Source organism: Heterodontus francisci, chromosome 6, assembly GCF_036365525.1.
Source record: "Heterodontus francisci isolate sHetFra1 chromosome 6, sHetFra1.hap1, whole genome shotgun sequence".
Lineage (NCBI taxonomy): Eukaryota > Metazoa > Chordata > Chondrichthyes > Heterodontiformes > Heterodontidae > Heterodontus > Heterodontus francisci.
In genome coordinates, this window is record NC_090376.1 from 121,515,753 (window position 1) to 121,587,841 (window position 72,089).

General features: G+C 40.8%; 3 protein-coding genes across 9 annotated transcripts in view; 1 reads left to right on the forward strand and 2 right to left on the reverse strand.

Moving 5' to 3' along the window:
- Positions 1 to 3,662, reverse strand: part of pcca (propionyl-CoA carboxylase subunit alpha) — a 374,025-nt gene extending 370,363 nt beyond the window's left edge. For all 7 annotated transcript variants that reach the window (XM_068034216.1, XM_068034214.1, XM_068034215.1 and 4 more), the window contains exon 1: positions 3,602 to 3,662. In XM_068034216.1, the coding sequence (XP_067890317.1) occupies positions 3,602 to 3,655 (54 nt within the window). In that variant the 5' untranslated portion in view covers positions 3,656 to 3,662. The remainder of the gene's footprint in view (positions 1 to 3,601) is intronic.
- A 15,195-nt stretch (positions 3,663 to 18,857) lies between these two features.
- Positions 18,858 to 22,321, reverse strand: zic2a (zic family member 2 (odd-paired homolog, Drosophila), a). The gene is made up of 3 exons (XM_068032930.1): positions 21,322 to 22,321; positions 19,177 to 19,340; positions 18,858 to 19,043 (listed from the first exon to the last, which is right to left on the reverse strand). Exons 1-3 carry the CDS (start codon positions 22,319 to 22,321, stop codon positions 18,858 to 18,860), a joined length of 1,350 nt encoding a protein of 449 aa, XP_067889031.1.
- Positions 22,322 to 32,595: 10,274 nt separating this feature from the next.
- Positions 32,596 to 37,884, forward strand: zic5 (zic family member 5 (odd-paired homolog, Drosophila)). The gene is made up of 2 exons (XM_068032932.1): positions 32,596 to 33,598; positions 37,451 to 37,884. The coding sequence occupies exons 1-2, from the start codon at positions 32,596 to 32,598 to the stop codon at positions 37,882 to 37,884; spliced, it is 1,437 nt and encodes a 478-aa protein (XP_067889033.1).
- Positions 37,885 to 72,089: the final 34,205 nt, after the last annotated feature.

A 72,089-nucleotide genomic window follows, 5' to 3' on the forward strand; every position in this document is an offset into this window, starting at 1 on the left:
CCAAATGAACTCGTCTGGTGTCTCCTCAGGCATCAAATGCCACGCTTCTGGGAAATGTTATAAGCTGGGCTTCCCCTCCCCCCAACAAATCAAAGAATACTTCACAAAGTATATATCTTAATTAATGCAATGCTGACCGAGATATAAACAATTCACACATCTATACTGAACATAAAGATCACAACAATGGAATACACCACATGATTTTGATCAAAAGAATCGCCTACTAATTTAACAAACCACTGCAATTTTAGATCGAAGAGAGAATGTGAACAAAGTCACAGTGATAAACAATTCAGACAGTCACAGATATCTTACAAGCAAATACAAAATTCTTCTTCTTTGGCCTCCTTATCTCGAGAGACAATGGGTAAGCGCCTGGAGGTGGTCAGTGGTGTGTGGAGCAGCGCCTGGAGTGGCTATAAAGGCCAATTCTGGAGTGACAGGCTCTTCCACAGGTGCTGCAGAAAAATGTGTTTGTCGGGGCTGTTACACAGTTGGCTCTCCCCTTGCGCTTTTGTCTTTTTTCCTGCCAACTGCTAAGTCTCTTCGACTCGTCACACTTTAGCCCCGCCTTGATGGCTGCCCGCCAGCTCTGGCGAACGCTGGCAACTGACTCCCATGACTTGTGATCAATGTCACAGGACTTCATGTCGCGTTTGCAGACGTCTTTAAAGCGGAGACATGGACGGCCGGTGGGTCTGATACCAGTGGCGAGCTCGCTGTACAATGTGTCTTTGGGGATCCTGCCATCTTCCATGCGGCTCACATAGCCAAGCCATCTCAAGCGCCGCTGACTCAGTAGTGTGTATAAGCTGGGGATGTTGGCCGCCTCGAGGACTTCTGTGTTGGAGATACGGTCCTGCCACCTGATGCCAAGTATTCTCCGGAGGCAGCGAAGATGGAATGAATTGAGAGGTCGCTCTTGGCTGACATACGTTGTCCAGGCCTCGCTGCCATAGAACAAGGTACTGAGGACACAGGCCTGATACACTCGGACTTTTGTGTTCCGTGTCAGTGCGCCATTTTCCCACACTCTCTTGGCCAGTCTGGACATAGCACTGGAAGCCTTTCCCATGCGCTTGTTGATTTCTGCATCTAGAGACAGGTTACTGGTGATAGTTGAGCCTAGGTAGGTGAACTCTTGAACCACTTCCAGAGCGTGGTCGCCAATATTGATGGATGGAGCATTTCTGACGTCCTGCCCCATGATGTTCTTTTTCTTGAGGCTGATGGTTCGGCCAAATTCAATGCAAATACAAAATGCTAGACATAAAAACAAACCCATTAATGGTCCCAGCAATCTCAAATCGAGAGCCACAATCAGTTGGGCCCAACTGCAATCATCCCTCACAGGACCAGGTTTGCCAACTCTGGAGACTTAATTGTGTGACCTCCCACCTCTAACCAGCCTGTCTAGTCAAACACCCTTTTGTCCCATTTCCACAATATTTATAAGTGTTCAAAGGAAATTAAAAGAAACAAATGCCCCAACGGTTTTTCTGCTGAGTTGGTCACAGCAGTGTCCATAGAATCATACAGCACAGAGACATGAGTTAAATATGTTTACTCCATGACACAAAATCATTTGAATCCTCAAAGGTCTTATGCATTTAAGCCTTCTAGCACCTGACAAGTTCACTCATTTGGTCATGAACAGGCTCAAGGGGTCATGCATAAGTTTGCTTAGCAATAGAGCTCCTTCCATATTTAACATCAAACAATGTCAGTGTCACTGGTTTTTCCCTCATCAATTCTCTCCTTTCCTAAAGGCATTAACGACCCAGAGTGTTTCAATCTGTGGGCATCCACCAGTGCCATTATTCAAAGGTGAGCCTCAACAATGAGTACTGACCATGTTGGGGGTGGGAGGGGAGGTGAAGGGAGTGGCATCAGTCAACCCCAATTCTGCACTGACCCTATAGCTACATCTCATAGCTATCCAATGAGATAAGTCCAATTCTACATGTTAAACAATAATTAAGAGGCAGAACCCTTCCTAACCCAGGGACACTGACATTCCCTGGATCATCTCTACTGCCAATGCAAGCTAACTTGGCACAAAGAACAAAGCTGACACTTTGCTGGTCTCTATGGCTCAGTTAAGCCCACAAATCACTGGAGAACCTTCAAGGGTCACTTGCTTCAACTACAAGCAAATAATACTGGCGATTTTAGGCTGGGTCAGTCTGAAGAGATGACAGGTGTTGGGGCACGTTTAGAGGCACATGTTTTATGGACAAAAGAAGATTAAAGCATTTAGACCAGAAGCCTTATTGAAGTGCAGATAAGACATAGATTCTGATAAATAAATCAGACTGGAGGTACTTTGCCAAGATCATCAAGATCTAAACTACTACATAATACAGTATAATCAACAACATCCACTTATAGGAAAAAAGATGAATTTCAGGATAAGCATTTTTGCAACTGTGTTATAATGGTATCGTTGTCTCCTGGTTCAGGAAACAAACATCAGAAAATAGTAACATCAATGCCATTGTACTTTCCTTGTAGGAAGAGTAAGCAAGGATATCACACTTAATTATCCTGCATTTAGTGGATATTAGAAAACAAATGTTTACTTAATTGCCATAAGATTACCTTGATACTGAGCGTCAACCTTCATTCTCCACTACCAAAACAAATTTTAAATTTGGCAGATAACTCAAGACCTTTGAAATCATATCAGCAATTCTTTTTGGCCTGCTGAGAATATACATATCAATGTACGGGGCAACTGACTCTTAAATATACAACTGCAATGGCTGAATCAAAAAGAATAAACTATCATAGAAAGAATAGATCAACAAATGTAACCAAGATCAGCCAACGCCAAAGTGTGAGCTGTGTCCAACAATAACCAAGATGTCTTTTTCCCACTTAAAGCCATGCAGCCATATGTTTATAAGACTAACATTTATGTAGCACCTTTCACAACGTCAGAACATCCTATAGCACTTTACAGCCAGCAAAGTACTTTCAAAGTGTAGTCACTGCTGTAATGTAAGAAATGCTGCATCTAATTTGTGCACAGCAAGCTTGCACAAACAGCAATGTGATAACAATCAGGTAATCTGTATTTTGTGATGTTGATTGAGGAATAAATATTGGCCCAGGAGACCAAGGAAAACTCCCCTGTTCTTCAAAATAGTGCCACAGGATCGTTTACATCCACTTGAGGGGTCAGACAGGGTCTTGATTTAATGCTTCATCTGAAAGACAGCACCTGTGACAGTGCAGCACTCCCTCAATACTACACTGAGGTGTCAGCTGAGATTTTTGTGCATAACCTTCTGACTCAGAGGCAAGAGTGCTACCGAACGAGCCACCATAAGCGACGAGTCATAAAAGAAGTTAAATTAATAAATGAAACTTTTTTTAAAACGTCACTGTTAAGCAGATAGACAGAGGGTCATGACCCAGATCTGGGCCTGGTCAGGCCGGGCCATCCCATTAAAGCAGGCGCCGTATCCCCGGTAACGAGCCACAAATAAACCCGGCTTTTTCCCTTTATAAACGCGCAAAGAAACCTCCCCGTTCGGTGTCCCTTGTATTTTTATCCCCGTTATTCAAGCCGCTCCGCTTTAAAACCGCTCACCTTCAGTGTCAGGATTGAACGCCGCACAGCAACACTCAGACTGTGGGCCGCCATCTTTGTCTGACCTCTCACCCCTGGGGCTCGTGATCGAGCCAATCAACACTCAAGCTGAGTGACGCAACAGCTCCAGCCCTGCTGCCATTGAAAGGCAAGAGCTAGAATGAAATAACATGTGTATGTGTATGGCAATTAATAATAACAACACACTCTTTAGGAATGATACTGATTGTTTATTTTTAAAGTGTAACCTGTTTTAATACATTTCTCTTTGATGATTAAATGAGTTTCAATCTGCTCCAAACTTTTCCTACATTGCAACAGTGACTACACTTCAAAAATACTTATTGGCTGCAAAGTTCTTTTCCTTTCTTCTTTCCTTCCTCCTTCCCTTCTTTTGTTCCTTCCTCCCTTTTTCCCTTCTCCTTTCTTTACTCCAATAAAAAAGAAGGATTTGCATTTCTATAGAGCCTTTCACTTTTGAAGTGCAGTCACTGTTGTAATGGAGGAAACGCAACAGTCAGTTTGCATACAGCAAGCTCCCACAAACAGAAACGTGATAATGACCAGATAATCTGTTCTATGATGTTGACTGAGGGACGAATATTGACCAGGATACCAGGGATAACGCCCCTGCTCTTCAAAACAGTGCCACAGGATCTGTTACATCCACCTGAGAAGGCAGACAGGGTCTCAGTTTAACATCTCATTCGAAAGACAACACCTCTAACAGTGCAGCACTCCCTCAGTAGTGCACTGGAGTGTCAGCCTTGATTTTTGTGCTCAGATCTCTAGAGTGGGAGTGAACCCATAACCTTCTGAGTCAGAGGCAATAGTGCTACCAACTGAACCATGGGGATTAAAAAAATGGATATCCATAGTGCTGGCATGTGAAGGTTTTATCTCTTGTTCTCTTTCTCTAATGGCAAACTGTTCACATTTTATCATGGCACAGGAAACCGGTATTTGGGACTTTGCTATCACTGAATGGAAAACCAAACTGTTCTTCAGCCCTTCTCAGCACAGTTCCAAGCTCAAGTTTCCATCTATCTGAAAACTGACATAATTGAACAGGTCAGAGGCTCCTTGCATCTTCAATTAAACATTCTGAGAAGCTCTTCAATAAGTCAGGCAGAATGACAATACTACATTTAGGAAGCATTCACTATTATTCCATTATTCAACATTACAAATAGAGAATTTTAAAAAGAAGTGCTGCAATCTTTTCAGAAATGCCTGGAACAAATTCTCCAAAATCATTCACTGCAATGCCATCCAACACATCATTGATGATAACATGAAATAAGATAGATAACAGCAGGCAAGGTTTCCTCAATTCTTCTTCAAGGGTAATCAGTAGACTCAATCACAGATGATATGGTCAGTGACATTCGTTTCTCTGCAGCCAACGTCATAAAGGAACCAAATCCAGAGACTGATACTCGCTCATCCATTAAGTCCAATCTTGTAAAGGAACCTGCAAAGATAAGGAGAATTATTAAGTGAAAGCAATGCTTGTAGCCTCTTGAGAACTATCAAGAGTCTCACTTCCTTGCCATTTCTCCAAACACTTCTAAATGTTCTTTATAATATTCATCCACTTCCCTTTTAAAAGCTCATATAGATTTTGCTTCCAACACTATTTCTAATAGTGTGTTCCATGTCTTAACAATCTTCTACATTAAAAAAATCCTGATGTCTTGCTTTATTCTCTTGCTGTTGATCTTTAATTAACACCTACTAGTTCTGAACTCATCCATGAGTAGAAATTTTTCAAATTTTTAATACCTCTATTGGATCTCCAAATAAAATGCTTCTTTAGTCTGTCCTTATAAAAAGTAAAAAGAAAGACTTGCATTTATATAGCGCTTTTTACGACCACTGGATGTCTCAAAGCACTTTGCAGCAAATTGAGTACTTTTGAAGAAAAGTCACTATTGTAATGTAGGAAATGCAGCAGCAAGCTTCCACAAACAGCAATGTGATAATGACCAGATAATCTCTTTTTGTGAAGTTGCTTGAGGGATAAATATTGGACAGGACACTGTGGAGAACTCCCCTGCTCTTTTTCCAACTAGTACCGTGGGATTTTTCGGTCTACCTGAGAGGATAGATGGGGCCCTTGGTTTAACATCTCATCTGAAAGATGGCACCTCTGACAGTGCAGCACTCCCTCAGTACTGCACTGGAATGTCTGCCTTGCTCTTTGTGCTCAAGTCCTGGAGTGAACTTTGTGATTCAGAGGTGAGAGTGCTATCAACTGAGCCACAGCTGACACAGCTCAACACTGGGTTCATCTCATTGAATCTCTTGTGCACTTTCTCTATGGTCCTAATATTGTTCGTGAAGTAAGATGCCCAAAACTGCAGCTTAACCGATGATTTGCATAGATTGAGCTTTACCTCTTTACTTTTGTACTCGGTGCCCTTATTTATAAAAGCTAGAATCCCATTAGCTTTTCCATAGCTTGACAATTTGTTCTCCAACCTTGAACTGAACCCCTAAGTTTTTCTAAAAGCAAAATACTGCGGATGCTGGAAATCTGAAATAAAAACAAGAAATGCTGGAAATACTCAGCAGGTCTGGCAGCATCTGTGGAGAGAGAAGCAGAGGTAACGTTTCAGGTCAGTGACCCTTCATCAGAACTGGCAAATATTAGAAATGTGAAAGGTTATAAGCAAGTAAAGCGGGGTTGGAGCAAGAGATAACAAAGGAGAAGGTGTAGATAGGTCAAGGTCACATAATAGCTGACCAGAAGGTCATGGAGCAAAGGCAAACAATATGTTAATGGTGTGTTGAAAGACAAAGTGTTAGTACAGATAGGGTGTTAACGGACTGAAAATTGAACAGCCGCAAGTACAAACATGAAAAAAAACAGTGGGTAAGCAAACTGAACAAACTAAGATGAAATAAGATAAAATAAACTCAATGTTCAGTCTGGCAGGCAGTAGTGTGCCTAATCGGTAAATGAGATGCTGTTCCTCGAGCTTGCATTGATGTTCACTGGAACACTGCAGCAATCCCAGGACAGAGATGTGAGCATGAGAGCAGGAGGGAGTGTTGAAATGGCAAGCAACCGGAAGCTCAGGGTCATGCTTTCGGGCTGAGCGGAGGTGTTCTGCAAAGCGGTCACCCAGTCTGCGTTTGGTCTCCCCAATATAGAGGAGACCACATTGTGCATGGGTAAGGCTTCCACTGCTATGTTCAGACTGGCCAAGAGAGTGTGGGAAAATGGCGCACTGACACGGAACACAAAAGTCCGAGTGTATCAGGCCTGTGTCCTCAGTACCTTGCTCTACGGCAGCGAGGCCTGGACAACGTATGCCAGCCAAGAGCGACGTCTCAATTCATTCCATCTTCGCTGCCTTCGGAGAATACTTGGCATCAGGTGGCAGGACTATATCTCCAACACAGAAGTCCTTGAAGCGGCCAACATCCCCAGCTTATACACACTACTGAGTCAGCGGCGCTTGAGATGGCTTGGCCATGTGAGCCGCATGGAAGATGGCAGGATCCCCAAAGACACATTGTACAGCGAGCTCGCCACTGGTATCAGACCCACCGGCCGTCCATGTCTCCGTTATAAAGACGTCTGCAAACGCGACATGAAATCATGTGACATTGATCACAAGTCGTGGGAGTCAGTTGCCAGCATTCGCCAGAGCTGGCGGGCAGCCATAAAGACAGGGCTAAATTGTGGCGAGTCGAAGAGACTTAGTAGTTGGCAGGAAAAAAGACAGAGGCGCAAGGGGAGAGCCAACTGTGCAACAGCCCCAACAAACAAATTTCTCTGCAGCACCTGTGGAAGAGCCTGTCACTCCAGAATTGGCCTTTATAGCCACTCCAGGCGCTGCTTCACAAACCACTGACCACCTCCAGGCGCGTATCCATTGTCTCTCGAGATAAGGAGGCCCAAAGAAAGAAAAAAGAACATTGTGAGCAGCGAATACAGTATACTACATTGAAAGAAGTACAGGTAAATCGCTGCTTCACCTGAAAGGAGTGTTTGGGGCCTGGTATAGTGAGGAGAGAGGAGGTAAATGGGCAGGTATTACACCTCCTGCGATTGCAGGGGAAGGTGCCGTGTGAAGGGGACGAGGTGGTGGGGGTAATGGAGGAGTGGACCAGGGTATCGCGGAGGGAATGATCCCTTTGGAATGTTGACAGGGGAAGGGAGGGGAAGATGCGTTTGGCAGTGGAGTTTTCCCTAAGTTTTTCTGTTCATCTACTCGATTAATCTTTTACCATTATTGTCTATATCTTGTTTTTAGTCTTACTCTCTAAATGAATCAGCTCAAGCTTCATCTGACATCTAACTGCCCAATCTCTTAACCTGTTTAAGTTCTCCTTCAGTTATTTACAGTCTTCTTCACAGTTATTATGCTCCCTGTTTTCAAGTCACCTGCCATGTCTAGTTCACTTATATAGATTGTGAAGAACAGTGGTCCTATCACTGTCCTAAACAATGTTTACATTCTTCCTTTCCAAAAACAAACATCCTATTAACGAAGAATCTCTGCTTTCTGATCTTTAGCCATCCATGCTGACACACACCCTTTAATACCATGTGCCTTAAATTTGTCAGCAAGCATCCCATATGCACCTTTTAAGACATCATTACAAAATCCACAAAAACAACGCCCACTCATTTCCTTTATCAGTACACTCCATTATTTCCTCAAATAACTCTATTAAATTTTCCAGACATGACTTACCTTTTACAAACTCCCACTGACTGTCCTAATTAACCCATGACTTTCTAGGTGAATATCAACATTTAAACAAGAACAGCAGGTTGTGTTCATCTTCAGGAACACTTTCCAAGAATTGCAATCATAGACTGATTCCATATCTTATTTTTGCAGTTTTATCAACTTGTCCTCCCCCTCTTAAAGACTTATGTATCTGAGCATCTTTACTGCTGAGAGGCAGATGTCTGATACCTTTTTCAAACAGCTATTATTTATGTGTGAGCCTTACGGTGAATCTCAGCAGGCTAGTTGACCACAACAAGCGTCACAGCCAAACCAATCTTGTCCTCATCTGATGTCTTTTTGCACTACCAGAAGGGGCACTAGGCAGCAATCAAGAGCAGGAGCATGATATTGCACTTGTTCTACCAGCCCAGGGACAATGGAGCCAAATGTAACAGAGCTAATTGGCACTCCAGCTGAGGACAGCAAAGACCACAGACGTTCAAATCATGTGGCACCTTTTAAAACAAATTGAATCTTCAATCTGTATAATATTTCGGAATATTTTTTCATATGATCAGTTATTAGAAATAGAATCATAGAATTATAGAAACTAACAGCACAGAAGGATGCCATTTGGCTTGTCGAGCCTGTGCTGTCTCCTTGAAAGAGGAATTGTGCATCTCCCACATTCTCACTTTTTGTCCTTAACCTTGTACGTTCCTCATCTTCAAGTACCTAGCAACATCTTTTTTAAATTATTTATGGAATCAGCTTCCACCACCTTTTCAAATTGAGCATTCCAGATCCGAACTATTCTCTGAGTAAAAAAATTCTCATCATCCTCTCTTTAGATCTTTTGCCAATGATTTTGAATCCATGACCTTTTGTTATTGACCCACTCTCCAGAGGGAATAGCTTTTCTCCATATACTCTGTTAAAACTTCTTATCAACTTGAAAATCTCTGTTTGGTCACCTCTTAACCTTCTCTGTTCCAAGGAGAACAGTCCTAACTTTTCCAACTTCTCCTCATAACTGATGTCCCTCATCCCTGGAAACTTGGTAAACCTCCTGTGTACCTTTTCTAATGTCGTTACATCTTTCTTTAAGTGTGGTGTCCAGAATTGTCCACAATACTCCAGCTGAGGCCTAACCAATGACTCATGAAGTTCTAGCATAATCTATTTGCTTTTTTATTCTATTCTTCTATTTCTAAACCAAGTAATCCATATGCTTTTTTAATCTCCTTACCAAATTGCCCTGCCATCTTTAAGGATTTGTGCAAATGGACATCAAGTTCTATCTTCTCTTTAACACTTTTCAAAATTGTGCCTTTTTTTAGTATACTGCCTTTCCAATTTTAAGCCTCCCAAAGTGATCACTTCACACTTCGCTGTATTGAAGCAGCGCCATGCTTCTACCCATGTCACCATTCTGTCCAAGTCATCCGGAGGCCTCTGACTATCCTCATCACTATCTAATACTTTTTCAAGTTTTGTATCATCTGCCAGCTTTATAATGTTGCTCCCTAAATCTGAGTCTAAGTCATTAATAAAAACTGCAAAGAGAAATGGACACAAAACTAAACCTTTGGGAACACCAATGCAAACCACCCCCTAATCTGAAAAGCATCCTTCCACCACCATCAGCCTCTGCTATCTGTCAATGAACCAATTTTGTATCCAAACCACCCATAATATTCCGCTCAATACCATGGGCTTCCATCTTCTTAATAAGCCTTCTGGTAGCCTCCACTTCGTCGATAGTCTTCTGAAAGTCGATATATATAATATATATATAAAAATCTACTGCGCTGTCTTGATCAGCTTTCTCTGTTATCTCATCAATTAATTCAATCAAGTTAGTCAGACACGATTTACCTTTAACAAATCCATGCTGGCTCTCCTTAATTAACCCATGCCTTTACAAATGAAAGTTAATTCTGTCCCTGATGATGGTTTCCAGTAACTTCCTCACCACCGATGTTAGACTGACTGGCCTGTAGTTTCCTGGTTTATCCCTCTCCCCATTTTTGAATAGTGGTGTAACATTACCAACCCTCCAGTCCTCTGGCACTACTTCTGCATCCAATGAGAATTGTAAGTTATTGTGATTATAATATATATTTTGTTTGCAAGTTGTCAAGAGTAGGATGTAATATAATGTAAACTTTACACAGAAACCATAACTCCTTTAGTTTCACACTTGTGGTTTATGATGTCACATGAAATCCCAGAGTAAACGTGCTTTTGTTATTCTTACCACTAAAGGTCTTGCATGCAGGGTGTGTCTGTATGAAAGTGTATATCACACATCAAAGTGTCACATAGAAACTGTCTGTCATTCATTAATTATCATACTTACAAGATGTCCTAGTGAAAAAAAATCCTGATTGGTTCAACTGTAATGCTTATATCAAAAAGACAATCACATAGAATTACCTAGATAGATTGTACAGCACAGTAAACACCATTCAGCCTAACTAGTGCATGCTTGTGCTTATGCTCCACATCAGCCTCCCCCCATCCATCTTCATCTCACTCCCTATCAGCAGATCCTTGTACTCCTTCCTCCCTCATGTATTTATCTAACTTCTCCGTAAATGCATCCATGCTTAAGGTTATTCACCTTAACTACTCCTTATTGTAGCAAGTTCCACATTCATTCTTAACTGAGCAAATCATTCTTAACTGAACTCCACCAATTATCTCAAATGTTACTGAACAAGTAGTAAAACTATCACTGAACAAACTTCAAACATTAAGAAACTGCCAATTTCTTTTTGTAGTCGTGTTGGCTTTTGAGCCATTGATGATGTACACCAAAAAATAGATTTATGACAAGGTAAACACATAGAAAATGAAATAATTCTGAAAGACAGAGTATTCCACATGTAGCATTCCCTCAATACTGCACTGGGCTATCGCCCTAGGGGAAAAGATAGTGTAAACATGAAAAAAAAGTGTGAAACAGCAAGCCAAACTTGTTTTTATTTTTCTTTAATTCCCTTCAATTCTGTTTCCTTTCTCTCCTCGTGTTGATTTATGGCTCCCCGGGCACCAGCCGATGTCTTGTCCGGATAGCTTTCCTTCATGTTTGAATCTGAATATTCAGTGTCGGCCCAGGTGAAAGACTATTGTATTTTACATGACACTAGAAAGAGAGATCGACATTAAAATGTAGAATTGTGACAGATCATTATGTTACCAAGTATTAAATATCACATCAATTAACATTGTAAAATGGTATCGGATGGCAACTGACGTATTAAATCCTATTGTTTCCGTATTAACAAAACGTTATTACACTGCAAACCACAGATACATTGGTTTGTTGAAAGGTTCATTGCTTCGAAGGCTACGTTTTCTTGCTGCTTTATAAACCTAATCTTAATCTCTGATCATTTTCTAAAGTTAAAAAACCGTAAAAGTGTTATGAAAATGAATGGATGGGTCAGTGTCGAATTGGAATATTTGCTTTCTGTTACTGAGGGTTATTATGGGATATATCTTATTGGGTCTCACTATTTATTGGAAAAAGGTCGGGAGGCGTTAGCACTGCAGCTTTAATTCAAACAATATGTTACAGTAAAAACAGATTGTATTTTGTAATTGATATATAGAAGAAAAAATATTGATACGTAAATATATCATTTTCTTATATCAGCATGTTTCTCCATGAGAATCCGGATGTAACACTTCTTTGAACCTGTTATGTTTCTAAGTTACTTAGTTATTTTTAGCAATGAAATGTCATGTGTTTTGACCAAGCAAAGAGGAAAAAGAGGTTAGAACGATATAAACCTCGTATAAAGTTCGACACAAAGACGGTACTTCTTCAATGAATAGAGGAAGCGTTTCTTCTCCAGTCTGTCTTTGGACCGGAGTTTTTCCAACAGCAATAATATGATACAGTTGGAATAAGCGCTCAGCTAAAGAATGCCAGGGACATTGCTCGAACTACCAGCTAGACATGCAGCTGCTGAGCTAATGTCAAGAGTGCGGCAGAGCTCCATCATATCGAATCGCCACTATAAGTGGAGGGATCGGCCATTCACATCCCTGTGGTCGATCTGATTTTAAAAAATAGCTCCAAAAAACAAAGAATGGAAAGTGTAACTTATTATACAAATGATTGAAATCACGACTTCCATTTCACAAGGTAACTTCGGCTGAATTTCTAAAACGACCTAAACTTTCTTATTAATGTCATTTTAAAAATCGTGTATTTATTTATCTAAAAGATATATATATGATTGTACTGAAGCTGCTGAACTATATTTTTCACTCAACTTCTATAAAGGCTGATAACCAAACTATTCACCGGATTAAAATAGGTTAAAATAGGAAAGCAATCTTTTTTTTCCTCTAGAAAGCGACTCCAGTATATCACTTCCTAATCGGAGACTTTATTCCTGCTGTCACAACTAGGAACAGCGATAATATTCGTGCAAATAACTTATTGAACTTGTCGAAATATCCCTTTTTTAAAAAATAAAACACTGATCATCAAAACCCTGGCCAAAGAAAAAAACAGTTGGGACTTAGTCTGACTCGGTAAAACAATGAGAAAATGAGTGATCCGAGCACAATCACAGGGTAAAGACAGTGAGCGGACAGTGACTGTACTTTGCCGTTCCCGGACTGGATCAAACTCTCCCGCCCCGTTAGAATTCAAATCGAATAGAAATGAAATCGTTCTCCAAATTCTCACACGAAAATAGCAGCCATCCTTTAGCCATACAAAGCAAGAATATGTCAATGAATGATTTAATATGTGTGTATTTTAAAAAGGACAAAATCTTCACGTTGACAGTTACTTGGCGATTAGAATAACCTTTGCCTAACATCATTTCAGAAAATTCGTTTGATCCTTAAAATGAATGTACATATCAAAATAAATATATCACATTGAAATTGGAACTCCAGTGCGGGTTACAATAATAATTCTCCACAAAGTTGTGGTACATGCCGGTTCTCCATTATTTAGTGAAGCACTCAAAACTATATCAATAGTCAGAATCCGTTCCGTACTGTACATTAGGCTTATAATGTTAAAATCTCCAGATGAAGAAACTATTTTTATCGACCATTACCTGTAAAGGTAAGAATCCAGGTTGCTTTTAGTGCTTGATTTGATTTCATACCATTGCAGACACCAACTGATTGTCCAGAAATAACAATATGCTTTCTAGTGTGCGGTAGCAATTCGGGTTTGATACCAACTCTCTGATTAGACTGTGAGAGCCTTCAGCTGGAAACCAGGTAGCGATCCTGATAATTCAGCCTAACACGTTATTATTATATACTAGTGAACCACGATGGATAGTCCTGTATTTTAAGGTCAAATTAATTCGGAAGTATAAGGGATGTGGAAAAAGCAGAGAAAACGCTCCATTTTCAAGCTTCGCAACTACAACAGACCCAACTGATTACTAATTTGTAACCTGTGCTAATTATATGACAATTGAAGAACCATACCTACGTGTAATTAAAGTATAAGTTAGTACAAAATATGTTACCAATTACAAAATATTCTGTCGCTCTGTGTTTATTTTTTGAGGTTATATAATATACATTCTTAGAAATATGTTAAACATCGCGTGTTCATTGTCAACAAACTGTTGTGAAAGTGCATTCAGCAATGAAAGGGTTAATCTGGAGACAGCATGCGGGGGATGTGACACTTTCTAAAAATGTCCAAATCTGTGAACAAATTTGCACAATTTCAAAACACCATATTATATAGAAACATCTAAAAAAAACATACATGTACATGTATAGTGTGCAGAACTGATGTGTAAATGTAAATTTACCTTTTGCACAAATTGCTATTTGCATAATAACATTTTCACCGATACCTGTGCACATGGAACAACACAATACCAAGTTCTATGGATGGTATTGGAATTCCCAGAATTGCGTCAAGTGTGTAGTCGTGTACCGTGCACCTGACGTTTTTGAGTCGTGTGTCAAGTGTTGCAGAATCTAGTTACAAATGTGAAGTTTGAAATATGTAGTCTACAACTGGTGTTTCTAGGAAAATACAAATAACAAAAAAGAAATCCGAAGCACCCACTGCAAGGGATTGTTTAATCGATAGTACTTTTGAATAAAGTAGAGCTCTACTAACATTCAAATTCGGCAGAATCGGTATTCACCTCTAAGGATATAGCTTTTGTATTCACTTTCTATCATGGATCAATATCATAACAGCGTGTGTCAGGAATGAGCAGATATCTGGACACGGTATGGGGCTGCCCTCTGACCCTTACTGTAAGTTGTTAAATCATCATCATCACCAAATTCACCATCAACGTTGTTACCCTGTACAGGTTCATCTTCATAATTATCTTTACACATCTTTATTGTTCTCTGTAGCTGGGCTGACAGCGGGAGTGGTGGGGATTTTTCCCCTTAAAAAAAAACCTGAGTGATTTTCTTAAGTCACGTCATCAACACAGAGTAATATTTTTCCCAGACGAACCACTGTCACATTTTAATTAACGAGTGGCGATTGTATAATAGAGCAGTCAAAGAGATTAATTTATCTTCCAAGGAAAATAATTTGTACGCTAACGAACACAAGCTTGTGATCATTTTAATTGGTGAAACTTAAGTAACCAAATTACTCCCACTCACCCACTTTGATCGACATAAATGCATGTTAAGCCATTAATATAAAACAGAATAAACCATTGCTAATCCCCTAATAAATGCACTGATTCGTTTATTATTAATTTAACTCATAACGTAATTATGCGCAGAACTGGAAAATATGAATAAAAGATATAATTGAAATATATTCCTCAAACATTACACGAACACTAGACGGTAGTTCGAGTTTTAAAAATTGTAGTTAATGTCATAACTTTCGGGCTACCTTACCAATGAAACATGTTATCGATTAGTATGTGTCCAACCTTCAAACCACTATTGAATTTGGTTGTGGCTGGTTTTAGCATGAGTGAATTGCGTTTTCATATTTATGAACACAAGTATAATGCCTGTATTCATCTAGTTTTACGAAAACAATAGAAATGCAATTCATACACGGAATATTGTTGAGGTCTTACCGTGCCTGCTTTGTACAGGTGATGCAATTTATTGTAATTGATGCACGGAGATTCCAATTTACTGACAGTCTTTTCTCCCTGCTTTGACCTTTCATGAAACACATTTACAGCTTTATAATGCAAAATTATGTTTTCACGGTGAACACAGCCTTTCTCCTTTTAGATTTTATACCCTTTAACGAACATAAAGAGGACGCACTGGACAACAAAACTTCATCCATGGGCAGCAAATTGCGTTGATTGTTGGTTCAAAAATATTACAATGTGTAAAAGTACTTTTCCATAATGTGCATTTGCAGAATTTGTTTTGAATTTACTTCTTTGGAATGGTATTTCTTGTCTCTAATTTATGGTACGATGCAATATATTCAACCACAAGATATAAACACATGCATTCCAACCCACAACATCAATTGTGGTCCTTACTGTAACGTTATCGTTGTATTGTTAATCATTAATAGCAGGGTCAATTGAATTATCTCTTAAAATTGTCTTATAACTTTGAAACGTACCATAAAATCTGCCGATTTGAGGGCTACAATTGAATGTTTATTGGGGCAGCTTTATAATTTATGAGCTGCCATTTCGAGTGACAGGGACTCGCCATATCCCCCTGTAATTATCAATACAGCAGTCACCGTGCCCTCAGGTCGGTCTCTATCCGTAATTTATAGAGCATTTAGCCGTCTCTTTATGAGATTATATCATAACGTGGTTTCAGTGTTATCACCACTCCATTGATTTTGGAGTGTTATGACTGCACGTTGCAGCTACAAAACGCTATTGCATTGGACTCTTTGATAATCGGACCTCAAGGTCTATTTACTTCCGAAATCTTACGGATTAACATATATAATATATATAAAAATAAAAGTAACTCAATTGATAGACCTACACCATTGTAATAGATATGATGGAATTCATAACGATTTTCATGCTGGCGTTGTTTTGAGATAGGGAGCTGGAAATATCACGTTAACAGTCCCTTCTAATGTTCTCTTTTAAATCTCAATTTTCCCTTGTCAAAGTTCCAAAACATACTTCGCCAAAAAAATACCGCGGTCGGGACATCTACATACTCATTTTTCAATAGTTGTAAATGTTAAATGAAATCACAAATCGAAGCAAACAGAACAAAATGGTACTTACATTTCCCAGCAGTTCAAATTCCTCTTGGCATAGTCTCAAAATATTTATTTGATGATGGTGGGAGGGGAGTCGCGAGATATTTTACGATTTTGAGGGAATTCACTTCTTAAATAACTCCACCGGAGCTGCGACGTTAGATCGGTAACGGAAATACTATTAACGCAACACATAGGAAGTGTAGAGAAAAATATAGACGACTCGCGAGAGGGACAAGAGTGTTTAACTGTGTAGCATGGAACTAGAGCTGTAAACAATGACCCAGAATAGGTCCGAGTGACGCAAAGTCAAGTTCAAGTTCTTAGTTAAAAAAAAGTTGCTTTGACTGGGTTTACGGTTGTGTTCGTTTAAAGCTAGCACAGGTTTCTTAATTTAGTTTAGACCCAAATCTACCAGATTGAGATTTAGTGCCTTCACTTTTTTTTTCTCGTGGAACAGGGTGGGAAGTTGGTTTTGCAAGTTACTTCTCTTCAGCTGGTACGACTGACTTGGTCACTAAACTGACTGTGTAAAGGAGCCGCCAGAGTGTCGTGTTTCATTGTGAGTTCTGTGTACAAAGAATTACGAGAATATTTCCACATTTTTGGTTTTGTATCTGCAGCAACCTTCGGACGTCGCATTACCCTTCTAAATTGCACATTTTATTTTTCTGTTCGAGTAGGTTTAGAAATAAATCTCATTTTCAACAGACTGTATATAACAAGTAGCAGATGCAGTGCTCATTCAGATTTTTATAGGGAATTCATAACCTCCCCCATCCCAATAACTTGCATTCAAATATGTGTCTGCTGCTTGCGGTCATTCAAAATGCAAACGAAAACACCTCTCACACGTGTCTGGTTTGTGATTGTGCTGTAATGAATTCCACCTCCATTTCCATACAATTGTGTGCATTTTTGCGTTTTACCAATCCCATATGCAGGAACTAATTAACATCGACTACTCACTTCTCCCCTCCCCCCTTGGATGATTTTCCATTGCTATCTAACTTGCTTTTTTAATTTTGCTGGCTTTACTTTCAGTCTACAGGACACCCAGCAGATTAAAAAAAGCAGATACATCTTTTATAAACGTCGTGAGCGAATCATCTGCCATTGGCTGTTGTGAAAAATGTGCCTGAATATTTAGTTTACAAGCTACTTTACAAATAAACAATTAATATGATGATCAAAGTCAAATCTGTACCATTGTCCGCGTTTTAATTAGACTCGTCATATTGACTTTGCTTCCCAGTGTGTTTAGATATTTTAAGAAAACTAGTAGACTATTTCATACTGTTGCCTTCACTCACCACCCCCCCACCCCCAAAAAAACCACAAAACAGTTGTCGAAAAACCTTAAACAGCTTGGCTGAGATGAATTTCAACAAATATGACACAGGTTAAAAGCAGAGACGAATTATCTGGGACTCAAATAATAACGATGTCAGCAGGTTCACTTGCAACACGTTTTATTATATATTTGTATGCTGTTAATTATCTCAGGACATCGCACATGAAAAGAGGAAACGTTGTTTGATCTAGAAATTAAAACAAAACAATCTGAACAATCTCATGTTTAACTCACAATTGTACATATTTATAGTTAAGAAACATTCTTTATAAATATTGTTTCATGTGTAGCAAGTTAATACCATAATTTAATTACAAATGGGATAAATATGGTAACGCGGGTATTTACAGAATGAGTACTGTTGTTACAAAAATTAACGGCACAACCTTTTTTCACAATCTTCCAATAGAATTTCACAATTCAAACTTGCAAAGCACATAACATCACAAGATAAAAACCCAGCTAACAGAAAAAAAAAATACATTCACAAGCAATTATTTGCGTTTTCTGTGTGTTTGTGAACTGTAACTTGACTTTGGCACAGTTTCCACTCTATATATGATTGCATGAAGATTCTACAAACGGTCGCCCTGAAAAGGTGACATAATTTCAGCATTAATATACAACGACAAGGAACTCATCCTTTCTGTCCTTTACTTTTCCATTTAGTGCGCAATCTGGAAATGTCACCTCAGGAAAGATATCCATAGCCACCGCAGAATGAACGCTATATATCAAGGATCCCAGGTACAGTTCAGCTGACAGACTGCAAGGCTCTGTGTTGGAAGTTGTAAAAGTAGTCAAAATGTTTGTTCAGTAAGACATAAATAACGCCGATCTTCACTTCTGCAAAATCTCTGGAACTCGGTATTGCTTGTATGGGGATTATATCGTTCTCCGTTTCCCATTCACAGATTTTAGAGAAAGTTTTTTTAAATTTTTGTTTTCAATTTTAAGTTAGCACAGGCGCCGCTCTCCCATGTTTGGGGCCTGTAGTCTTTGTGTTTTTTTTTAAACGTACCATTCATTGAAGTTGGAGGAAATTCCGGCGTTAGTGTGCACCGCAGAGGAGGCAGGAGATAAATTATTGCTGTTTTGGGGGTCGGTGGACGGGGAAACCAGGACTGGGGGAGTAGAAGATTCATAACCAGAGCTGGCTGCCGGTGAGGACTCAGAACCTTGTGACGATTCGTGGACCTGCATAAAAGTCGAGGACAAGAAAAAAAAAACAATCAGTCGTTTCCTAAACAGGAATAGAACCCAACACCGTCCCCCTGATTATATTGAATACAAGTGACCGTTCATTATATAAATATTGAAAAGTAATGACCTTCATGTGTTTCCTTAGAGAGCTGGGATGTGTGTAGGACTTGTCACACATTTTGCACAGATAGGGTTTGTCTGAAGTATGGACATGCATGTGCTTCTTCCTGTCGCTGCTGTTGGCAAAACGCCTGTCGCAGTTTTCAAATTCGCACTTAAATGGCTTTTCACCTAGGCAAGAAAAATAACATGGAGAAAAGGATCAGTCAAGCAAAACCATGAATCCCTCAATCTTCCACCGATTGCATTTCGCTCGGTGATCACCGTATTCCACACTGCTCAAAGCACTTCGACTTAAATACTTACTGAATATCCTAACCATGGTGTTTATAACCCGTCCTGGCATTTTTAGTCGCGAGCAAAAAATAAAACCCAAACAAATTATTTCAAATGAGCCATCCTAAATCAAAGTCTTGGGCTGTGGACGGAAATGCGCTTGACAAAATTGATTCGCGTTTAGATTTGTGTGATTAATGCGAGTGTGCAAAGTCCTTGGTTTCCAGGTCCTGTATTGCTCGGGTCCCTTTTTCTGAATGGAAATAGTCACATTAACAGAATCGCAGCTGCCTTTCTCAGCTGATTGCAACACACGGAAAGGAAATAGTTCATCGCGTTTACACAATGGCAGAATGTAATTAAAGACTCTGCTTAGACTTGCAGAATTGATCTGTATTAAATCAATTGATCCAAACCAATTCTAGAAATAAAATAACCGAACAATGATTAACCAACACGAGCCCCAGTTTAGGGCCATCGCGTAGATATCCATACGTAGGGATTTTTAACAGTCCCTGGATAATTGTTTATGTTCCTCTGCACTTATTTATGGGAATACACGTTCTAAAATTGGCAATTGTATCTGGAGCGTTGAAAATTTCCCGTCTGAACTGTGTATTTTACTGAGCGGCGGAACCAGGAGGTGCGAATCACACAGGAATCTTGCTGAATACGGGGAGGGGAGGTTGGGGAGAATGTAACATTACACTCTATTAGCATTTAAATTGTTTCCGAAAAGATATGTAAACCGCTTCGAATTCTGAAGGATAGCTACTCTGAGGAAATAAATTTCGCAGTTGAAAACCTTGCTAAAGACTTGTCTGGCACCTATGACTAATCATACACTTGAGAGAACAATAGGCCTTCATCCTCTTACCACTCTCTGAGAAGCAAATAGTTATTGTGTGTGTGTTTTAAAAAAAATCTTATTAATTAATTACCGCTTTTGTTTTTAACTCCTTTGAAGAACCAGTGATTTAGAAAGTAATAAAATGATTAAAAATAATGAACCCCACACGGGTGAAGCTCGGATGAAATTTCTCAGTTGCCACGTTTTACACACAAGAACCTCTGTCCTTATATTACATGCTGACCCATATTCAAAGTTTATGCCCCAAATACAGGTCACTGCCGATGACATAATCCTACACACTCGAGAGAAATATTATGCAATACAACATAACTGTAACTCACAGCTCCTGTCCTTGAACAGTTTTTTTCTGGTTTCTAACAGTAGATGTGTTTATCTGATATATGTTAAACTTGTGGCCCAAGTTAACATTCCCAAATTTAAAATTTCCAAATATTTTCATGTATTAATTCTTTTTTTTAACATGCGAAACATCCATAATTCAATTGTCTATCATAGGACCATAACTAAGCAGAATTTGTGTAATGTATTTATTCCGTAAATCACCAAATAGAAGATTTTATTATTTTTGGCATTTAACTTGAGTATTTTATTAAGGATCGAACAGCGATCGGAACAGATTTAACGTTAAAATGTGTCACAATAATTTCTAAACTATTTATTTGCCGCACATCTGTTTCCCCAAATCACAAGCATTAAAAATTACTCCTATTGTTACAATGTGAAACATCCAGAATGGAGATTTCTCAAGTGGTTTAAAAAGTGTTTTGGAAAATAAATTTTCATTGTAGAAGGCAGTCACATGAATGTTATTTTGCGGTTTACAGTCCTTTTTATATAAAAAAATCATTATTGCGGTGCACGGAAAAATACAAACGAACCATCAAATGACTGAGGAATGTGGAGAGATCCGCGCTCTTACTGGGCAGCGCAAAGGTGGCGGCAGTCCGAAGGGGTTCGGGGGGTGGGGGGTTGTTGGAGAGGAAGGGAGACTCCGGGTTTTACCTGTATGGGTGCGTTTGTGGATCTTTAAGTTCTCCGACCTGGCGAAAACTTTTCCGCAGCCCGGGAAGGGGCAAGGGAACGGCTTTTCCCCCGTGTGGACCCTGATGTGATTCACCAGTTTGTATTTCGCTTTGAAAGGTTTTCCCTCCCGGGCGCAATCTTCCCAGAAGCAGATATGGTTGGTCTGCTCGGGTCCACCGACATGTTCCACCGTGACGTGGGTGACCAGCTCATGCATGGTGCTGAAAGTTTTGTTGCAGGACTTTTTGGGGTTGCTCATCTGCTCGGGATCGACCCACTTGCAGATGAGCTCCTGTTTGATGGGCTGCCGCATGTATCTGAAGAAGGCTCCGGGACCGTGGTGAGCTGCCATATTCATGCTCATGTTCATATTCATGTGGCCGTAGTTGTGGTGGTGATGGAGCTGCGCCGCCGAGTAAGGGTCAGTCCTGGGACACTGGTCCGAGCGGCCAAACACTTCCCCAGGCAGCCCCAAGCGCATCTGCCCGTTGAGGACGTGCGTGTTTGGAGACGAGTGGGATCCTCCTTGCTCGTGGATGCCGGGGAACAAGATGTGTCCCGAGGTGTCTGAATGCGGGTGATGGAGACTGGCCGGGTTGGGTCCGAAGATGCCGTGCTGGTTGGAGCCCGCGCTTGAATCGCTGAAGCCGCGACTGCGGAAGATAAAATCCCGGGTGGAGTTGAACGCGGCGCCCGAGTAAGAGCTGACATGGGCGGCGTGGGGAGCCAGGGCGGACGCGTAGCCCGAGCCAGCGGCCGCTTGCGAGCTGAAAGCCGAGCTCTGGCCGGCCGACGAGAGGTCATGGTGGACTCCACCGTTCAGCTTGAAAGCCCCCATGTGCGCTGAGTCGACGAAGGTGTTTTGAGACAAGCCCAGGTCCCGGTCCGACATGTCGGCGGTGGAGTGGTGATGATGGTGATGTCTGGCAAAAGTGCCCACCCCGAGGGTCGGGAACTGGGGTCCCGCATCCAGCAACATGCTTCTAAAACCAGGGGAGAAAACAAACAGATCTCTCCCCCCCTCCCCCCCACCCACCCACACAGCCACACACACACAAAAACACACGCACACACACACACACACACGGGGATCAACCGGCAACTTCAGAGACGCCTTCTTCTTGTTATTGTTTCTGATCGATTCCGAAAGAAGCCAAAACGCACCAGTTCAGAAATTCAACAGATCGAGACAAACGATTCGCCTTGCTCTTTAACAGCTTCTGTTTTTCTTGAGGGGGGGAAAAAGCGATGACAAGTAGACCGAGCCAAATTATCACGTACAACTTTTTTTGTCCTCTAAAGCAGTTTTTATTGCGATCACGTAGAAGTTTTTGTTTTGCAGCAAGAATTCCCACGGAGTAACCGTCTTCTTTGAAGCCTCTTCTCTGTCTGTTCGTCTCTCTCACTCTCTCTCTCAGTAGATGCAGTGTTGCCAGTGATAGCGGTAATCAAAAAGGCAGTTAAATGAGAAGTAGAGATAAGAGCATCCTTAGGATGAATGTGTGGTGAGGGAGGAGGGAGGAGGGGGATCTTAAGCTGGTCCCGCTCCTGTCATATGATGCAGAATGCGGCGGCTGAATGGAGTGACGGCGCCTCTCCCAACACCCCTTTTAAACAGGACAGCGGGCACTTTCTAATGGCTTTTCATTGGACAACTCCGCCTCATCTATCCCAGGTAGCTTGCTCCAAACGGGTCGCCATTTTTCATTAATTACGCCTACTTTGATTTGTTTTTTTCCTTCAGCTCGGCCATTTCTGCGCCACTCCTTTCCTCACGACGAAATCCATGTAGGTAGCAACATCATATTTTCACTGCGAAGCAATAAAAGTTAATCGAAATCCGTTCTAATGACTTGCGATCAAATTGTGCGAGGTAGTAGGGAGGGTGAGGGGAATGCAGTGTTACTACAATACGCGTTTCCTCCCCCCTCTGTTTAATTGCTGCCTTTTGCATTGTAAGCGTGTAACATGATGTAAATCAGAGAACTTTTTTTTAAAGAAACTTGTCAAATGATTTCCACCCCAAGGTTTGAGATATTACCTCGGTGAAACGGACAAGTCCGGTTCTGATCAGATCCCACCTATGAGAAAGCCCTCCAGCATCCTTTCCTTTTGCACACAGGCTTTGCTTAGAAGGGTTTGTGCCAGAAATAAAGGGGAGGGGGTTAATCCGATTTGCCACCTACTAAATTGCACACCATATTCTTTGCAATAAAAGCTGTCTGTATTTTCTTCTGCTCAAATTCGATTTTTTTGGAAAAAGATTGAAAAGTGTGCTTAAATAAGGGAGGATTAGAAATAAAACGTTGATTAATTCAAGGGATTAAAAAAAATAATCCCTTTATTTCCTTATTGTCACGAACGAAAAGCGCCATCATTTCACTTGTTACCATTTTATTTTTTGCAGAAAGAGAACACTGGTGCCTGATCTGTTTTGCTTAGGGCAGAACCTGTATTAAAGGGCAGGTCTGGAAACAGAAAACCAACCAAACGTCACAGAAACAATCCCGTGTTCTACTAAATCACCCATAGTTAATTATAAAATCTGTTCTTATGCTACTGTGTACTGACCCCGCATTTTTCAGAAATGTCACCACCTTGTCTGTGATGAACAGAACACATATCATTTAAATCAGACCGGAAGGTTTTTTTTTGGGGGGGGGGAATGGGTGTGGGGGGGGGGGGGGGAAATAAACACAACAATGATTTTAATTTGTGTACAATAATGTATGAAGTTTGATGCTTGTTTCCAGCACTGCGATTTTTTTGTATCAGACATTCATGTGGCAGCCTTCTTACTGCTTTTTCAGTGATCATCTGTTCTGGTTTTGGTGTTGTTTTAATTTTCTAATTTCAGTCTAAAGCAGCACAGCATCGTGCTCGCTGCCATTCTTTCACTTATCCAGGGCTACTCTGCAGGAAATACAGGAGCTGATCCAAGTTCAAAGTCACGTTTGCCGACTTCTTTACAGAGCTGTATTATTTCACTGCAAAACCTCCCCCCCCCCCCACCCCGCCCTCCCCGCAAAAAAAAAACTCTGTCCTTGGTCACTGGGGTTGGGAGAGAGAGAGAGAGAGAGGGAGCGAGAGCGAGAAATACAAAAATTCAATTGCATTTCAGTACCATTGTACCAGAAATGCAGGCAGGGGCTGGAGGTGAGAAGTGAGAAAGACCAGCGGCTGGTAATCTAATCATTTAATGGTACTTCAACAGGTTTGGAGAGGTAAGTAATGAACTTACTATATGAGAGATGGTGCTCTAAGGCTGAGAAGAATGTCTTTATCCAGTTATCAAATCCAGAATCCGCATTCTTTATAGCGACAGCACTTCTTTTGTTAGCCTGCAGGCTTGTTTTAATAACTGCCAACAATGGAACCCCTACAATATCCTCTTTCATCTATATTTATCTTGTCACATATTTCAATCTATTTTTGAATAAAGTCAGTCAAAGCACGCCGGAGAAGTCAACGCCATTTTTCTGACAAGTTGATGAGATTTTATTTTTTGGTGGGGGGGTGGGGGGGGGGGGGTGGTGGGGGGGGGGGGGGTAGATAGAACTTTTATAGGGACCAACTACTCGACAATATCTCTGTGCTGACTGTAGATAGTTTAAAGCTTTCTATTCGGCCGTTTGGTTGCAGTCTTGTTAGTTTTGAAAAACGCTTTGACCAGAAAAAAAATCCCTCCTTAAATATATTTATTGGAGAGCATGTATGTAGGAAGCAAGGGATAGGAGAAGAGAGACGAATTGCTTTTTGTGCGTTGCTTTGGATAAACAACGCCTAGAAATCATCTAAAGCTGCCAGGTTACTGGTCGCAATGAATGCCATACTTTTTGTTATTTTTTTTAACAGAAAGTGAGTTAGGGAATGAATTGTACATTATCAACTGAAGCTTTCGCTATTGGGTTTTTTTTGCAATGATTCCTTAGTCTTCAAACTCGCAACAAAGGTATACGCGGAAATTTCCCATGAACAATACAATTAGAATACCCTTTGTTAGTACATTATCGTGCAATAAACATTACTGTATTTTGAGTAGTGTATACAGCTATTCGCCATAGCTACTGTATCAATATAAAGTGTTATTTAATCTGACTGGAACACATCAATGATTTGCTTATTGTTGCATTTTGTTCAGGCAACATTGGATTTAATGAGTGCTGGTAAAACTCACAAGCTCACATTTTGTACCAGGAAAAGTTCCCATCCCTTGTTACCTGTGTCAATCAAATCTTGGATCCAATTGAATTAGTCAAATGACTATTACGGTACAAATTACCTTTGGTTTGGTTTACTTTGACTACGATCTAAGGCCCACGGTTAAGCATATATGTGCTCCTCCCTTTAAATCAATAAAACATCCTTATTCAGTGCAATTAGAATTTATGTAAAATGATGTAACAGACTACAAGATATTTATTGAGTACTTACGTAACCCTTTCTCAGTACAGCGACATAAAAGAAATTATTGAACATTTTAAAAATATAAATGTGCATTCTGATCTCGTAATACAAGTCCCATGACACAAAAGTCGCAATATATAAATTATTGCGTTCATTAGACACAGAGATCGCGTATCTTTTGCATACTGAGATGGAACAACACAGACAACCTTGAACAAATGCAGTGTTGATAATTTATCCCATACTTCAAAGAGGATAGAATTACAGTGTGTATGGATCTGTTAGTCTGTGGGAGGGTTCGAAGAACACAGCTGAATGAATTCACTCACTAGATTGTGAAATGCTCTCCCACATGTATATATATTAATGGCTAGAAATTATGGAAGCCAGAGAATCCAACCCAAATTAATCTTAAATTCAGCTAAAGTCAACGAAGGACTGAGAGATGTCCGTGTGAATTTTATGTATTTAAGCAATGGACAGAACAAACCCACCCCTATGTTATACTTTTAAAGACTGTTTTTTGATAGCTTGCAGAGTGAGGAGTTATGGCCTGTTGCTTACTGTCAAACTGCACACATCCTTTGATATACACATGTACATTACAGCGTTGCATTTACAATGAGTGGGTATGAACGCTTGTCGGCCCTTTGGCAAAGCGCTTCCAAAAACATTTTTACGATGGCATGTTAGAGAAAAGACAAATGAAAGTGACATGTGTTATCAGTTTACGAGTTGGCGACCTATGATTGTTATTCCATAAATTATATCTGCAGTTAACCCCTGTAAAGTCTGTCGCGTTTTGAAACACATTACTAGTGTAATTTATTTCGGTTGTAGTCTGTGGGTGTTCTGCACTTCCTTGTTTATCAGTATTGCAATTCAGTTCACATAAGAAATATAACCATTGTGTTAAGGTAAGGGTGGCATGCGGCAAGCGTGGGTAGTATTTTTCTTGCAACTGTAACTGTTAAGTTCTTGTTATCAGTAGATCATTATTTACGAATGAAGGAGAAAGCAGAGGAAAGGAATTGACAAACAAAGAGATAGAAAAATATGGTGGGGTGACGAATGTCAGAAATCAACCAATAAAGTAATGAGTTTCTAAAAGACATTTAATCATCTGTAACATTGACCTTCGTAAACCTCATGACATCAAGGGCAAATTAACAATGTTTGGTGCGTTTTCATAAACGGTGGACGAAAATTGATATAATTGGAATACAACATTTATCAAATACAAATGAGAAAGGTACAATGTTTCAATTTGCAACAATCTATATATCATAAAGAAACGCCTCTCACCGGTGTTTCTGATAAGAATTTTTAAGTATAAAATTACATGGATGAAAAAATATAATTTGAAGGAAAACATGATCTTACCGTACGTCTTAAGAACTTGTACATATTTCCTGCCAAATTTTTACAATGAATAATATTTGAAGAATATTGTGCCTTTAATATGCAACATGAATACTGATACCATTTTGCCAACATTTTCGCCAATAACGCAGTTACATATATATATAAAGTTAAAGGAATAATCAACGCATTAGCAAAACAAAACCTGCCTCTGATGAATGGTGCATTAAGGATACAATTGGTTTTTTTTCTGAGATGTGTACCACGAACCCAGAATGCAGAGTTTTGCGAAAACAGCATTGTTTTAAATTATATGTGTTGCAAAAACCGACAGAAAATGTGAAACTCCCAAGTTTGCTCATTATGTATCTGCATAACCTGATCTGTTTGGGTGTGTGACTATCAAAAAGGACACGAACACAATACCTCTATTCGCGTTCTTTCATATCGGTTTGAATAAGTAGAAACACATTATAAACAAACAGTGTTAAACCGCCAGGAAGTGTTGAGTTCAGTTTACTGATAGTCTATTAATTACCCCATCCATTGAAAAGAAACATGTATCTGTTCAATAATTAAGGGCGTGCAATCAAGCGTATGGGGATTTATGTGAATCCAGCCTTACAAGACATGAGGTAATGGAGCGGTGGATTGCAATGAGGACATGGCTTGTATGATGTGGCCATTGACAGACAGCATTGGCTTTGTAGGCAAGTTGTTGTGGTTTACCACCAGTACGTACTGGAATGGAAAGAGAGTCAAATATTAAACATATGCCGCAAAACTTTCAACAGAAGGCTGAAATTGCATTTCACTTCCCTGCATTTATCTCCATATAACGGTGAAGAGCAACATTATAGTTCTCTCCTGAAGTTGATATTAACGAGTCATCGTGCCTACCTTGTTCAGCAATTAGTATATTTGTGTTTCTCGTGGATTTGGACTTCTTTTGCACATTCATCGAATATCTTACATTCTCTTGTCGTTGTTCCGTTCCATCCAACTCTTCCTTTCCAAATGTTCCCTTTCCTTTGTTACATTCTCTGTCTCCCATACCTGGTTACTTGACGCCTTAACATTATTCCACTTTTGGATTGTTAAGGCGATATAATACAGACTTCTGTTTCCTTAATTTGAACCCCATGTTTCACATCATTGAGTTTACCCAAGCTACATTAATAACTTCATAGCCCCACTACATCAGTTCACAATATTACTTATACTGCTAAAATTCGCATTCTTGTACCTCTTTTTGACAATAGCACGAACCTGTTTGATAATTTGACGTATTTTGCGCAGTCGTTGGTATCCTATCAGATAGAGTGAAAAGCTAAAATTAGAATTTTGAACTGGAAATACAATTATTCTTTGAAAGTGTAATGAGAGATAATAAAACCCTGGGAAATCGGAAGCAATTTCCTTAAAAATACCCATGCCTGGAAAAACAGAACCAGGAAACCAATTCATTATAATTATAACGCAAGCACAGTGTTTAATGAGTATTTAGCTTGGTGCTTTAGACTGAACGGACAAACGCAACACAGGGTTATAGCAGCTCAGAAGAAGGAAATTAGTGCCAGATATTTATTATTTCTGAATTGCGTTCCACACTGATCGCATTGTGAACATAATCCTAATTTACAAGTAACTGGAGGATTCCGCCAAAGGAAGGGAACTTTCTGCAGGGTGTTGTTTGGCGTCTATTAAAGTGTTCTTTTATGCTTTGTTTAAAATCTATTAAAATCAATGGAATCAATTGGAGCATTCGGGTTTTACAAATTGTAACAATCTTTAGAAAAACAAGTGGGAATAAATAAATCGATCACAGAAGTAAGTATATATTAAGACATATTAATCGATGACAGATACACATCATGCTGCGTTGATCAAGGACAGCGACAAGGAAACGCGTGTAACATCAAAACCCCTTTACAGTACAATCAGCATACCTCGGCTGCTGAAATTATAAATCTTCATTTTTTTTGTAATCAGTAACACCGAGCAAACTTTATTTTTAAATGAAAAATAAAACTGGAGAGTGGTATTTATTTCATTGCAGGTAGCAAGCACTTGTAGCAGGAAAACTTCCTAGGAATCTTTTGTGCCTCTTTTAAAAAGTGGCTTATTGACAGGGAACTGCCTAAATTACATACTTGTATTGTTTTTGAATTTCAAATTGCAGTCAGAAAGACTCCTCGAACGCAAACTCCTTATGCACTTCATAGCACACAGTTTCTGTTTCAATATATGTTCAAATGTTGTTACAATAGGGCTCGTAGAATGACGTAACCTGATTTAGCATGAAGCTTAAAGAACAATATGCAACATCCAATTCGCTAATACTGTTTATTAAAACATTTTTGAAAAAGTTCCAAACAGTATTCTTAGTTCAGACAATAGAATAAAGATTGGACAACACACAATAAATAATCAGGTATCACCTTTTATGCTACTTTTCCAGAAAATTAATTGTGTGTTAGAGAATGTGCAGCCGTTCTGTATGTGTTAAAGGTGTGGCGATCGTTTCTGCTTGGCTGGTTTATATAGGAGGAAACCAAAGTGCTTCACAACAAAATGTCAGAGGCGCCTGCTCGTTGTTCGGCCGTCATTTGTTCTATTGTTTGCTAAATAATGTGTACCAACACTTCTGAATTGTGTAAATTATTTGTTAGTGTCAGTAATGCAAATTTGGATTTCTTGTTTTTTTTTTGGCACATGCCCTGGTGAAGGTTTGGAGCGATACAAATACCTGATGTTCGCAAAGGACGTTTGAAGGACATGCACCTAGCCAGGCATGGAATGGTGCAGTAAATGGAAATTCATGGAGAAAGATAACAAATGTATTTAACAAAACGATGGCAAAAAGTTCGAAGTAGTATAAAATATGTGAAATCAACGGACATACACATACATATAGCATATACACGCAGAACTTATAATGGGTCTTACAGCATACAGGTAACAGTGCCAAATTATTAACAATAAAACGCCACAACGATAAGCATTATAAATACGAACTATCTGGAAATATTGGCCTGCTGGATGCCTGCAGTAGAATCACAATAATATGAAGCATGAGTCAAACGTTAAGTCAGTTTAGTTACTAAAGCGACCAGTCAGAAAGCTCTATAAATATTGCGATTCTAGGTGACTACATGGAGAATCAGTGTTGTTTAGACCAGTCTGTCGGGTAACATACTGCATTGTATCCCATCCATTGTGCTCTGTTTTGGTCTTCTCTGTTAAAACTCTGAATTTTATAGAAACATTAAGAAAGATTTGAGGGGATGCCGTATTGTGAAACATCTATACATACAGAATATATGAGACATAAATACGCCTTCAAAATTACATGTATCAACTCTGTTTAATGGTTTAACTTTGTCACGTACCGTTATTTTGATCTGTTTGCGTTAGTCTATTTCTAATCACTTTATTTCTTCGCAATTTTAAGTAACTAACTGCACATGAGTTTCTCAGGTAGATTCATATGCAAGTAGAAAGGTACATCAAACAAGAGAACAGTTCATAATGGTGTTTGTATATATTTTTTACATTTAGTACACAATTATTTTTATGCTATAATTAATAATTTATATCCTTTATCAATTCCATAGAGCTGAAGTCTACAAGTTCACATGAAACATTTGCCTTTGAAAAACATGAATTGTTACTTGTGTGATAATTATTCCTGTTATTTTCTCTATATCAAAATGGAGTAGTTTAACATAGCATTTTTTAAAAACAAACACAGCCTTCTGTCAAATAAACATATTTTTCTGCAATTAATTTTGTGTTGTGACCTTTCAGAACGATTGATTTTTCGTTATATAACAATATGCGTTACATTATTTCACCTGGGATGAATGGTAAATCTTACCTAAGTCAAACGATCTAATCGTGTTAAATTTCACTGACAAATTATATTTCCAACTATTCACAACATATATATATTTCTATATTACTTATCTAGATGTTAAAAATGACAATCACCAAGTTTTATAGATGATTGAAATAAATAAAAAATGGAAATCAGAAAAATGACACAAAATGTACTTGAATCCCTGGTAAGGAGATACAATGAGAGATGTCGAGGACAGGGGAAACATTATTAGGCACAGTATTTTATGATGCAAGAGAGAATGTCGACTTAGTTTAGCTAGATTGAAACATTGGCACATATGCATAAAACCCAACAACAATAAAAACGTAGTAAGATAGTCCTTGTGAAGACTGGTGTCCTGATCTATATTACGCTTTCCTTCATATCTTCAAGCAAGATGAAAACAGAAGATCTTGTCCTGTCACATTTATGCACTTCCAACCAAGCCAACTCTGGTAAATAGGTTTTCAACTGTAAAACACAATGGAATATTAGGGTGCCCTTTCTTTCCACCCGTCGGTTTAAATATTTCCCCTACGTTTATTTATGTGTAATTTGATACACCGATATTAATTTATAATAGATCATAAAAGACGAAATCGAATTTCAGAAATCATGCATATATTATTCTTCCATCAATTTACATTATTTGCCGCACTTTGTTCAAATATTTCCAAACCCTTAGTTTTATTTGTGAATGCGTATACGCTTTAGAGGCATATGAAGTTTCAATTAGTGCTCATGTAAAAATAATTACCCTAACTGATCTGAAAATTGGTTATTGGTTATTATAGTCATATAGTAACAATGAGCTCTGGCTATATTTACATAATTACAGCATAATTTTGATTACTGTAAGTGAGTTCAAAATTGATAGAATGCTGTAAAATTCCAAGATATAACACGACTTCCGTTATATTTACATTAGAATTGTAGAATCAGTTTATAAATGATTTGTGGAACCAATTTTTTTTAAAAATCTGTAAACAAATCACTATTCGTACAAGTGATATGTCACCAATACTTCCTCGCCAAGAAGCGATTTTAAAGACTGTTCATAATCGCAACTAACATTCCTACATAAAATGCTTAAATTCTCCGGAGGTGGGTAGGGGCGGGGCGGGGAGGGGGTAGTTTATTGCAATTCTTTAATGACCAGTTATGGGGTTTCCATGCCATATGAGCCGGTTAAAACAAGTGCCTATTTTCCTGAAGTTTCCGAGTCAAAACTTAAGCAAGAGGAACATTGTGGGAAGTGTGAGCAGGAGGTGGGAGGATCCCGCTGCGCCGCTCCGCTCAAAACGGGCGAATTGCCTGAACGGCGCATCTGCCAATCACCCCAAAGTCGCCAATCCCGGCCCTGCCATCTCTGAACTATATTTCCCCACTGTGTCGCCTAACCGCTCTATGTTCTGCCAATCGCTTGAGGACAGAGTGAGAAAGGCAGAGTTAAGAGTGCTCAAAAAAGTGCTTTAACTGCGCTCAATAATATATTTTTAGGCTTTGTTTTTGGGGGGTGGGGGGCGGGAGGGTGGGGGGTGGGGGGAAGAGAAAAAAAAACTGTACCACCAACTAGCGTGGATGGATAGGCTTGTGTAGTTATGGAAGCCGCGTTAAGCAAGCGGAATCCGGGACTGAGATTAGCGGACTTGGCAGCAAACAAATACCATCCCCATCAGAATATGTCAGGCTTCCCGGGGCTGGGGAGCCATACACACATCCACCCTGGGGAGATGAACAACGATCCCAGCGTGACTCTCACCCCTTTCGGGCCCGAGCACACTGCTCTCAAACTCAGTCCATCTCAACACATGGCTGGACATCCCGAAACGCAGACAGCGGCGATTTTCGGCTCTGCACAGAACTCGGTCAGCTACCCAGCGGGTCATTCCCACTCAGGCTACGCAAGCGGCAGGGACTACATCCTCAGGAGAGATCTCTCAGCATCTGCCATGCATGGACTGACTGAACAGCACCCATCTTCTTCCTCCCTTCACCATCAGCACCACCATCACCACGGCGTGTTTCTATCCACAACAGGTAGTTACGGACACCCGGAGATCTTCCCGGGGCTCCACGAGCAGTCTGCACCGGGATCCCACCACACTTTAAACGGACAAATGCGCCTGGGGTTGCCGGGGGATCTCTATAGGCCAGAGCATTTTAGCCACAGAGCTGAACACTATCCGGCCTCTTCGCTGCACTCTTACAACTCCATGAACTTAAATGTTAACCTGGCAGCGGCTCACCATGGAGCCGGTGCATTCTTTAGGTATATGAGACAGCCCATCAAGCAAGAGTTAATCTGCAAGTGGATTGACCAAGAGGAGACTTCAAAGAAACCTTGTTCTAAAACTTTCAGCACCATGCATGAGTTAGTAAACCATGTCACTGTGGAGCATGTCGGAGGACCCGAACAGAGCGTTCACATTTGTTACTGGGAGGATTGCCCCAGAGAAGGGAAACCATTCAAGGCGAAATACAAACTGGTAAATCATATCAGAGTTCACACAGGCGAAAAGCCTTTCCCGTGCCCGTTCCCGGCCTGTGGTAAGGTATTCGCACGCTCGGAAAACTTGAAGATTCATAAAAGGACTCACACAGGTTAGTGCTTCTAAACAGTTTTCGCTTTGTTCCAAAGGCCCTCAACAAGCACATCTTGCTATATCGCGGGCAAAGCACTGTTAAGTTAAAAAGAAAAGTGATTACTTTTCCTGAATTGCGAATCTAACGAGTATCATTCTCAATATCTCACGAGTACGCTCGTAAACTAATATACTTTATCTACACAGGCTCACAAATTTTAGAATGTGCAACTAAAGCAACGCAGTTTCATTTGAAAGATTCTGGAGATTTGGGATGTAAGCTAACAGGCCGGGAACATTTTCAAACGGGTTTAAAACTGTGGCGTTCCTTTGTTTCCTGCCCGGGAATGACGATTCAAGATGTCACAAACTTAAAATGAAGCGACCAGCGCGATTATTGGAAGCGCTGTCAGGGCTGGTTTTAAGAGGCGAAGGCTCCAATTAAAGTCATATATTTCAATCCAACTTAAAAAAAAAGAATGATCAGGATAAAGTGAAAGACAAGAATTATAAATTAGGATAGGAAGATTTCAACGCAGTCTTGTGAAAGGCTTAGGAAAAGGAAGGGAATCAAGTTTGTAATCAGACCGAACAAGTTGGACATTTTGGTGTTGAAATATGGTCTTTAAGAGTCTCTGAGAGAAACTATGCCGATACACTTACAGGCAGCATGCTAGTGTTCGACTTCATAATTAGAATCATGAAGATTTTTGTGATCTAACGGCAGTAAACACGCCGAAGGATGAATCACTGCATCTAAATCCCCCGAGGGTGCGCCCTATCTAACTTGAACAAAGTTTACTACGGATCTCTCGTATATCGTTTTAGTTCCTGGCGAAATCAGGTAACCTGGTCAGAATTTATTGTTGCAGACAGATATTATCCCTTGGAGAATGTTTATTGACGTATGCTTTGCTTAATTGTTTCTACTGATTTATAGCGTGCTGTCACAGGGTATAAACAGATAGTGTTACACCTATTCGTTTAATGCCTTCTTAATTTGTTGTTTAAATGTTAAAGCAAATGGTCCATGACTGCTCTGATTACAGATTTTATCTAAAGAATATGTTGCACAAGTTTTTTTTTTAAAAAGCATGGCGAAGTGGGGAGTGGCAGCGAACTGGGGACCTGTATTCCAGCTGTGTTAGTAAAGAGCCAATTGTGGGATAGATCCTCCATCTCTACTATAAGAGGAATGTGGAAAGAAATGAACAAGTTTTAAAACTTCAATTTTATTTAAATCGAGGTATTCTATCTTTCCAGCACTGTATGCTAAAGCAGGAATTATAAATGAGGACAGTACAACTCACTGGAGTAGTGAACACTCCTGTTTCCTTGTGTCTTTTCAAGGCCTTTTCCTGGTTGCAAACTCGAGCTATAAAATGGCCATTTGTTAACCTTTTGAATAGTGTCCACTTCGACCTAAAAAAAACTGGAGTTCAGGCAGGAAACGTTAACTGGTCACATAATAATTACTTTAAAAAATGGGTCATAGATTAAAAATAACACAAAAATGGTAATTAGCGTCACACAGGGAAGCAGAATTACTTTCTTCACTCCAGTGAAGCTACAAGGTAAAGTGCTCCTAAACTTCGAGTCCATCCCAACAAATGGAAATGCTGTTGCTACCAGTATGTTAAGGAGTAGTTGCAGTATATAGTTCGCCGCAGAAACACAACTGCGCTGCAGGAGCTAGTTTCGCCACTGCATTTCAAAGACTGTGTTTGGAAAAATAAAATACAGATATATGTCAATGTAACCTCAGGCATAAGCACGCACAATATGGCGATGAGAGCCAAGTGTGTTGGTAAAGTTAATTACCATAATTCTGTGCTTTAAAAAATTGTGTTTTCGAATGGATATGTGTTATCCGCCTTTTGGTTTCAGGGTTGCAGAATTGATAAGATTGGGAAGCCCTAAGTGTTCAGCCACATGCGTTGTCTTACCCTGGGGTTTGCTGAGAGTGTGTGTTGTGTTTGATACATCAAGTAGAATGGGCTTGTGTTTGTGTTGTCCAAACGAAGTCATTGATGTTATGAAAGCCACATCCTTATAAGAGGAAATTCTACTCTGGCTCTGCTTTGTATTGATTCACACAAAAAATGTGGTCTAAACAATGCAGCTTAAATAGGACGATGTCTTGGACCACGAGGAAATATGACCACCAAACTGCACAGGTTCATAATGACAGGAAAGTGATGCCAGGTTCAAATGGGTTCTGTTTACTCGCAAAGTCAGGAACGAGGTTATGTTTGAGGGCGAATCCGTTTTTATCAGTCAAGTGCTTTCTGCATCTCAGCTCACGCAAAACGCAACTCGGCAATCAAAAGCTGTCAGTGTCTTTTTCCTAACATGCAGCTTGGGGCGAGAAACTCCGAAGGAACCGCCAGGCCAAACGCCAGGCGCATTCGAAGTGCTAGTTTATGACCAGCCTGTGGGATTCATGCACTGCATCGAGCTGCAGCAGAGCTAAATATAAATATTTACAATATACAAATAGAACCGAGCTGGCGGAGAACTGGAAGGCGCCGATGGTCACTGCATTAGTTCATCTCCATCTCAAACCCTACGTAAGAATATTAGCACGAAATGCATCTAAAACAGGGAGATTTTTTAAAAAAAAGATTCCGCCAAGTGCATGTCAGATTCTAAGATATTGAATGCAAGTAAGTTTCAACCATATTAGAACGAACAGTCCAAATATTTTAATTATGCAAAATGCGTGTTCTTACAAAGATGGCCACCAATCCTGGTGTTATTGTCCACATTCCATTTAACTTCAAGCACAGGATCGAAATAAACAATAACGAATGTGATATGAATCCGATTTCCATTGAAAACCTAATCTAAGAATAAACATGTAAGCGAGATAACTGGCTGGCTAGTTTTTGAGAAGTTGGCCTATATTTGTGGCGTTGCTCCTGGTGATTTGGGAAATGTTAATGTAACATGCCCTAACTCTTAATACTGTACATAAGTATCAGATTACTAGGGACCGAATTACAGAATAAACAGTGAAAGGAACGCACTAAGGTGAAAAAAAGCGAGGCCCCGGCTTGATCTTCACAGTGGCCTAACCGGTTTAATTCGACTTTTTACAGATTTTAAACTGAACTAATCCTGACTATTCAAATATCAAGCACCAATATTCCCTTCGCAATTACCCCGCCGAACAGCCTGGAAGGTCGTATGAAAGAGAAAGATAAATTTTAAAATATATCAGCGGAAGTATTTTTTTAAAGTTGTCTTAAAACTTCTGGCCAACGAGTTTACAATCATATCAGCGCTAATTTCACTTTCCAAGTTAAACCTTGGGGATTAAAACTGTTAGTCGAAGTTGAAAGCTTTTCAATATTTTAGAGGAAGCATGTGGAATTTGCCTGAAATGCGTTTTAGGCAGAGAGATGACTTTAATTTTCGCATATTATTCAGGACAATCTTAGGAAACAGAAACGATCCCACCAAACTACAGAGTAAATTAAGTAATTTGCTTTCAAAACTGAGTTTTCCATATGTCCTCCAGAACACAAAGGAAAGCTATGATATCTCGTAGATCCCTTAACTCCGCCAGCTGGCCACCGTCGTAAAGTCTCCACTTTAAAAACATGTATAATTAAAAGAAGAAAACTTGCATTTCTATCGCGCCTTTCACGATCTCAGGACGTCCCAAAGCGTATTACAGGCAATGAAATACTTTTTGATGTGCAGTCACTGCTGTAATGTAGGAACTTACTTATGTAACCAAGACTAAAATCATTGCAATAAACGTTTGAATTCTGAACAGTCTACACAATCAGTAGAAAAATGAAAAAATTACTGCGTAAAACCCCTCGATTTTGTCCCCTCATTGTGTTTTTCTTATTATTTGCAGGAGAGAAGCCTTTTAAATGCGAGTTCGATGGCTGTGACAGAAAATTTGCCAATAGCAGTGACAGGAAAAAGCATTCTCATGTCCATACCAGTGATAAGCCGTACAACTGTAAAGTGAGAGGCTGTGACAAGTCTTACACTCATCCTAGTTCGCTTCGCAAACACATGAAGGTGCATTGCAAATCTCCCCCACCTCCTCTCAGCTCTGGCTACGAGCTCTCAAACACATCCTTGGGGATGGTGTCTCCGGCCTCAGAACCAGTCAGGGGCCGCACTGCCAGCGTCTCTTCGCAAGTCACCAACCTCAATGAATGGTATGTCTGCCAGGGGAGCGGGGCTGCCAATAGCCTCCACACACCTTCAAGCAATGGCACCTCATCCGACACCGAGGATGAGGAGGCCTACAGGAACTCTGATCCCAGGACTATGCTCTGACATAGGAGTGTTGGAGAAGTGTGCATGTGGGCACCATGAGAAGTGCCAAGAGAGGGTTTGTGGCAATGGCGGCCATCAAATAAAACCAGTCAAGGTGTCCTATGGCCATCTTAAACCAACTAGGTTCAAACCTCGTAGGAAAACAATTTAAGGGCTATAGACCTGATCCTATGCAGCTTTCTGGCCTATGCTCTCAATCTCTGTGTCAGCCAAGATTATTGTGTGAACATCGAAGCTAAAGAGACTCACAATTTGATTTCTTTTAAGACTGTAAATATTGAGTATATGAAATCAAATGTGACTTAAAGAAATTAAAACATATCATCTGACCTACATCGGGCTAGTAATAGTATTTACTGCCGAGCAGAAAACATCTCCGCTTTCTGGAACTGGTAGACTACATATCCAGCCTTTCTTAACTCCCCATACAGACAATTCCCCTCGAGTGCTGGAAATGGCTTTTAGGGCAGTGTTGTAGTGTAACAAATCGACGGTCTGAGCGAAGGGATCTCCCACACTTCTGTGACATGACGGTGGCCAATATGATACAAGCTCTGGAGAGGAAAAGATCGCCACGTTGACCCGGTACTGTCGGGGTTCGGTTTTAAAACACAAGCAAGAGTTCATGTATATCTGCCCCAAAATATGCACTGTTGCAAAAAGAGCTGAATTAGGACTTTCCTATTACATGTGAAACGAGTCACACATCCGTAATGCTGAAACTCGCGAGGACTCTATTTGACCATGTGAAATCAATACCGACAATATATCAACTTTTAAAACCAAGGGCCCTGGGATTCTGTAGAACCAACCTTTTATGTGATCTTCTATCCACCATGGTATAGTCAAAATATTCATACTTTCCTTATAATTATTCAGGCCTTCATACAAACAAACTAAAGAGCACTAATATGTCCTCAGAGGCCAGAAGACGCCAAAATGACAGGCCTGTCCCTGTAGGGTTTGTACATAATTGTTGTGGGCTGCTAGTCGTTGATATAATCGTTAGCTACCTTAAGATTTTCGTCCGTAAATGCTCTTTTATTTGTAAACTATAATTTATTTGCTGATGTGTAATATCTTTCTGCAATAGTACAGATACACCAAAGAATATATTATTACGTTTGGTGCAGTATCGTGGTGTTTATGAACCTGTGGATTGTCAGAACATTTATTTTCTGCTTACTTGAATGAAATGTGAAATGTGAAAATGAAAATATGTGATTGTTTATTTCTTCCTGGTGCTGTAACTACAGTATTGGTGCATATGTTATTATTACGATGCATGTTGCAGTCATTTTGCATTTCCCTTACATTAACAAACACTGCTCAGAACCTCTGATTGGAATCTACAAACCCAAACAAAAATGCAACGGAGAGATAACAGTCCCTTTAAAGCAATGAACGATCTACGTGTATTTCGATTTAGAAATGTGTTTCAGTGAAGGAGGTTTAACCATGTGACAATGTATTTTAAAATTGTGAATAAACAAATATTGTTTTTCCTCAGCGTTAATAACCGTATTGTGTGTTAAATGTGTAAATCCTAAGCATAAGTCCTTGGATTGCGGATATGGAAATCCTTATCTCGAAGATGGAGAATCAAATCATTTTGGCTAATGACCTAAAGCTAAATGATTCAGGGCGCTTGATGTACCTTTTATTTTCATGTCTATTGTTGCATGAGAACCTTTGTCTCTGGCCAATATTTACCTGTCTATCGCATACAGGACGCACAGAAGGACTTTAGTAAACATGGAAGATGCTACTTGGGTAAAATTGGCAGACGGGAGATGAAACAATTCCTAATATTGTCTGTAATTAACATTTCGACATGACGTCAAAGGGTAAGAAAGGGAGTCACGTTTTCCCTCTGGGATTGTATTGCCTCCCCTCCCCGCCCCACAACTCCAAAAATACAGGTAAGCAGCGAGCTGCAAGGTATACTAGTTGTAAATTGATGTCTAAAACAGGTGACAAAATCCATCCCTCTTTTACAAATCCAAACACATGTACACGAAGATATTTAGTTGTGGCTACTTTTAACAGATTGGCAGTGATGTTGTAACATTGCACTTGATGGATTACACACAAACAGTACACGAATCTCCAGTATAAAAACAATCCAGAAACAGTTCAAGCCAAAAAAAAAAGGAGAAAGTCAATTTCTGTTCGTCTATTCCCCGAAATCCCAGATTTAATTGTCGACTTTTCCAAAATTCCATGCCTGTCTCATAACTGCCAAATTTGGTCCGAGAATCAATATGGATAATTGTGTTATTATCGGCGGTCGACTTTAAATGTGATGTTGGCGGCGTTTTCGCTTTATAAATGAGTTTTTAAAACAACTCGACCCATCAGATAAAGTGGTTTTAACATGCAACTTCACTCAGTATCGCCTTGTTAGGGCAGGTATCTTACACCGTGCAAAAGGCTGAGATATAATCTCTGCGAACTCAAGACATAGAGCAGGCAAGCCTGGGGGTGGGTTTTCCAGTTTAATGTACATTCTGCTGATACATTGCTGATAGAACGAAGCAACAGGAACCACATTCCTTTTGGCCAAAGTGTCAAACAGCAGATGGAAATGTGGGTAAAAGAACAGACCCGGGAAGCAAGAAAGCAATTCGAAGAATGAGTGATATGTCTCCTAAATGAAATAGGTTGTTTCTGTGAGATTCACAATTAAAAGCATATGAGGCAGAAGAAGACTCATGTAAATGAAGGCGCCAATCAATGGGGAAACTTATAGCTCTCTAATGAAGTTTCTGGTGAAAGGAAGGGTTGTACAAAGGCATCCAGACATGAATCATTCATGGCAGATATAAAAGATAAAAGATATCCAACAATAAGCAGATCGTTGTAAAGAATGTAAAAAAACACGCTTTCCCTCCGTACTTGCTGCATTAAAACGCACAATCTCGCTCTCCTAGTATTCACTATCCCTTCCTATAGAGTTAAAATGTGACCAGTAGCAGTCCTGCGCCACTTCAAAGCAATCTACTCCAGAGCGGAAGACTTGGCGCTTGGACACTCTTCATGCTGTGTTAGGATTTCTATGGCAATTGGCAAACCCGATCTCCACATTTGAATATATTTACAATAAAGCTCACTTATTAGGTCTAAGCAGCACATGATTTAAGCGGAGATAATGTCCATCCTCCCCCCCACCCCCCTAAACCGCCGCACGGTAACAACATACACCTTGCACTGCAGGAAAAACACATTTTTGTAGGGAATATGTGCTGCCTCATCAGTGAGTCTTGTCATTTGTTCAAGTACCGCGTCTCTAACTCTCAGGCAAGTAAACAGAAACACGAGTCAAAAGGGGACCCGTGTCCATTCCACACACACATTATTTTTGATGTAAACATGTACATTCTGCTGATACATTGCTGAATAAACATGTTAAAACATTGATCAATGCCCTTTGTCAAAATTACATGGATTTCTTATAAATAATCGGCGGATAAGCAAATGATTTCGCTCAACCTTTTCAATTTCGATGCAGGCGAACGAGATTTTTTTTCCCAGGGTGCTGGCAGATTGGATCAGAAATAATGTTGAAAACAGCATATATGCAGTCTAAACAAAAGGGATTACTGTCTCTTCAATCTATAGTGTGTGCAAGTGCGCTTGGTTTGGTGAGGATCATGTTGTCCCTTTGCAGTTTACACGTGGAAGGAATCAGATGCAGAGCAGTTCAAGTGGTTTGATAAAAAAGTGGGATCACGTTTAAAGAGACAAGGCGCAAGTTTCTCCCCAAGGAATAACCCATATCTTTAGTTTGTCGCTGACCAATTTGGAGCAGCTAAGCATAACAAGAGTGGCGAAGAAGCGCAACCCAAGACAACAACAAAAAAAAAAGCAAAAAAAAAAGCGCAAGAGTCTAATCAGGCAAGGGAAGGTTCAAAGGCAAAATGCTTTGAAATTCAAACTACTGCTTTTACGGTATATCAACATGGCGTGTTAAGATTGCTATGGCAATGAGCAAGCCCAAAACAGGCTGCATTCAAAGCAGTCTACCTCGATTCGCGACAGTCTATTAAGATACAGTTGCATTGACCTTTAGTTTCATGCTATGTTAGTTCAGTCAATTTTCACTGCATCAGAATCTTTCATATTTTGTTTTTTTCCCCCCACTGGGCGACTCTTTCCTCTGTACCGTACCTTACCCCTCCTTTTCCCCTCCCCCCTCCTTTCCAAATATCACTGAGTTTATTTTTATGGATGGGTCTTGAAGTGTTTACTCGGATCTTTTTTTCTCTTTTTTGGGGGGCTTACCAACCATTGTGTGCAATATGTTATCGCCCTTTGTTTATCTAATACAAGTACTCTGTGAATGGTGAAAAATAAACACGATGAAAAATAACCAAACAGATGATTCCTCCGAGTGAAAAACCCGGGGACTTAATAAAAGAGCGAGGCAGTCACCGTTGAATGGAAAATCCTTTGAAGTGGAACTTATTATCTGAGGAATACTTTGCCGTCGTCCTAACGACACAGCTGAATTGAAAAGCGTTCCCTTTTGTCAGCGATTTGTTCTCCTTTACTAGAAAGCCCACTGGAATTACTTACATGAACTGCCTTAACATACAGACTGGAAATCAGTAACTTTGCAAGTCAGACTCTCAGACGCCACTCTGTTGAATGTGAGGGGAGGTGGTGGGTGTGGGGTGAGGTGGGGGGAATGGAATAGCCGAAGATGAACAGATCGCAAGGGTTTTATGTGTGTGTATGTTGCAGAGGAGTAGCTACAATCTCGATTTCAGCTCCACTTCATGTATGTTCTTAAACCACCGCTTTAGACAGCATTATGACAGATATCTGGCCACATATTCCCCCATTCACACTCCGCCTCGCCACAAGATTAAAAAACAAGAGCACCATAGCTGGCTGACGCTTTTTCTCCCCTCTTTCTGCAAACCACATCCTGTTTTATCCAAATTTATTCATAACAGATGCACAAGATAAACAATCGATTTCGGAGTCAAGCAGCAAAAAGAGTAAAGTGTACTTGGAAAGTTGCAAAATCGTTTTATCTTCTCGTGCAAGTAATTATTTATTTTGAAATATTTGTATTCCATCTGAGATTCCATATTACTAGAAAATAATCAGATGCGAATAATTTCACCACGTTAACAAGAGTAATTGTATTCTAAAAACAGACTTTATGTGCAGTCCATTCTCAAATGTTCCCATCTTTTCTCGCTTGTTTCACTTTAATTGGAATGTATTTTTGGTTTGTAATAATTAGCTAGACCCACATCTGAGCTTTTTAAAAAACGGAAATATTAAAAGGGACCCCCTAAATACATTTAGTACAGAATTATTTTTGTTGATTTTAAAAAAAACAGCTAATGTTTAATAGTTTCTGAAAATAGATTGTCTCTGACTATAATTTAAATATTATTATATTTAGCACTTTTTGCATTCTCTCCGAAGAGGGGCTGTCTTTTAGTCTGACCATCGTGAAAAGTAATGTACTTGCTGAGAACCGAGCACCAGTAGCACCATTACAAGCAGAGTGCATTAAATATTGAATGACACGAGGAAAAAAAGAGCTTGTCAAGGGGCACTCAGCCTGAAAGTCTTTCTTTGACTTTTTTCTGCACTGCCCTGTCCGACTATTTAAGCTGGTGTTAATTAAGGCTGCTTACGATTCAGCTCGATCCCAGCTTTGTCTATTTACTCACCAGACTTGTCAAACGACATCGTTAGTCCAACCAGCTTTTTGCACACATATTTAGTTCACTCAAAGTACACTTCCTGTTGTACTGGAGATAGAAAGACAACAAGCTCGTAACCATGCCCTGTAAGTGATTCAGCAAACCCAGGAATCTCCCCCTAAAATAACTGATTTACATGTCGAAAGATCGATACAGCCTTATTTAAACAAAATGTGTAATTGGTGCATCTAACTGGAACTGGAACTGGAAAGCTTGTGCGTTTATGGCATATATAGAGTGACGAGCATGAAGACACACATGCTCTGTGATAGTAACTTTTAGTTCACTCTGAGAATCCATGTGAGTAAAGCATTGTTTAAACTTCCTACCAAAGACTTAACGTTACATATTTACCAGAAGATCAGAGATCTCATTAATCAATCCTGTCCAAAGTCTGATAAATAGGTGGAGTTCGGGCAAATCGATCCAATTATTTTACTGTACCATTGCCTTCAATCATATTGCACATTAAAGGCTTTTACAAGCGACAAACTATGTTTAAAAGTTACCAAGAATAAAGATTCCTCAAAAAACTAAAAGCAATCGTGCTTGCGCTGGTCACAGAGAGCTGTGTCCTGGCAACTTCCTGTTAATTGCTTTGCACACAAATAATAGTCGACTACAACAATAGCAGTGACTAAAGAAAAATATATCTGCCACTGCTCGGAGAAATTACAGAAAAACTGGTCACATAATATCTTCTTATTCGCTTTAATATTAAGAGGGAAGGATGCTTCAGTAACGGCCTCTATTTTGGATGATTTATAGGTAAAAATCTGACCCCGTCTTTAACAGTCTTGTAAAGGAAATAATCCCCAGTCAGAGACTGAGCCCGCCTTTCTGAACTCCCAGGCCTCGGTGATGGAAAACGAAATCAGACTCTCAACTCAGGAAATTAACTCAAATGTTTCACTTTCATTGTCGCTAGGAGTTTGCATTTGGGTTAATTTCCGTTCGCAAATATTTCCCACTCAGGGTTGAAAGGATGGTGAATTTGATTGAAATAAATATTTTGCCGGAGCGAGTTGGGAAAAGGATTTTCTTTTTGTGGCAAAGTCCAATAATCTTTTAGCACTCTTTCTAAAATATTAGCTGTGAGACCAGTGAAGGGAAGGCACATGGAAAATAAGCAATGCTCAACCCTAGAATACAAGGTCTGCTTATTGAAGGTGAAAGGTCCACGTGGTGCTGTAACTGGGCTGGGTTTAACAAGGATGCTAAATCATTCTGCATTTCGTCCCAACTAACACAGGCACCGGTGCTGCACAGCCGCTGTGCTCATAGTTCAAGGGATTGCAGTCCCTTGGAAAGATGGCGGAGGACACTGTCAGCACCTTGAATGATTCCTTCGCTTCTATCTTAACATATTTAGTAACATGTGGGATGTGTTCGGGAGAGTGTCTGTCAAACGTTATGAGTGGTTTAAAAAAAAACAGATGATTAAACGGGAATTGAGAAGAGAGTGAAGTTAAGTTGTGCTGAAGTAAGTAATAAGGATCTGGAGAAAAGGTGATTCCTTTCTACAGATGCATCCTTTTCTACAGATTCAGGCTAGCCTCGTTACACGCAGGGACGTGGCTGGATTCTAGGGTCCAGTCTCTTGATGTTTGCACGAAAGCAAAAGCTCGTAAAACAATACTAATGGAAAGTGACAGATAGGTCTGAAGCTCCTTAAACTAGTCATCAATAAAGACGTAAATATACCACACCACAGTTCGAGGAAGCCGCTTCCTTATTCAGACTCTAAACCATCCATATCAGATCATTTTTAACAAGAGGTTTCTGAAACTCCTTTTGAGGAAACAGCGAAGTATTCAATTACTCCTTTGTCACTTGAAAAGGATCCACAATATCATTAACTACGGAAACTTTTGCCAAACTTTCAGTTTAACTTCGGATTAGTCTCAGACCCCGCGCTTGTTTTACAGTAGGATTTGGGAGATTTGTTGTTGTTGTTGTAGTCTCAAACATGCTCTTCGGCTCTATTCTTCTTGCTGATTCAAGTGTGAGCTTTTCACGGAGGAAATACTTCTTGCTAATGGACACACATTCATAGTCTAGGCACTGTGCCAAAATCTTCCAAGCACCCTACCTGGCCGCACTGCTTATATTTCTTGAATAGGTGGAGAGAGAGAGGGAGAGAGAGAAAGAAAGAAAAAAAATTGGCATCGCGTTGTTCTGGGAAACAGATAAGTCGTGCTTAAGAGCCAAGTTTTAATTTGAATGGCCAAGATTTCTCCCTGAGAAGTTGCAGAGTTAGAGGAATCTGGCAGATTGTAAGTACATGAATCTCCAGGTCTTTTTGTAAGCAGATGAGAGGCTGGTAGTGCACTCAGTGCTGGATCAGGGGCTTTGTCACAGATGGTGGAATTGTTGAAAGTGCAGTGTCTGTGCATTATGTGCCCTTCTTGAAGAAGTTTTCAGTGCGAGGAAAAAGGGGCCGGTGTCCTGTTGAATTAGGGCCGGTTGAGTTGCGGTAAGTTTGGGGAGCGATTGATTTTCCTCGCAGAAGTCAGACTCGGGCAGCTGTGACTTCACCTATTAGCCCCGATGTCTTTTCGAAGAGATTGTTGGAGTTAAACATCCGACAATGTGCGCTCTGGGGCGTCTCTTTCCTGACCTTTACCGGTTTTTAATAGTTTCATAGGAACGTCATTAAATCAATTACTTAGTGAGCACATCATAATTTATTTGTAATTAGCACTGAAGAGCTTGATTTTTTGCAACAGACGTCGGAAGGCTGCCCAGCGGGATTTGCTGGGTACCACAAGCAGTTTTGTTTTCTATTGACTCGTGGTATTATTTGAGCGAAACAATAAAAGTGTAATCTTAACGCCTTAATGTAGCATCGCGTCAGGACAAAACAAACAAACTGAAAGCGACAATATTTGTCTTCATTTAGAGGTTCTTTGTTGCCTGTGACTCACTCTGCAGCAGAACATGTTCGTGTGTGGTTTTTCTTATACAGTACAGTAAGTATATCGTCTTCACTGGACCTATAACTTCTAGACCAGACACAGACAGATGAATGAAAGGCAAAGAAAGTGCGGAGTGCCTCGTGTGTGTGAGTAACAGAGGCAGGAGTTAATATTGCACGAGGTTGGGGCAGAGCAAGAAGCTGAATGAGAGAAAGGTGGTGAATGGGGAAAGTGTATGAGAGGGATTGTGTGTGGCGGGAGGAGAGTCAGGTTATGTAGATCCTGTCCTGAATGGATGTGAAGGTGAGATAGAGAGAAACAGCTTGAGAATGTGTGAGGTAGAGTTTCAGAATATGCGTTGAACAGTGGCAATTTTAACCTAACCCGCCCATTGGGAAACTGGTGAGATCGGGTGCCCCATCGGATTTTACTCTGCATTGAAGAGTAATATTGGAAAAACCACCATTGTACCCGATCACGCCAGTCTCTGTCTGCCAGTAAATTTAAAATTGACTCAATAGATTCTCCGTGATTCAGTGAGTTGACCCGTCGCTGGCTAAACCGTATAGTCCAGGACGATCCCAATCTGGGCTGAGTCAGCTTATGTCAGCTGAGGGTGCTGTAATTGGCCTCAACATTTTGTATCGGGGAGGGGAACCCCCAGGGTTCCTAAACGTGTCTGGGATTGGTTAATTGGAAGTGCAAGTGAGGACAGGATCAGCCCTCAGCTGTGATGCCACCTGTTGAGGAACAGGCTGCTGAGACTTGCATGCAAATATGGGTTCCTTGGGTAAAGCACTGGAGGGTAACTGGTCCCTACAAACTGTACCCAACAACAGGATCATGTCCTCATGGGAGAAATGGGCATGAGAAAACTGACAGAGTAAGTTAGGCGGGAATAGCAATTTAAGGTAATTAAACAAAAAGAGAGCAAGGAATATATGCGAAGACAAGAAAAAAATGAGAGAGCAGAGAAAGAAGCAAATGTGATAAGCAAGGGGGTGGAAGGTTATTGAGGGTAGGTGGAAATGTGGAGTAGCCAGTTCAGCCATGAATTTATTGAATGGCAGAGCAGGCTCGAAGGGCCAAGTGGCCTACTCCTGCTCCTAATTCGTATGTTCGTAATGTGGCATAGAGCCCACATAGACCACATAGAACAGGAATTCCCCCAAATTCTAATCTCAGATGTAGTAGGTGGGAACAGACGGTGAGATGATCTCATTGTTCCCAGGTCAAGAGAGAAAAATCCATCAAAGGTTTCCACTACTGAAAGGTATTCATGTGTGCATCTCAAATGAGGATAAAATGCACTTAGATGTAAGAACATAAGAAATAGGAGCAGGAGAAGGCTATATGTTCCCGCAAATGTGCTCCACCATTCAATAGGATCACATTGAACTTCTGCACCAACTCTACTTTCTCGCCTAGCCTCATGTCCCTTGATTCCTTTAGAGCCCCAAAATATACTGATCTTAGTTTTGAATTTAATGAATGAACATCCACAGCTCTCTGGTGTAGAGAATTCCAAAGATTCACATATTGAGTGAAGAAATTTGTCCTCATCTCAGTCCTAAATGGCCAACCCCTTATCTTGAGACTGTGCCCTCTAGTTCTAGATTCTCCCAGCTGGGGGAAACATCATCTTATGTGTTTCATGTAATTCTCTCCATGGTTTCAAAACCTGCTGAAACTCAGGCCCAACATTCCTGAACCTTAGACAGCATAAAGTACCTATACAGAGCAGCGAACCAGAATTTGGGTAAGGATTCAGTTGAACATGGCCTCTGTCCTATTGTCCCCAAAAGTCAAAATTCTGACTGGAGGGTGGGGATGCACAGTCATCTCTTGCATCTGCCCATTTCCATCCTGAGGCAGGACTGATGGGGGGCATTTCTCCCACACTAGAAACCCTGCCAGTTCCATGCTCTTTCTGCCCAGTTGCAAGTATGCCTATATTATGCGGGCACACCTATTACATGGGGAAATGGGGGTTGAATGATGGTTTCCTAATGGCAACAAAGCTACCATTTTTCAAGAAAAAAATTTACCTCTTTTCTTGAATGGTCAACCTTCCCCCCCCCCCCCCCCCCCCACTGCACCTCACTCCCCTCCCCCAAATTGAGCAGCTAGCTGCCTTTCAGAGTTTTCGATCCCCACTCAGATGGAAACCTTGGGAAGTGTTGGGCGCTTGCCTCCTTTATCTAAATATCCCAAGACAGGGGATTTAGGATAGAGTCAATGCCAGGCCAGACTCGTGGCAGCAAGTCCATGCCAATTACCTGTCTGTGTAACCAAATCCCCTTAATGCCATGTAGCATTTCCTTTGCAATAGTTCTTTTACCTAATACCTAGTCTCAGCAGTGGTTCAATAAGCAGTACTCTCACCTCTCTGTTAGAAGGTTGTGAGTTCAAGTCCCACTCCAAAGACTTAAAAACAAAATTAGGCTGTCACTCCCAGTGCAGCATTAACAGAGAAACTAGATGCAATTTTAACCCAAGACTCTGCCTGCCTTCTCAAGTGAAATTATGAAAAAGGTCACCTTTTAGGACTGAGATGTCAATTTAAGCCCTCCTTTATTTTGGGCAGAAACCACTGTGTTTACTCACTAGTTTTCACCTCGCTAAGGTGCATTGAATGTAATTAAAATGCCTTATCGAAGCAAATTTCACCTCCTTTAGAGTTGCACTTATTCTGAAATAATCTGGATATGAGACTGTACTTATGCAAATTCATTGTGTGTAGCAGTTTGAGACATTCCAATAATGTAACAACATGCTACATAAACGTGAGAATCTCTCCTCTTTAGGTGCACTTAAGCAAAAATAAAATTGGGTTCAAATGAAGTGAAGTGGAAGCACCAAAGACAAAAACTTTAGTGCTGCAGCCCTAGGAAATATCAATTGACTTTCTTGTTTTCATCAACAGCTCCAAGGCAAGTTAAGAATTGGCATTAAGAAATGCCTTAAAAAGGGAGCAGAATTGAACTCTTGTAAAAAAAAAATCTTAATTCAAAGGGAATTTACGAGGCACATGCATGATTAAAAAATATATCTTTTAATTTTATTAATGCTACCACATAATATTGGCCGTTGTTCATCTGGGAAAATTGCATTCACACAAACTCACCTGCTCTCACAGTGAGGACTGCATAGGGGAGAAAATGGAGTTAAAATGGAAATTGCAATTAAGTGAGTTGCAACTAAACAGATGCAACCTTACTTACCCTTCCCTGAGCAGCCTGCTGCTGTCCCTTTAAGGACTGCTGCTCCTGTTAAAGATGTTTTGCCTGCCTCTATGGAATAATTTGGGAGCTCTAGCCCTCTGTCCAGACAATCAAACAGTCTGGAGAATCCAGATAGAACCAATTTATAGATTTTGGAGTGTAGGGTTTCTATAGCATCAGTTACATAGAATTACATAGCCTTATGTGGAATTTTACAGCACAGAAACAATCCCATTTGACCCAACTGGTCTATGCCAGTGTTTATGCTCCACTTGAGCCTCCTCTCACCTCTCTTCATCTCACCAGATCAATATATCCTTCTATTTCTTTCTCTCCCGTGTGCTTTTCTAGCTTCCCCTTAAATGTATCTATGCTATTCGCCTCAACCACTCCCCATGGTAATGAGTTCCACATTCTCACCACTCTCTGAATAAAGAAGTTTCTCCTGAATTCCCTATTGAATTTATTAGTGACTATCTTATATTCATGACCCTTAGTTTTGCACTCCTCTACAAGTGGATACTGCTTCTCTACATCTACCCAATCAAACACTTTCACAATCTTAACGACATTGATCAGGTCACCCCTCAGCCTTCTCTTTTCCAGAATTCTGTTGCTCTTGCATTAGCCTATCTGTGGATAGAAATATCTAGAAGATTATTAGATGCCTAAATATGGCTTGCTGAACTCTCTGACAGCAATTTGTTTAATATTATATTAATCTTTGCACAACTAATTGTCAATGGATTGGAAAGGCAGTGGGAGTGTACAACTGAAGCTATATCGCCCATTTTCGCCCCAGCTGAAGTTGAGTGTTCCACCCAATGTGTGTGCAATGTGGAGAGAGGGTGCACACAATGGCGATAAAGAGGGGGCAATTTTAACTTTTATCATAAATCAAAAACAAGCAACAGCAAATTGACCGTCCATTTAACACCTTCCTAGGCTTTCTTTCCATTAATGTGAATGGAATTATTGCAAATATTTAAAAGCTCAATGCCCGGTCACCAGTATCTTGTGAATAGTTATCTCAGAGTCATAGAATCTTATAGCAAAGAAGAAGGGGAGATGGTGGCATCATGGTAATGTTGCTAATCTAATAATCCAGAAGCCCAGGCTAATGCCCTAGGGACACGAGTTCAAATCCCACCACGGCAGCTAGTGGAATTTAAATTCAATTAAATAATAAAAATCTGGAATTGAAAGCTAGTCTCATTAATGGTGCTGTGAAGCTATCACTGATTGTTGTAAAAACCCATCTGGTTCACTAATGCCCTTTAGGGAAGGAAATCTGCCGTCCTTACCTGGTCTGGCCTACAAGTGACTCCAGACCCACAGCAATGTGGTTGACTCTTAACTGCTCTCTGAAATGGCCTAGCAAAACATTCAAGGGCAATTAGGGATGGGCAACAAATGCTGGCCTTGCCAGTGACACACATCCCATGAAAGAATTTTAAAAAGGTGATTTGGCCCATTGTGCCTCTTTGATAGTTTAAAATACATGCCAGTGTTACTGCTCCATTATTGTTCTATTAACATGGAGGAGGAGCAGCACAGAATGGGCTGAAGGAGAGCCAGGCTGCATTTAAAAAGAATTTGTATATAGCGCCTTTCACATTCTCAGGATGGCCCAAAGCACTTTACAGCCAGTTAAGTATTTTTGAAATGTAGTCACTGTTGTAATTTTCTTTCTATTCTGTCCTGGGATGTGGGTGTCGCTGGCAAGGCCAGCATTTGTAATGCAGGAAATGTGGCAGCTCATTTGCACACAAGCTCCCATGAACAGCAATTTGATAATGACCAGATAATCTGTTTTAGTTGGTTGAGGGATAAATATGGGCCAGGGCATGGGAAAGAACTCTCCCTTTTGAAACAGTGCCATGGGATATTTTACTTCCACCTGTTATGGCCTCTGTTTACAGGACTTGGTGCAAGTTAGGATAGGGGGCAGCAGTGATTTGAATGAGGTCAAGTCTACAGAAGATGCATGGTGTGTGTGAGCATTGGTGTCCAAGAGTGTTTATGTGAAAACGTGAGAAAATATGTTTGAGAGTATATATGTGAGTGTGAGACAAAGCATGTGCCAATGTATACAAGCGCACTTGAGTGTGTGCTTGAGAGTGTGTGAAACAGAGTGCATGTGAGGGAGTATGGCACATGATCTCCCTCAATAGTGGCAACCCAAGTATAATGAATGACCTCAACATAAATGAGACGGAAGACTAGAGAGGGTAAAAGAGGTTCAAAACAAGCAGGTATCCAGGGACAGATGGATTTTAGCATAGGGTGCTGAGAGAGACCAGAGAGGAGATTTGTAAGGCACAGACAATCATCATGAGTCAGTGGACACTGGGACTTGGAAATAGATCAAGGTGGAAGGTGTATTCAAGAAGATTGACAAAACAAACACCAGCAATTTACAATCCATCCAGTGTAAGATATTGGAATTTATCACCAGGAGTAAATTTAGAGGATAATCTGTACAGGAATAACTGAGCAAACAGCAGCCAATGTGGTTTCAGAATGAAATGATCTTACCTGTCTAGCCAACCTTCTCAACTTGTTGATATGATGTATGTAGACTTCCAAAAACTGTGGGGATTCAGGATAAATCTTGGGAATGGATAAGAAATTGTCTGAAAGGGTAGGAAATAAAAATGTTGAAATAATTTGTTCTCAGGATGTGGATGATGGTGGCAAAACCACAATTTTTATTGTGTCTGCCTCATTGCCCTGACAAGGTGGTGGTGAGGCTTCTCTTTTCACCTCTGCAATCTATTGTATTTATGCTGCTCCCATGCTGGAATTAGGTATGGAATTCCAGGACCCTGAAATGATGAATAAACAATAATGTGTGTCCATGTCAGGATGGTGTATGACTTGAAGGTGATGGTATTCTCAGGATCTTGTTGCTCATGGCCTCGTTGGTGCTAGAGGTCTTGCAGCTGGGAGGTGAAGCATGATTTGTGAGTTGCTGCAGGACTATCCTGTAGATTGTACTTGTTAGATGAGTAATGTTAGGATGAGGTTTGCTGGGAAGATATTGAGTGGGGGCTCCAGGGATTGGTATTGGAATCGCTACTATTTCTAATATCCAGTAATGACTTTGATACAGAAAACAGATAAAAGTGGTCAAATAGGGAGGTGACACCAAACTAGATGGGTAGTGGAGTCAAGAGATAGAGTTTAGAGATATAGATTGAATTGAATAAAATATGTGAGTAGAACAATGGCAGAATATAGGCAAATATGAAGGAAGGAACCCGAGGTGCCAATCAGACACATATCTGAACAAGCATGTTTGTTTTTAAATTGAGAGACTTGGCTCCACTCTCAAGGAAATTAGCCAGTGACCAGTCAAACAATAGTTGCAACAGTACATTAAGTTAGCTCAGGACATGATTTCATTGCATTTTTATCAGACTATATGGGGACAATTTTAACCAAACTTGATGGGTGAGACACCCACCCAATTGGAATGCTGATTTTACACCCCACCCAATAGAAGCAATTTTAACCAGTCAGGAAACTGACCAGATTGGGTAAAAAGTTTGTTTTACACTACTGACTGATTTTACTCTCATTGAAACCAACAAGTAATACTGGGTGGGTATAAAATCAGTGTTGTACTCGATCCTGTGTGATTCCCATCTAGAAAACTGTCCTCTATATTTCAGAAGAACTATGAGTGTGTGTTTTTGACCAAGCTTTTGGTCATCAGGTCTAACATCTCCTTATGTAGCTCTGTGTCAAAGTTTGCTTTATAATGCGCCTGCGATGCACCTTGGGATGTTTTATTACAATAAAGGCACTACATAATGCAAGTTGTTGTTGGAGTTTGTAGGGAGCACGTATGAGAAGCATGTAAAATTGAATGTAAGTAAAACAAGAAAGTGCATGTGAAAGACCAGGAATGCTTGAGAGAATGAGTAAGAAAGTGGATGTGAGAGTGTGCATGTGAGAGGAAGGGTGCGAGAAACAAAATATAAATGTGACACTCTGAATGTGTGTGTGAGAAAGAATGCATCTGAATAAAGAAGTGACTAAGTCTGAGAGTACATGTGAAAGAGAGTGAAATGTGATTATTTATTAGAAAGTGTGACAGAGAATATATGTATGAAAGTGTGCCTGCGGGGAATGTGCAAAAAAGTGTGTGCATTTAAGAGTATGGATTAGTGTGTGTAGCTGTGTGTGTGTGTTTATGTTAGAAAAAATCAACCTGTGAGAGAATGTATGTCTGAGACAACAGCCTGAAATTTCCTCAGCAGCATATCCACTGCTGGAAGTGTGGCAAGGTCAGAGTTCTGCCCTCCTGACGTCAGGAATGCTGTGTTAGAGAATGTGCAAGAGAGCATGTATGAGTGAGTGCATGTAAAAGAGAGTAGGGGTGAAAGAGTATGAGAGAGCACAGTAGTGTATCTGAGAATGAATTGGTATGAGAAAGTTTGCATGATTGAAAGTATATATGAAAGTGTCTGTGACAGACGTGTGTATTGGTGAAAGTTTGTAAGAAAGTGCATGACTCAAGGGGCCGAATAGCCAACTCTTGCTCCTATTTCCTATGTTCCTAAGAGAGCATGTGAAAGAGAGCTAATGTAAGAGTATGCAAGTGTGTGTATGTGAGAGTGAGTGTTCACAGAGAGGTGTGTGAGAGTGTGAGCAAGAGTTCATGTGTGTGGGAGAGAGTGTATGTATAAGTGAGAGAGCATTTCAGGGTGGCTGCGTATGTGTGTGTGCGTGTGTGCGTGTAAGTATGGGTGAGAGGGAGAGAAAGAGTGTGCAAGAGCATTTGAGAAAGTGTTAGACAGTGTGTGAGATTGTGAGAAAGGGCATGAGGGTAAGCATGAGACAAGCAAATGACAAAGGGTGAAAATATGTGGCCAGAGTATGTGTGAGAGTGTGTGGGACAGGGTATGTGTGAGACTGTGTAGGACAGAGTATGTGTGAAAGTGTGTTGGGTAGAGTATATGAGAGAGTGTGTGGGACAGAGTATGTGTGGGACAGAGTATGTGTGAGAGTGTGTGGGACAGAGTATGTGTGAGACTGTGTAGGACAGAGTATGTGTGGGACAGAGTATGTGTGAGAGTGTGTGGGACAGAATATGTGTGGGACAGAGTATGTGTGAGAGTGTGTTGGACAGAGTATGTGTGGGACAGAGTATGTGTGAGACTGTGTAAGACAGAGTATGTGTGAAAGTGTGTTGGGTAGAGTATATGAGAGAGTGTGTGGGACAGAGTATGTGTGGGACAGAGTATATGTGAGAGTGTGTGGGACAGAGTATGTGTGAGAGGGACAAGTGTACATGTAAGAACAAGAGAGAGAATGATGATGTGAGTAATAAAGGGAGTGTGTGAGAGAAAGCATGTGAGAATGTGATAAGAGTGTGGGCAACGGTGATTAAAATCAGACAGGTTATAAAACCAGCGGCAGTTTGTGTGAGCATGTGTGTGCGAGAATGAGACAGAGGGGATGTGGTTGCCCTCTGTACCCGCCATTGGTTCCTGGACCCACCTACTCAAGACTTGGAGCTGAAGGGCACGTGTGAATTGAGCTCCCAAGAGGGCATCAACACACATGTATAAGTTGACCCACAAGTGAATGGGTGTGTCAGGCACTAGCCACTGACAGAAATTTTTTTATTAACTCGGTAAAACTACGTAACAATTTTGAATCATGGTAAATCCACATTTTTAAGTATAGTGATCCATGCATATTGCTGCGTTTCTGAAGTGACCCACAAACATGATGGTGTCACAAAGTTAAAATATTGAAAATGATTTTCAATGCCGGGAAGTAGAGTTCCGGTTGGGGAGAGCCAACATAAAGCTGCTGAGTAAAGCCTGAGCCAACAGAGGAACAACTGGTTCCCAATTCACCAAGCAAAGGACAAAAGCACCCTGAACCTATTAATGCGAGAGTGACATGTGATTGTGAGACTTTGAAAGTGTGGCACTTGTGTGTGTGAAAGGGAGAATGCAACGTGTGCGTGAAAGTGAGTGTGTTAAGTGTTGTATCCATAATTGTTGGTGTGTCTGAGTGTGTGTGTCTGAGTGTGTCTGTGTGTGTTAGATTGTATGTATTGGAGTGTGTGTGAGAGAGAGACAGTGTGTGTGTTGGAGTATGTGAGTATGTGTGTGTGAAAGTGTAAATGCGTGTATGAGCATATATGAGCGTGAAAGTTGTGTTGCAATGTGAGTGTGTGTAAATATGTGTGTGTGTTGGAGTGTGAGTGTGTAAAAGTGTACGTGTTAGTGTGTGTGTGTCAGTATGAGTGTCTGTTGCAATGTGTGTGTGTTAGAGTGTGTGTGAGTATGAATGTGTGTGAGAGTATGAGTGTGAATGTATGTGTAGGATGCATAATTACAATTCCTTAGCAGAACCTTTATAACACCAATCAGTTTAACCTCAGTGGTGAGGAAGCTTCTAGAAATGATAATTCAGGAAAAAATTAATAGTCATTAGGGCAAATGCAGGTTAATTGCGGAAAGCCAGCACAGATTTGTGAAGGGCAACTTGTGTTTAACTAACATGCTGGAGTTTTTGATGAGGTAACATAGAAGGTGAATCAGGTCAATGCTGTTGATGTGGTGCACATGGACTTCCAAAAAGCATTTGATGCAGTGACACACAAGAGACCTTTTGAGCAAACTTATAGCTCATGAAATAAAAGGGATGGTAGCAACATGGATACGAAATTGGCTGAGTGACAGGAAACAAAGAGTAGTGGTTAATGGATGTTTCTCGGGCTGGAGGAAGGTTTGTCATGCAGTTCCCCAGGGTCAGTGTTGGGACCCTTGCTTTTCCTGGTATATATTAATGACCTAGACGTTGGTGTACAGGGCACAATTTCAAAGTTTGTGGATGATACAAAACTTGAAAACATTGTGAACATAAGAAATAGGAGCAGGAATAGGCCATTCGGCCCCTCAAACCTGCCCCGCCATTCAATCAGATCATGGCTGATCTGCCCCAGACCTCAACTCCTCTTTCATGCCAGCTCCTCATAGCCCTCAACTCCCCAATATTTCAAAAATCTACTAACCTCCTCTTTAAGCACTTTCAGTGATCTAGCCTCCACAATTCTCTGGGGTAGAAAATTCCAGACATTCACTACCCTCTGAGAGAAGAAATTCCTTTGTATCTCAGTTTTAAATGTGTGCCCCCTTATTCTGTAACTATGTCCCCTAGTTTGAGATTCCCCCACTAGTGGAAACATCTTCTCAACATCTACCCTGTCAAACTCCCTCAGAATCTTGTACGTTTCAATAAGGTCACCCCTTATTCATCTAAACTCTAATGAATAAAGGCCTAACTTGTTTAGCTGTTTTTGATAAGTCAACTCCTTCATCCCAGGAATCAGCCAAGTGAATCGCTTTTGAACTGCCTCCAATGTCAGTTTATCCTTTCTTAAATACGGGGACCAAAACTGTACACAGTACTCCAGGGTGTGGCCTCACCAACACCCTATATAGTTGCAACAAGACTTCCCTATTTTTAAACTCCAACCCCCTAGCAATAAAGGCCAAAATTCCATTTGTCTTCTTAATTACTTGCTGCACCTGCATGCTAACTTTTTGTGTTTCATGCACAAGAACACCCAGATCTCTCTGTGCTGCACTTTTTTGGAGTCTCTCTCCATTTAAATAATAGTCCGCCTGTTGATTCTTCCTACCAAAGTCCATGACCTCACACTTTCCCACATTGAACTCCATCTGCCAAGTTTTTGTTCATTCACTCAACCTATCTATATCCCCTTGCAGATTCCTTATGTCTTCATCACAACATGCCCTCCCACCTATTTTGGTATCATCAGCAAATTTGGATATATTACACTCTGCCCCCTCCTCCAAGTCATTAATATAGATAGTAAATAATTGAGCCCTAGAACTGATCCTTGTGGCACTCCACTAGTTACATCTTTCCAACCTGAAAAACACTCATTAATCCTGACTCTCTGTCTTCTGTGAGTTAACCAATCCTCAATCCATGCTAATATATTAGCTTCTTTTTTTAGCTTCGAGATACAGCACTGAAACAGGCCCTTCGGCCCACCGAGTCTGTGCCGAACATCAACCACCCATTTATACTAATCCTACACTAATCCCATAGCCCTACCAAACATCCCCACCTGTCCCTATATTTCCCTAGAACCTACTTACACTAGTGACAATTTATAATGGCCAATTTACCTATCAACCTGCAAGTCTTTTGGCTTGTGGGAGGAAACCGGAGCACCCGGAGAAAACCCACGCAGACACAGGGAGAACTTGCAAACTCCACACAGGCAGTATCCGGCATCGAACCCGGGTGCCTGGAGCTGTGAGGCTGCGGTGCTAACCACTGCGCCACTGTGCCGCCCCTATGGGCGGCACAGTGGCGCAGTGGTTAGCACCGCAGCCTCACAGCTCCAGGGACCTGGGTTCGATTCTGGGTACTGCCTGTGCGGAGTTTGCAAGTTCTCCCTGTGTCTGCGTGGGTTTCCTCCGGGTGCTCCGGTTTCCTCCCACATGCCAAAGACTTGCAGGTTGGTAGGTTAATTGGCCATTATAAATTGCCTCTAGTATAGGTAGGTGGTAGGGAAATATATAGGGACCGGTGGGGATGTTATTGGAATATGGGATTCGTGTAGGATTAGTATAAATGGTTGGTTGATGGTCGGCACAGACTCGGTGGGCCGAAGGGCCTGTTTCAGTGCTGTATCTCTAAACTAAACTAATACATTACCCCCAATACCATGAGCACCTATCTTGTGCAATAATCTTTTATGTGGCACCTTATCGAAAGCCTTCTGGAAATCTAAATACACTACATCTACAGGTTCCCCTTTATCAACTCTGCTTGTTATATCCTCAAAGAACTCTAGCAAATTTGTCAAACATGAAATCCCTTTCACAATACTATGTTGACTCTATTTGATTGTGTTAAGCTTTTCTAAGTGTCCTATTTCTTCCTTAATAATGGACTCTAGCATTTTCCCAATGAGCGATGTTAGGCTGACTGGCCTATAGTTTCCTGCTTTTTGTCTCCCTCCCTTCTTGAACAGAGGCATCACATTATTGGTTTTCCAATCCGCTGGGACCCTCCTGGAATCCAGTGAGTTCTGGAATATTTCAACCAATGCCTCCACTATCTCTGCAACCACTTCCTTTAAAACCCTTGGATGCAGGCCATCAGGTCCTGGTGACTTGTCTGCCTTTAGTTCCATTAGTTTGTCAAATACTTTGTCGCTCATGATAGAGACTGTTACAAGATCTTTCCTCCCATTAGCTCCTTGCTTATCTGATATCTGTGGGATGTTTATAGTGTCCTCCACCGTGAAGACCGATGCAAAATATCAGTTTAAATTACCTGCCATTTCCCTGTTCCCCATCATCAATTCTCCTGTCGCATCCTCCAAGGGTCCCACGCTCACTTTAGCTACTCTCTTTTTATATACCCGTAGAAGTTCCTGCTGTTTTTTTTTATATTTCTTGCCGATTTACTTTCATAATCACTATTCTCCCTCTTTATTAGCTTAACGGTGAGGAGGATAGTGTAGAACTTCAAAAGGACAGAGACAAGTTGGTGCAATGAGTGGACAAGTGTCAGATGAAATTTAATGCAAAGAAGTATGAAGTGATTCATTTTGGTAGCAAGAACAGAAAGAGAGAATATAAAATAAAGAGTACAATTCTAAAGGGGGTGCAGGAGCAGAGGGACCTGGGTGTATATGTGCATAAGTCATTGAAAGTGGCAGGACAGGTTGAGAGAACAGTTAATAAAGCATATATACTAGGATTTATTAATAGTGGCATAGAAACATAGAAAAATAGGAACAGGAGTAGGCCATTCGGCCCTTCAAGCCTGCTCCACCATTCCATAGGATCATGGCTGATCATCCAAACTCAGTACCCTGTTCCCAATTTCTTCCTGTATCCCTTGATTCCATTAGCCCCAAGAACTATATCTAAACCTTTCTTGAATATATTTAATGATTTGGCCTCAACTGCTTTCCGTGGTAGAGCATTCCACAGGTTCACCACTCTCTGGATGTAGAAATCTCTCCTCATCTCAGTCCTAAATGGCTTACCCCTTATCCTTAGACTGTAACCCCTGGTCCTGGACTCCCCCACCATCGGGAACATCCTTCCTGCATCTAGTCTGTCCAGTCCTGTTAGAATTTTGCAGGTTTCAATGAGGTCCCCTCTCATTCTTCTAAACTCTAGCGAATACAAGCCTAATCGACCCAATCTCTCTTCATACATCAGTCCTGCCATCCCAGGAATCAGTCTGGTGAACCTTCGCTGCACTCCCTCCATAGCAAGAGCACCCTTCCTCAGATAAGGAGACCAAAACTGCACACAATACTCCAGATGTGGTCTCATCAAGGCCTTGTATAATTGCAGCAAGACATCCTTGCTCCTGTACTTGAATCTTCTCGCTATGAAGGCCAACATACCATTTGCCTTCTTAACTGCCTGCTGCACCTGCATGCTTACTTTCAGTGACTGGTGCACAAGGACACCCAGGTCTCGCTGCACCGCTCCCTTTCCCAATCCATCACTGTTCAGATAATAATCTGCCTTTCTGCTTTTGCCACCAAAGTGGATAACCTCACATTTATCCACATTATACTGCATCTGCCATGTAAGAGCAAGGAAGTTATGTTAAACTTGCACAAAAATCTAGTTTGGCCTCATCTAGAGCATTGTGTCCAGGTCAGAGTGCCTCACGCTAGGAAGGGTGTGAATGCTTTAGGGAGGGTGCAGAAAAGATTCAGGAGAATGATTCCAGGGAAGAGGGACTTCAGTTATGAAGATAGATTGGAGACGTTGGGACTGTTTTCTTTAGAGAAGAGATGGTAGAGAGGTGATTTGATAGAGGTATTCAAAATGATGAGGGGTTGGACAGAGTAGATAGAGAGAAACTGTTCCCACAGGTGGAAGAATCAAGAACGAGAGGGCACAGATTGAAGGTAATTGGCAAAAGAAGCAACGGCGACATGAGGAAAAACCTTTTCACGTAGCGAGTGGTTAGGATGTGGAATGCGCTGCCTGAGAGTGTAGTGGAGGCAGTTTCAATCGAGGCTTTCAAGAGGGAATTGGATTGTTATCTGAAAAGGAAGAATGTGCCAGGGATACAGGGAGAAGGTGGGGAAGTGGCATTAGGTAAACTGCTCCTTCGGAGAGCCAGTGCAGAGGCGACGGGCCGAATAGCCTTCTTCTGTGCTGTAGTGATTCTGTGAAAACCGGAGGAAGTATTTGCCCCGAAACCCCAGAAAAAGCAAAGATTCTGAAATCCATTTTCATTTTTTCATCTGGAGATCCATCCCCCATTACTCTGTCTGAGATTAGCTGTTCAGGGTCAGTGGCAAATCCATTCGCCCGCTCCCTGACTCAAACAAAACAGCTTGCTCTCTATTGGGTACATGGTTTATGTTGGTTTCCATGTGGTACCCGGGACTCCGGCTCTTTATACTCGATACTGCTGTAAGCGAGGACACAACACACGGTTCTGGTGACATCTTGCTCTCAGGGTTGCTTCGCAAGGTCCTAGTACTTGGTAGTCATTGGGACTTGGGCCCGTTTGTAGATGAGAATCCAGATCAATTAAACATTCTGATTTATTACACTGTCAATAGAGAAACTGATTCTTAAATGTAAATAGCTGTTATAAAATCTCAAAGGCGAGAATAACCCGCCAGCGCATGGTCGACACCAATCTTCCAGCCACAGGTATAGGGGATGCTGAAAGTCCCTCTCCTTACGATGTGACATCTGGCAGTAAAGTTGTCTGAGGGCAGCTAACCCCTTTCAGCATTTCCAATAATTTATGACAACCCATTGAGGCAAGAAATGTGGAAACGAAGCATTAGCTTTTTTATATATAATAGTTGCAATGGAAACAGGTACAGATTGAAATATAATGAAACGAGAGGAGCTGAGAAATTCCGTTAGATGATGTGATTGTTCGAGTTATCACAGGGGCGCATCTTGCATTTACATATAAATCATTGGCTCCTTTCTATCAGTTATGAAATTGAAACAAATGCTAAAAGGGGAAAATGTGTGTAGGATCGGAATAAAGTTTGTGTGCATCTTTGAATGGAAATAGCGCGCTCTAATCGGTTTGATTTTAATGAATCAAATTGGGTTTATTAACACAAATGACAATTTAAGACTTCACACATTATCAGTGTTAGTCCTCCAACATTTCCACATTTCAAATTAATATTTGAATTTATAATGTGATTAAGGAGCTATTGTAAAGTCCAATAATTCGATTAGATGAAAGTAACAAGGGTGAAATGGTATCTCTTTGAATGGATTTAGTGTAAGTACTCCATTCTGTAATATTTCTCCTGCTCTCTTATGCAAGGATACATCACCTGTGCCGGTGTTAACAATGAAATTTGAAAGACACAGTTACACGTTTATGTTAATAGAAAAATCTGAAATTAGATCTGAAATCAAAACTTACCCTTCATTATGGCAGTAATTAAATGAGATCACCTTGTACCTAACCTATGAAAGTGAAAATAAAATTCTTCTGTATCCAACAATGCCGAACTGCCAGTTAAATACATCACAGAATTTTAACTATATATACCACAGTATTTAAAGCGCCGTGTAATCAAGCGAAATAAATCCATTACGTAAATAAATATTTTAGAATATTTATATTGTACGAAACGTTTGCAATAAAATGGCATCAACACTGTCCCATCAAAGACAATGCAAGTAAAACTTGACATATGTTGAAGAGCTCATCACTTCCCTTCTGTTATTGTACTGAACCCATTTCCAAGATATCTGCGAGTTGATCTACCATGACAGATTATTCCGATTCATTTCCTGCCTTATTTATCCTGCAATATGATGATTCCTTGCCGACTCTTCACCGTTCAGTGTTTAATGGCAGTGTCCATATTGTACATTAGACAATGTATTGGAACTTAGGGCAAGCATTATTTGGGTTTCCTTATCTACAGGTAACTTTAACACGACAAAGTTTGGAAAGAAAATGCTCAATAATGACTTTTAACATCTCTCGCACCATAAAAATAATGAGTTTTGTCACAAGAGCAAATATTTCTGCGAAACGGTGGACACTTAAGTTGTTGCATTGATCAACATCGGTCAACGGATACGTTAAACGTAAATAACACCCTAATTTGCATAAAGTATCGTTAGATGGTTAGTACGCTGGGCAAACTGCCGGCGACAAAGTAGAACAAAATATATTTCAAAACCCTGAAAATGTGTGGGGAGATATGACCGATAATGTTGGTCGCAATTGGATCGGGTCCATGAATAGAGCTGGGTGGAGTTCACCTCGCAACAACCCGAATAGGCTCAACACTGAATAAACCAACACCCCTTCCTTTAAATTTCTACAATCAGATTATCATACTCGTTTCTCATTTATCTCCTTTGGAATGATCCGTACAAAAAAGTCGGATTTAAGTTCCGCTTTTCTCACCAGGTCATGCTTATTGATCAGTGAACTTAGAAAGCAGGCCCCCATTTGAGAAATAAAAACAAAAAATGCTGGAACTACTCAGCAGGTCTGGCAGCATCTGTGGAGAGAGAAGCAGAGTTAACGTTTCAGGTCAGTGACCCTTCTTCAGAACATTTTGAGAAATAGGTTATTACAGAAAACGCACAATTGTTTTAATTGGGAGCGGGTGGAAACTTGGCCTGGAATAGTTCACGGCTGTTGATTATCATGAAAGATGTGTGGTGTGGAATATGCTTTTGTTATTATACATGTATAACACATATTGTTTCGTTAAAGCTCATAGTTACCACGAACATCTCAGTAATACACTTATGGTTTCACTTTTACTTGGCCCACTGTAACGGAAACGTTATTTTTGATCGGTCACAGAGGAAAACATCAACAGTGAAATCGAATGTCTGCCTTTTCCCTCCAATCCTGGTTTTAAAGCTCCCCACTCCCCGCCAACATCCCAATCCTCTCACACCTTTACCCCAATTTACAATTTGTAGCCAGTCATCCCCGAATCTGAATGCAATTTGACCAATAATAACTCCTGTACTTTACCCAATTGGCATCAAATAATGACATAAAGATGAAATTGTCAATTGCCGTTTAACAATCCCTAAAGCAATCAACAATTCTACATGTGTTAAAATAATTGGACATGCTCACGGGAGTTGAAGGTACAGATGTGAGGTCCGTGTTTGAGATTGGCATGGCAAACTTCAACTTCAGTTTACTTGACATTAGTTTAAGTAAAGTGCAGCTTTAGCGAGGAATGCCCAAATTTCGCAGCAGCGGAATCCTACACTCCGCTTCTGTCCCGCCTTCTCACGCATCGGCGTAAATGACTTGAATCAGTGGTATTTCGCCACATTGTTGAAATGTATTTTAAAGACAAATATTTGGATAATCTTTTACAAACGTGCCAGTCAATGTTTTCACTGATACTGTAAAATTAAGATAATTATTTAATTGGAAAATGGATGCAAATTAAAACGATCCCTATGGAATATAGGCTGTAAACGAAAGCAAGACATTTCTGTTGAAGGAGAAAGGTGTTTGGGGAAAATGAAGGGCTAATCGCCTGACAAAATTCCTATTTTGCATGTCTTACTTCGTTCAGCTTTATCGGAATAGCGTGGATAGGTAGGCGTCTCCACTTAAAGCCATCACTCGTCTGAGTATGATGGGACGGTTTTCAGATGTAAACGCTTCCAGTTTTGATCCTTGCTTTTTTTTTGGCTGTGCTTTGACAGATGATGGAGATGAAATAAAACAACTTGCATTGATATAGCGCCTTTAACATCGTAAAACGTCCCAAGGCGCAGTAATAAGGCACGCAACAGCTCATCTATCATTCCATTAGCTTTGCAGAGCGTTATTTAGAAAAGAACACAAATTTACCCATTGGGTTGAGAAAAAAATGCAGTTTGAAAACTGTGGATTTTCAATCTTTATTTGCAGGCATTTTCTCATGTGTTTCGGATCTTACCTTCTCACTGACATAATTAATGACAGTGACTCAAAATCGATTTCAAATCTTCTCAAAGATTGAAGTCGGACCAAATAATTTTCAAGCCCACAATGGTTATTATACAATCTATATTTATGAGACGAATTATTTGTACATATCTCACTGCCATGATATTAGTAATTCTTTTTATACCGTTACCACTTAGTAATGTGAGATATAGATTTACTCGATTATTGTGGTGTTGTGATCCTCGGTTATGGATCCCAGATTTTCACCTTTAGCCGTACAGCTGCTGAACAAAGGATGGTTTTTTGACATTTAATGTGGTCATAGAGTTATATAGCACAGAAACAGGCCCTTCGGCCCATCATGTCCGTGCCGGCCATCAAGCACCTATCTATGCTAATCCCATTATCCAGCACTTGGCCCATAACCTTGTATGCTATGGTGTTTCAAGTGCTCATCTACATGCTTCTTAAATGTTATGAGGGTCCCTGTCTCTACCACCTCTTCGGGCAGTGTGTTCCAGATTCCAACCACCCTCTGGGTGAATTATTTTCTCCTCAAATCCCCGCTAAACCTCCTGCCCCTTACCTTAAATGGATAGATAAATCCTAATTAGGGCATAACACAGCTTCTGGTGAAACCTGATATAAAGGGTAAGCAGATGGAAAAGGTGGAGAGTTTTGAGAAATTGAGACTGAGGAAGCAGTGTAGGAAAATTAAACACCACTTCAATTCACAAGACAATGAATGCAATGGAAATTCTCACATTCATAGGCAATATTATAGAATACAAAATAAAGAACTTGCATTTATATAGCACCTTTCACAACCTTGGGACATTTCAAAGCACTTTACAGACAATGAAGTACTTTTAAAGTTTAGTGACTGTTGCATAAAATGGCCGGAACAAGCAGCACACCTGAGGATTGGGAGCTATTTAGAATTCAGCAAAGGAGGACAAAGGGATTGATTAAGAAGGGGGAAATAGAGTATGAGAGTAAGCTTGCAGAGAACATAAAAACTGACTGTAAAAGCTTCTATAGATATGTGAAGAGAAAAAGATTAGTGAAGATAAATGTGGGTTCCTTACAGTCAGAAATGGGGGAATTTATAATAGGGAACAAAGAAATGGCAGACCAATTAAATACATACTTTGGTTCTGTCTTCACAAAGGAGGATACAAATTACATCCCAGAAATGTTGGGTAACATAGGGTCTAGTGAGAATGAGGAACTGTATGAAATCAGTATTAGTAGGGAAATGGTGTTAGGGAAATTGATGGGATTGAAGGCTGATAAATCCCCAGGCCTGATAATCTACATCCCAGAGTACTTAAAGAAATGGCCCTAGAAATAAAAGATGCATTGCTGGTCATTTTTCAAAACTCTATAGACTCTGGAACAGTTCCAACGGATTGGAGCGTTGCTAATGTAACTCCACCATTTAAAAAAGGAGGTAGAGAGAAAACAGGGAATTATAGACTGATTAGCCTGACATCAGTAGTGGGGAAAATGCTAGAGTCCATTATAAAAGATGTAATAGCAGAGCACTTTGAAAACAATGACAGGATCGGACAAAGTCAACATGGATTTATGAAAGGGAAATCATGCTTGACAAATGTAACTAGTAGAATAGATAAGGGACAGCCAGTGAATGTGGTGTATTTGGACTTTCAGAAGGCTTTCGATAAGGTCCCACATAAGAGATTAGCGTGCAAAATTAAAGCACATAGGATTGGCGGTAAGGTACTGACATAGATAGAGAACTGGTCGGCAGACAGGAAACAAACAGTAGGAATAAACGAGTCTTTTTCCGAGTGGCAGGCAGTGACTAGTGGGATACTGCAGGGATCAGTGCTAGGACCCCAGCTACTCACAATATATATTAATGATATAGATGAGGGAATTAAATGTAATATATCCAAGTTTGCAGACGACACAAAGCTGGGTGGGAGTGTGAGCTGTGAGGAAGATGCAGAGAAGTTCCAGTGTGATTTGGACAGGTTAAGTGAGTGGGCAAATACATGGCAGATGCAGTATAATGTGGATAAATGTGAGGTTATCCACTTTAGCAGAAAAAACAGAAAGGCAGATTATCTGAACGGTGATAGATTGGGATAGGGGGAGGTGCAGTGAGACCTGGGTGTACTTGTGCACCAGTCGCTGAAAGTAAGCATGCAGGTGCAGCAGGTAGTTAAGAAGGCAAATGGTATGTTGGCCTTCATAGCGAGAAGATTTGAGTACAGGAGCAAGGATGCCTTGCTGCAATTATACAAGGCCTTGGTGAGACCACATCTGGAGTATTGTGTGCAGTTTTGGTCTCCTTATCTGAGGAAGGGTGCTCTTGCTATGGAGGGAGTGCAGCGAAGGTTCACCAGACTGATTCCTAGGATGGCAGGACTGATGTATGAAGAGAGATTGGGTCGATTAGGCTTGCATTCGCTAGAGTTTAGAAGAATGAGAGGAGATCTCATTGAAACCTACAAAATTCTAACAGGACTGGACAGACTAGATGCAGGAAGGATGTTCCCGATGGTGGGGGAGTCCAGGACCAGGGGTTATAGTCTAAGGATAAGGGGTAAGCCATTTAGTACTGAGATGAGGAGGGATTTCTTCACCCAGAGAGTGGTGAACCTGTGGAATTCTCTACCACAGAAAATAGTTGATGCCAAATCATTAAATATATTCAAGAACGAGTTAGATATCGTTCTTATGGCTGAAGGGATCAAGGGATACGGGGAGAAAGCGGGAACAGGGTACTGAGTTTGGATGATCAGCCATGATCGTATTGAATGGCGGTGCAGGCTCGAAGGGCCGAATGGCCTACTCCTGCTCCTATGTTTTCTATGAAATGGACACAGCAAGACCCCACAAACAGCACTGCTTTGACGATATTGATTAGGGCATCAGGAAGAACTGGGCGGCACAGTGGCAAGCACCGCAGCCTCACAGCTCCAGGGACCCGGGTTCAATTCTGGGTACTGTGCAGAGTTTGCAAGTTCTCCCTGTGACTGCGTGGGTTTTCGCCGGGTGCTCCGGTTTCCTCCCACTGCCAAAGACTTGCAGGTGATAGGTAAATTGGCCATTGTAAATTGCCCCTCGTGTAAGTAGGTGGTAGGGAATATGGGATTACTGTAGGGTTAGTATAAATGGGTGGTTGTTGGTCGGCACAGACTCAGTGGGCCGAAGGGCCTGTTTCAGTGCTGTATCTCTAAATATAAAAAACTCTGCTACTTTTCCTCAAAGTAAGAGCCATGGAATCTTTAAAGTCCACCTAAGAAGGAAGATGGGGCCTTAATGTCTCAAATTCCTCTATGACCATGCCTTTGCCTATCTCTGTAACCACCTCCAGCTCTACAACCCTCCAAGACCTTTGTGCTGTTCTCATTGGGCCTCTTGAGCATCCCCAATTTTCCTCACTCCGCCATTGGTGGCTATGCTTTCAACTGTGCATGAAACATAAAGCAGATGAAGAACAGACCAGATAATATAACAAAGTAATGATTGGAATAATGGATTAGTCTTTAATCTAGAATTTTAGCTAGTTTGGCTACCTCATTCTCCTTTAAGATGCCCATTAAAACCTACCGCTTTGACTAAGCCTTTGATCATCTGCCCTGATATCTCCTTATGTGGCTCAGTGTCAAATTTTATTTGCAAATGCTCCTGCGAAGTCCCTTGGGACATTTTACTATAATAACAATAATAATTCGGTGAAAGACGCCCTTTGGTCTGCCCGAAACTTGCTGGTCTTCCAGCGCAAAGAGTTGTCCACCACCGAATGTTGCAGACTGGCACATTCCAAGGTCCAGGACTACGTGCTGAGGGACGCACTAAAGCTTGGGGCAGCCGCAGCAAAGGCTCAATGGGGAAAGACCACAGTGTAAGGTTCCCCCACCAAGCTGGACTGAGGGGCTGGATCCAATGGAAACCCCTCGAACTGTATCGTTAATATTCTCAATTGCTGTAAATGTAAAACTGTAATTGACATGACAATTGTGAAACGGAAGGGTTGGGAAGAAACTCATGACAGTATTGAAGGAAACTGATCTCCCTTGCAATGTTTGTATTTTTTGGTGCTGTTTGGAAACTGTTTGGCAATGTAATTTTTACAGATTTTTATGAATAAAGTATATTTTGGAAATTTAAAAAAAAAAAAATTTTTTACTATAATAACACCTTTGACCACCGATCCATCAGGCAGTGGTCTGCATGGAATGTCCTCAAGGCCCTACGGGAAAAGGAGACGGGGGATCCTGTCGGATGGTTCCCCGGGCAGACCGCCAAAGTCATTTGGCGGAATGCCTCATCACCAGAACTTTCAAACAAGCACCAAGATGTAGCTTGGCTGGTGGTGAGAAGGGCCCTCCCCGTCAGATCCTTCCTGCATGCCCGAAGTCTTGCCCCCTCTGCGCAATGCCCCCGCGGTGGCTGTGGTGGGGAAGAGACGGTTGCCCACCTCCTCCTGGAATGTGTCTTTGCAAAGCAGGTGTGGAAAGAGATGCAGTGGTTTTTGTCGAGGTTTATCCCAAGCAGCTCTGTAACACAGGAGTCTGTGCTCTACGGGCTGTTCCCAGGGACGCACACCGAGACAAACATCAACTGCTGCTGGAGGACTGTCAATTCGGTGAAAGATGCCCTTTGATCTGCCCAAAACCTGCTGGTCTTCCAGCGCAAAGAGTTGTCCACCACCAAATGTTGCAGACTGGCACATTCCAAGGTCCGGGACTACGTGCTGAGGGACGCGCTAAAGCTTGGGGCAGCCGCAGCAAAGGCTCAATGGGGAAAGACCACAGTGTGAGGTTCCCCCACCAAGCTGATCGGAGGGGCTGGATCCATGGGAAACCCCTTGAACTGTATTGAGAAATTTTTCATTTGCTGTAAAATGTGAAAATGTATATGGCATGACAAATGAAATGGAAGGGTTGTGAGGCAACTCATGATTGTATTGAAGGAAACTGATCTCCCTTGCAATGTTTGTATTTTTTGGTGCTGTTTGAAACTGTTTGGCAATGTATTTTTTTACAGATTTTTATGAATAAAGTATATTTTGGAAATTTAAAAAAAATTACTGTAATAAAGGTGTTATATAAATGCAAGTTGTTCTTGTTGCCCTACAAGAGCTTAGCTGTACAGAAGTCCTTCCCACAAGATAGGACATAAGCAGCTTATGATTTTCCATCTATTCATTTTAATGGATGGAAAATCTTGAGCTGTTTGTACCCAATTTTGCCATTAGACCTTCTGCCCCATAAAGCTTTTACTGTGCCGATGAGGAAAATCCAGTCCCATGTGTTTTAACCAAATGTTACACATCTTTAATTTGTTGAAAATTAATGTATTGGTGTAGCCAAACTGGCTAAAATTCTGGATTAGAGACTAATCCATTCTTCCAATTATTACTTTGTTATATTATGGGCTCTTTTCTCCATCTACTTAATGTTTAATGTATTTGTCAGTGTACTTAGCACTCATTTATTCAGGTAACATGGGTTGCAATCATATTTTCATTGCGAAATGTTATAGGAGAATAACTTTTAGATTTAACAAGTACATTTTTCACCTGTCTTGAAGACACACACCTATGGTGTATTATGGCTTCATGGCTGCAGGCATCCCTCCAGCATCTCATCAAAGGTATCCTCAACAAGGATCACTCGATAGCAATCAGGAGCAGAGGGCTTTGGCCAGTCTCTAGACCTTCCAAGACTCGAAAGTCTAATTTTAGAATCCCTAGTTGTGATCAGCGAACATAGTGCAAAGTGCTGATGGATCCTCGGGGTCTACATAATCACTCCGATTGAATACCATACTGGGTATTAGATTTGTCCATTAAACTAACAATGGTCAAATTGCATATCTAGAAAAGAGAAGGCTGAGGGGATTTCCTGATAGAGGTCTTTAAGATAATCAAAGAGTTCAATAGGGTACATGTAGAGAGAATGTTTCCACATGTGCAGGCATCCAAAACTAGAGGTCGTAAATACAAGCTAATGAATTTAATGGGGAATTCGGGAAAAAGCTCTTTACCTACAGAATGGTGAGAATGTGGAACTCGCTACCCCCACATGGAGTGATTGAGGCAAAGAACATTGATCAATTTCACAGGAAGCTAAATAAGCATATGAGGAAGAAAAGAATAAAAGCATATGCAGATAGTGCTAGATGCAGGGAGGAGACTCAAGTAAAGCATAAAAACATCATAGACCAGTTGGGCTGAATGGCCTGTTTATGTGCTGTACAGTCAATGTAACTTGATGTACATCAGGGGCACAAGATTACATTACTTAACCAGAATTGATGTCAAGAGGATTGGGAATCTATTCTGACTTAATCAAACTGCAATTTGTCATTGAAAGGCATACAATCTACTGGGCTTCCATAGCGCTATTAGTATCAAAATGATACAACTACAGTCCCAAGTTCTTCAGTAATGCATGTAGATGGTACTGAGTTGTATTATCCAATTGCACTGATCTGGAGTCGGAGAAAGTATGCCTCAGCACCGTGTACTTAAACACATAATGACATAGAGCCAACAAAATCGGAACTCAGTGATGTCATTGATTCTCTAGCCAGCAGAAAAGCCCCTGGGAAGGACGGCATTACCCCTGAGATAATCAAGAGTGCCGAGCCTGCTATACTTTCAGCACTCTATGAACTGCTTTGCCTGTGCTCGGACGAGGGAGCAGTACCACAGGACATGTGCGATGCCAATATCATCACTTTCTATAAGAACAAGGCTGAATGCTGTGACTGCAACAACTACCGTGGAATCTCCCTGCTCAGCATAGTAGGGAAAGTCTTCGCTCGAGTCGCTTTAAACAGGCTCCAGAAGCTGGTTGAGCATGTCTACCCTAAGGCACAGTGTGGCTTTCGAGCACAGAGATCCACCATTGACATGCTGTTCTCCCTCGCCAGCTACAGGAGAAATGCCGCGTACAACACATGCCCCTCTACGTTGCTTTCATTGATCTCACCAAAGCCTTTGACCTCGTCAGCAGACGTGGTCTCTTCAGACTACTAGAAAAGATCAGATGTCCACCAAAGCTACTAAGTATCATCACCTCATTCCATGACAATATGAAAGGCACAATTCAGCATAGCGGCACCTCATCAGAGCCCTTTCCTACCCTGAGTGGTGTGAAACAGGGCTGTGTTCTCGTACCTACATTGTTTTGGATCTTCTTCTCCCTGCTGCTCTCACATGCGTTCAAGTCTTCAGAAGAAGGAATTTTCCTCCACACAAGATCAGGTGGCAGGTTGTTCAACCTTGCCCGTCTAAGAGCGAAGACCAAAGTACGGAAAGTCCTCATCAGGGAACTCCTATTTGCTGATGATGCTGCATTAACATCTCACACTGAAGAGTG

Excerpts from the sequence above, each read along its gene's own strand:
- zic2a (XM_068032930.1), bottom strand. The coding sequence starts at position 22,321 with ATGTTGCTGGATGCGGGACCCCAGTTCCCGACCCTCGGGGTGGGCACT. Across the intron at positions 19,341-21,321 it reads CCACAAACGCACCCATACAG|GTGAAAAGCCATTTAAGTGC; the intron begins GTAAAACCCGGA and ends TTTCTTGCCTAG. Across the intron at positions 19,044-19,176 it reads CTCTAAGGAAACACATGAAG|GTCCACGAATCGTCACAAGG; the intron begins GTCATTACTTTT and ends ACTTTTATGCAG.
- zic5 (XM_068032932.1), top strand. The coding sequence starts at position 32,596 with ATGGAAGCCGCGTTAAGCAAGCGGAATCCGGGACTGAGATTAGCGGAC. Across the intron at positions 33,599-37,450 it reads TCATAAAAGGACTCACACAG|GAGAGAAGCCTTTTAAATGC; the intron begins GTTAGTGCTTCT and ends TATTATTTGCAG.